Source organism: Schistocerca cancellata, chromosome 3, assembly GCF_023864275.1.
Source record: "Schistocerca cancellata isolate TAMUIC-IGC-003103 chromosome 3, iqSchCanc2.1, whole genome shotgun sequence".
NCBI lineage: Eukaryota > Metazoa > Arthropoda > Insecta > Orthoptera > Acrididae > Schistocerca > Schistocerca cancellata.
In genome coordinates, this window is record NC_064628.1 from 80,992,702 (window position 1) to 81,064,790 (window position 72,089).

Below are 72,089 nucleotides of genomic sequence, written 5' to 3' on the forward strand. Positions count from 1 at the left end.
ATCGTCTAATTTGTGGTTCTCAATTTCAAAACTTGATTTACCGCTAATATCACTTCTGTTACTCCTCACTACTTTCGTTTTTATTCAGTTTACTGTCAATTCATACTGCGTGCTCATAAGACTGTTCATTCCATTCAACAAGTCCTGCAGTTCTTTCTCACTTTCACTGAGTACAGCGTTATCATGAACGAGACTTCCCTGTAACAACCTCAAATCCTCAATATTAACCCCACAGTTGAAACTTTCTTCGCTTCTGGCCATTGTTTCTTCAATGTATAGATTGGACAATAGAGGCGAAAGACAGCATCGCTACACTACACTCTTCTCAATGTGAGGACCTCTTTCATGGTTATTCAGACTTATTACTCTCTACACTTATTTTCCTGACTGTCTAGAAAATCCTGCACAATACAACACTGTTGAACGCTTTTTCTAGGTGGACAAATCCCATGAACATGGCTTTTTTTCCTTACTCCCTACTTCGATTATCAAGCGCAATGTCGCATGTGTCTTTTCTAAACCTTAACTGATCGTCACCTAATAGATCCTGAGTTTTTAATTATTCCGTATATTACCCTTGCCAGCTGTTGAATATGTGAGCTATTAAGCTGATTGTACTGTAATTCTCGCACTCTTCTGTTCTTGATGGGTTTGGAATTTCGTGGATAAAATTTTGTCTGAAAGTCTCATGGTGCGTCTCCAGTCTCACAGATTCTGTACACCAACATGGATAGTCGTTTTGGTGACATTTTTCTGAGTAATTTTAGAACATCCGAAAGAATGTTATCTATGATTCCTGCCTGGGTCTTCCAAGGCAAAACCGACTTTCATTTCTTCTTTGCCACGTGAGCATACCGTTCCTCACCCTTGTAGGGGTCTTCAATGGACTCTTACCACCCGCTACTCTACGGTAAACAGCAGGAATCTTCCTTCATTCTCATTGTCGACAACTTTGCTCTTAATTTCAGCCGGCCGCTGTAGCTGAGTGGTTCTAGGGTCTTCAGTCTGGAACCGCGCGACCGTTACGGTCGCAGGTTCGAAAATTGCCTCGGTCATGGATGTGTGTGGTGTTCTTAGGTTAGTTAGGTTTAAGTAGTTCTAAGTTCTAGGGGACTAATGACCTCAGATGTAAGTCCCATAGTGCTCAGAGCCATTTGAACCATTTCTTAATTTCACCGAACGGTGTTTTCACCTTCCCGTGTGCTGAAACTGTCCTTCCGACGACTATTTATTGTTGTATTCCTTCACACTTATGTTGCAGCCACTTCACAGTAGCTGCCCTGCACTACCTATTTATTTCATGCCTAACTGATTGGTATTATTGTATTCCTGTCGTTTTCCGAGTATTTTTGTACTCTTGTCAATCAGCTGAAGTGTTTCGTCCGTTACCCAAGGTTTCTTCGAAGTTACTTTTCTTGTACGTACATTTCACTGCACATTCCTCTTCAGCTGATCGCCTACTTAGCTGAGTGCTAACATGTGTGCCTACTATGCGACGGGCCGGGGTTCGATGGCCAGGCGGGTTGGAGATTTTCTCCGCTCGTGGACTGGCTATTGTGTTGTCCTCACTTCATTTCATGATCACTGACGCCTACTATGGTATTTATTATTGTAATATATACGGCCTCAGAGAACTTTAAACGCATCACCAATCCTCATGATGATGATGATGATGATTATGATGATGATGATGATGATGACGATGGTGATGATGACGACGACGATGACGATGATGATGATGTGACGACGATGATGATCATTTCTCAGTACTTAAGTGTTAAACTTTTTCTTATGCTGTTTCTTCCTCACAATCCTCTAAAACTTAAGCCTACTCTTCATTATTACCAAATTGTCGTATGTGACTACATCTGCTCCCGGATACGACTTATAATTCGATATCTGATTGCGGAAACTCTGTCCATGATGTAATGCAGGTGAAATAGTCCCATTGGTCCCAAGCCGTTTGGTAGAAATCTCCTACACCTGTGACTTTCTAACAGTCATATTTTCTATAACTAGCTCCAGTTTATTGGGGAACACAGTTAGTCTTTCTCGTCTATATGCTCCCGTACTACAGCGTTTTAATCTCCCGTGGTTATTAGACTTTCATCTTCCTTCACACAGAATTATGCGTTCAACTTATTAGAAAATGACAAAAATGTCAGTCTGAAATAATAGGAATGTCTGTTGGAGCTATGATTTCAGCTTCAACATATGCTTCCTTAATCGAGGGTAATGAGTTACCATTTAGTTTCTGGCAAAAATTCTGAAGCCATGGTTTCCAATCGAGGTAATTTCGGGAGTACCGCAAGGAAGCGTGATAGGACCTTTATTGTTTACAATATACATAAATGACTTAGTTGACAACATCGGTAGCTCCGTGAGGCTATTTGCAGATGACACGGTTGTCTACAAGAAAGTAGCAACATCAGAAGACTCGTACGTACTCCAGGAAGACCTGCAGAGGATTAATGCATGGTGCGACAGCTGGCAGCTTTCCCTAAACGTAGATAAATGTAATATAATGCGCATACATAGGGGCAGAAATCCATTCCAGTACGATTATGCCATAGGTGGTAAATCATTGGAAGCGGTAACGACCGTAAAATACTTAGGAGCTACTATCCGGAGCGATCTGAAGTGGAATGATCACATAAAACAAATAGTGGGAAAAGCAGGCGCCAGGTTGAGATTCATAGGAAGAATTCTAAGGAAATGTGACTCATCGACGAAAGAAGTAGCTTACAAAACGCTTGTTCGTCCGATTCTTGAGTATTGCTCATCAGTATGGGACCCTTACCAGGTTGGATTAATAGAAGAGATAGACATGATCCAGCGAAAAGCAGCGCGATTCGTCATGGGGACATTTAGTCAGCGCGAGAGCGTTACGGAGATGCTGAACAAGCTCCAGTGGCGAACACTTCAAGAAAGGCGTTACGCAATACGGAGAGGTTTATTATCGAAATTACGAGAGAGCACATTCCGGGAAGAGATGGGCAACATATTACTACCGCCCACATATATCTCGCGTAATGATCACAACGAAAAGATCCGAGAAATTAGAGCAAATACGGAGACTTACAAGCAGTCGTTCTTCCCACGCACAATTCGTGAATGGAACAGGGAAGGGGGGATCAGATAGTGGTACAATAAGTACCCTCCGCCACACACCGTAAGGTGGCTCGCGGAGTATAGATGTAGATGTAGATGTAGAACCAGTTCCTAAGAGAACCCTCACTGGATGACTGCTGGCCTGTGCAATCGATATTGGTTTTCTCTTTCATGTGACAGTATGGGTCAATGTCTTATATTTTCGTCCACGCCCGCCCGTGAATTTTAAGATTTGAGCAAGAGACCTGCGTCATAAGAATAGACCTTTGTTTCACTATAAGGTAAACGAACAGAGATAAAGTCAATCAGAAACTGACACAGCATCCTCACTCTATAACTGTGATAAAGGATTTGAGCAGGAGACCTGCGTCATAAGAATGGTCCTTTGTTTCACTATAAGATAAACGAACGGAGATAAAGTCAATCAGGAACTGACACAGCATCCTCACTCTATAACTGTGTTAAAGGAAGAGTCAAAGAGCAGTGGCACTGATGGACATTTTCGGACCCATTGGTATTCCATAAAGTACTACTAAAATAAAGACGATACCCCTGCAATAGTAAAACTTACGGTAATCTCTAACGCCACAAATTCCTTTCCCGTATTTCTCTCAGACCACTCAATAGCCTGCTAGATATTGAGTAATATGTAATCGTATAACTAAGACGGGACACTACTTTGCAAATTATTGTATAAAGGGACCTACCAATACACCAGCCAATACGCTAGCTAAGAAAGTTATTTACAACGGCAAAGAACAAAGAACATACTGTCTAGTATCGTCTTGAGTCTTAAAACTTAAAGTAGAGCCTCATTACAAAAGAGTGAAGACATCGTCTCATCCCTATACCACCGTTTCCTTTATGCGACTGCAGCAAATATGGGGACTTGAGGACATTTTTAGCGCACGTATAAGCCATAAGAACGGATCAAAAGCTTTACTGACGTCAACTGTGCGAATCCTCAGCTACTGACCTCAGACACAATTAAGAATGCATAAAGAGATATTGAAATATGCAGAACGTTATATAAGTTCTTGAATAAAATTTAAACACCGAAGAGAATTTATGGAATGTAAAATAGTCACTTTAATGCTATAATCTCTTTTTTTTAATACTATAATCTCGTTATCCTATCCCCAGGAACCATGGACCTTGCCTTTGGTGGGGAGGCTTGCGTGCCTCAGCGATACAGATGGCAGTACCGTAGGTGCAACCACAACGGAGGTGTATCTGTTGAGAGGCCAGACAAACGCGTGGTTCCTGAAGAGGGGCAGCAGCCTTTTCAGTAGTTGCAGGGGCAACAGTCTGGATGATTGAATGATCTGGCCCTGTAACACTAACCAAAACGGCCTTGATGTTTTGGTACCGCGAACGGCTGAAAGCAAGGGGATACTACAGCCGTATTTTTCCCAAGGGCATGCAGCCTTACTGTATGATTAAATGATGATGGTGTCCTCTTGGGTAAAATATTCCGGAGGTAAAATAGTCCCCCATTAGGGTGTCCGAGCGGGGACTACTCAAGAGGACATCGTTATCAGGAGAAAGAAAACTGGCGTTCTACGGATCGGAGTGTGGAATGTCAGATCCCTTAATCGGGCAGGTAGGTTAGAAAATTTAAAAAGGGAAATGGAAAGGTTGAAGTTAGATATAGCGGGAATTAGTGAAGTTCGATGGCAGAAGGAACAAGACTTTTGGTCAGGTGAATAGAGGGTTATAAATACGAAATCAAATAGGGGTTACGCAGGAGTAGGTTTAATAATGAATAAAAAAAATAGGAGTGCGGGTAAGCTACTACCAACAGCATAGTGAACGCATTGTTGTGGCCAAGATAGACACAAAGCCCATGCTTCCTACAGTAGTACAACTTTATATGCCAACTAGCTCTGCAGATGATGAAGAAATTGATGAAATGTGAGATGACATAAAAGAAATTATTCAGGTAGTGGAGGGAGACGAAAATTTAATAGTCATGGATGGCTGGAATTCTAGAGTAGGAAAATGAAGAGAAGGAAACATAGTGGGTGAATACGGATTGGGGGAGAGAAATGAAAGTGGAAGTCGTCTGGAAGAATTTTGCACCGAGGATAACTTAATCATAGCTAACACTTGGTTCAAGAATCATAAAAGAAGGTTGTATACTTGTATACATGGAAGAATCCTAGAGATACTAGATGGTATCAGATAAATTATATAATGGTAGGACAGAGATTTAGGAACCGGGTTTTAAATTGTAAGACACTTCCGGGGGCAGATGTGGACTCTGACCACAATCTATTGGTTATGAACTGTAGATTAAAACTGAAGAAACCGCAAAAAGGTGGAAATTTAAGGAGATGGGACCGGGATAAACTGAAAGAACCAGAGGTTGTACAGAGTTTCAGGGAGAGCATAAGGGAACAATTGACAGGAATGGGGGAAAGAAATACAGTAGAAGAAGAATGGGTAGCTCTGAGGGATGAAGTAGTGAAGGCAGCAGAGGATCAAGTAGGTAAAAAGACTAGAGCTAGTAGAAATCCTTGGGTAAAAGAAGAAACATTGAATTTAATTGATGAAAGGAGAAAATATAAAAACGCAGTGAATGAAGCAGGCAGAAAGGAATACAAACGTCTCAAAAATGAGATCGACACAAAGTGCAAAATGGCTAAGGATGGTTGGCTAGAGGACAAATGTAAGGATGTAGAGGCTTATCTCACTAGGGGTATGATAGATACTGCCTACAGGAAAATTAAAGAGACCTTTGGAGGAAAGAGAGCAACTTGTATGAATATCAAGAGCTCAGATGGAAACCCAGTTCTAAGTAAAGAAGGGAAAGCAGAAAGGTGGAAGCAGTATATAGAGGGTCTATACAAGGGCGATGTACTTGAGGACAATATTATGAAAATGGAAGAGGGTGTAGATGAAATGGGAGATATGATATTGCGTGAAGAGTTTGACAGAGCACTGAAAGACCTGAGTCGAAACAAGGCCTCGGGAGTAGACAACATTCCATTAGAACTACTGACGGCCTTGGGAGAACCAGTCCTGACAAAACTCTACCATCTGGTGAGCAAGATATGTGAGACAGGCGAAATACCCTCACTTCATGAAGAATATAATAATTTCAATCCCAAAGAAACCAGGTGTTGACGGATATGAAAATTACCGAACTATCAGTTTAATAAGTTACGGGTACAAAATACTAGCACGAATTATTTACAGATGCAATGAAAAACTAGTAGAAGCCGACCTCGGGGAAGATCAGTCTGGTTTCCGTAGAAATATTGGAACACGTGAGGCAATACTGACCCTACGACTTATCTTAGAAGCTAGATTAAGGAAAGAAAAACCTATGTTCCTAGCATTTGAAGACTTAGACAAAGCTTTTGACAATGTTGACTGGAATACTCTCTTTCAAATTCTGAAGGTGGCAGGGGTAAAATACAGGGAGCCAAAGGCTATACAATTTGTACAGAAACCAGATGGCAGTTATAAAGAGTCGGGGGACACGAAAGGGAAGCAGTGGTTGGGAAGGGAGTGAGACAGGTTTGTAGCCTCTCCCCGATGTTGCTCAATCTGTATATTGAGTAACCAGTGAAGGAAACAAAAGAAAAATTCGGAGTAGGTGTTAAAATCCATGGAGAAGAAATAAAAACTTTAAGGTTTGCAGATGACATTGTAATTCTGTCAGAGACAACAAAGGACTTCGAAGAGCAGTGGAACGGAATGGATAGTGCCTCGAAAGGAGCATATAAGATGAACATCAACAAAAGCAAAACGAGGATAATGGAATGTAGTCGAATTAAGTCGGGTGATGCTGAGGGAATTAGATTAGGATATGAGACACTTAAAGTAGTAAAGTAGTTCTGCTATTTGGGGAGCAAAATAACTAATGATGGTCGAAGTAGAGAGGATATAAAATGTAGACTGGCAATGGCAAGGAAAGCGTTTCTGAAGAAGAGAAATTTGTTAACATCTAGTATAGATTTAAATGTCAGGAAGTCCTTTCTGAAAGTATTTGTATGGAGTGTAGCCATGTATGGAAGTGAAACGGGGACGATAAATAGTTTAGACAGGAAGAGAATAGAAGCTTTCGAAGTGTGGTGCTACAGGAGAATGCTGAAGATTAGATGGGTAGGTAAAATTATCTGTGGCATTTTACCACTTGCAACACCACCCCTCCTCCCCCCCATATCAATAAGCACGGTATAACCTTCTTATCCTTTTTGATATGATACCCACTTACTACAGAAGTTTTCTAGAAATTTGTAGACTGATTGCATTCTGCCAATGTATTAGCATGTAATGTAATGTTTATATCCCTACACATTTTTACATCCGAATGTATGAGTTAATTACACTCATGTGTGATGTTAAAATGGCTCTTAGCACTATGCGACTTAACTTTCGAGGTCACCAGTCGCCTAGAACTTAGAACTAATTAAACCTAACTAACCTAAGGACATCACATACACCCATTCCCGAGACAGGATTCGAACCTGCGACCGTAGCGGTCACTCGGTTCCAGATTGTAGCGTCTAGAACCGCACGGCCACTCTGGCCGGCTGTGTAATGTCCTTAGGTTAGTTAGGTTTAAGTAGTTCTAAGTTGATGATGGTCGAAGTAGAGAGGATATAAAATGTAGACTGGCAATGGCAAGGAAAGCATTTCTGAAGAAGAGAATTTGATAACATCGATTATGGATTTACGTGTCAGGAAGTCGTTTCTGAAAGTATTTGTATGGAGTGTAGCCATGTATGGAAGTGAAACATGGACGATAAATAGTTTGGACAAGAAGAGAATAGAAGCTTCAGAAATGTGGTGCTACAGAAGAATGCTGAAGATTATATGCGTAGATCACATAATTAATGAGGAGGTATTGAATAGAATTGGAGAGAAGAGAAAATTGTGGCACAACTTGAACAGAAGAATTGATCGGTTGGTAGGGCATATTCTGAGGCATCAAGGGATCACCAGTTTAGTATTGGAGGGTAGCGTGGAGGGTAAAAATCGTAGAGGGAGACCAAGAGATGAGTACACTAAGCAGATTCAGAAGGATGTAGGCTGCAGTAGGTACTGGGAGATGAAGAAGCTAGCACAGGATAGAGTAGCATGGAGAGCTGCATCAAACCAGTCTCAGGACTGAAGACAACAACAACAACAATCTCGTTATGATCGCATTTGCTATATTTTGACGTTATTTATGACAGTTATCGTAAATCTGTATGTATTAATTCCGTATAGTATCAAAATATTTTCTCCAGATCTATTATGTGGTCGCTTACGCAGTTGAACCCTCAGAAATTCAGCCTGCCATGCGAAGCATTTGGGTTTAATTCCCAGTTTTTACCACAAGTGATCTTGCTTACATTGGAGAGGGCTTTACTGCTGTCGATTCAATTTCTTGACAAGCATAGAGAGCTTACTCTAATGAGAAGTAGTGCCTCTAGGATTCGAAAAGTTGACAATTGTTGAAGAGCAGCGTAGTAATAACATGCTCCTTCATTTTTGTAATTTTTTCTGTCATTAGTCTTCTGAGTAGTCTCATAGTGCCCGCCACGACTTTTGCTTCTGTGCCAACATTGCAGCGTACTACTAACACCCAACTTCCTCAATTATTTGTTGGATATATTCCAATCTCTGTCTTCCCCTATAGTTTTCACCCTCTACCCTATGCAGTCTTAACAGGTATCATATCATTCAGTCCCTTCTTCTTGTGAGAGTTTTCGACGTGTTCATTTCTTCGACGATATTGTAGAGAACATCCTAAGTTCTTATCATTCCACCAAATTTTCAGCTTTCTCCTTAGATTCATTTCTTTTCCGTTTTTCTCACTGCCCCTAGATTCACTACTATGTAATACTAACCTCAAAACGCACATACTCAGAAATTTATACCGTATACTGAGGCCAATGTTTGATACTAGTAGACATCATGTTCTTTTTTCTTGGACCAGATTATTTTCTCTGTCGTCCTTGTTTCGTCCGTCATGTGCTACTTTGCTTGCAGGGTAGCAGAAAGTCATTTACTTTGTCTACTTAGTTGTGTCCAATTTTATGTAAACTGTATCGCTTGTCTTACCTTTGCAAGTCTTCGTGCCTTTCATCTTTCTTTCTTTACTCTCAGTGCATATTCAGCGCTAATTAGACTATTCACTTCATTCCTCCTCACACTCACCGAGGACAGCTATGTCATCAGTGAATCTCACCAATGATATCCTTCCACCCAGAATTTTTATCCCACTCTAGAAATTTCCTTTTATTTCCGTCATTACTTCTTCACAGTAGAGATTAAGCATATGACACTAAACTTAAGGTTCAATATTAGCAAGGCACTGAAAGCTTTCATACGTTAGGAATCGTCAGTCGGGATGAATGGAGTCCACTCGGTCTAGCTCAGTAGAAACTTGGATGTGAAAGCACATTCGGGACAAGACAACAGCTTCTAAGCAATTAGAAAGTCCCAGAGACAGACGCTAGTCTGACTCATTTCTATTGCAAAACGTACTGGCCAAGATCTAGAAAATTACTTCTGCATGAAAAACATATGAACTATTATATAGAATTAAAACAAGTGCATTTATTTCACAGCATCAGTGTGATGGGTGCAGAATGACCTCGTCTGTACTCCACCAATTGTACAAGCATGTGTATTATTGTTAACATTTGTATTCATACTACATTATGAAACACGATATAAATATCAGCGGTAAATCAAATGATTACCAAGGACGTTATCCGCAACATGCACCCAACACAACCTGCTACCAGCTACACCATGGTTGCACCGGAAGCTTTGATTGAAGATTTAGCGTGAATCGAAATATATTAATTCAGTATCGAGTGAGTGGAAACAGGTCATTGTATTCATGGTACAATATTATCGACGTAAAAATATACAGCAGGGTGGAAGCTTACTTGAACAGAGTTAGAATATGTGACTTTTGAAATCCCATATGCAGCGATCACATAGCACACATATGCTACACTGTCTCACAAAAGAGCTGGAGCGTAACATAAAGACAATTAGGCTTAACATGAAGTATTTCTGAACAGTAACTAATTATATTTAGCTACAATTGTTGTAAGTAAGCTTCTGACAATTAATTCAGGCCCAAGGGAAAAAGGTAGAGACGTCAGTTACAAATAATAACCTAGTTACTTTCAGTACAATCGGTAATAATTCAATGGATGTATAGTTAGCAATCTTAGGATAAGTGTAAGTAGCATAATTGAGATTTTAAGTTAGATGTGTATAGTCAGACTAGCTTTTATTTAAAATCTGTTGATTTTTCGTACAAAAATGACATAGCCTGAGGTAACAAGATGACCAGAATGCTGACGTGCCTTCCACTGGAAGGGATAGGACCGCACCTACAAACAGGAGCAAAAATCTGCACTCGGGAGGAGCCATTTCTTGCAGCGAGCAGTGTTCAGTTACAGTTTTGGGGTCGGCAGTGAATCCTTAGGTTCCGGCATGCAGCGGTGTGTGCTGTTTTAGGGTGACAGACGCCGTTCGCGGGTAGTGCCCTTAGAAATTTTCATAGGATCATAAGTCCCGATTGAGAGTAATGAATTTAGTGAGCTTTGTCATTGTCCCATTGCGTATTACTGCTGTATCTGGAAAATGTTTGATCTAAGACTAAAGGCAACTCAGTATGGGCTACAACACTGTGGTTTACTGAACACAACCTCCTTCTGTACAGGCTTTTTTTTGAGTCGAGCATCCGGACACAGCTGATATCCACGGCAGGTTGCTCGTGTAGTGAGTGTACAGTTTCATCCTAGACCACGAAGAAGAATCGAAGAATCAGTCGGGGCTGTACGTTTTAGACGGGAAAGACATACAGTGGGAAACGAATGGGTAGAGATCAAATAGTGAAATCAACAGAGGATCAAATAGATAAAAAGGCAAGGCCTACTAAAAATTTTATGATATCACATGAAATATTGAATTTAAATAATGCAAGGAAGAAACATAAAAATGCATCAGGTAAGGCATGCAGTAGGAATGAAAACGTCTAAACAATTAAACCGACAGGAAATGCAAAATGAGTAAGCAGGAATGGCTAGAGGTCGGATGTAAGGATACAGAAGGGTATGTAATTATGAGAAGATACATACCGCCTAGAGGAAATTTAAAGAGAGGTTTAGTGAAAAGAAAAGTAGCTGTATGAATACCAAAATCTCAAATGGAAAACAAGTACTAAGCAGAGAAAGGAAAGCTAAAAGGAGGACGGAGTATATGGTAGGGCTGTACAAGAGAAATATACTAGAAAGCAGTATTAAAGAAAGGGAAGATGACAAGATGAATATGAGATAGGAGATATGATACTGTGAGAAGAATTTGACAGAGCACTGGAAAACGTAAATCGAGACAAGGCTCTCAGAGTAGATGACATTCCCTCAGAACTACTGATACCCTCGGGAAAGCCAGTCATCACAAAATTGTTCCATTTGGTGTGAAAGGTGTATGATACAGTGGAAATAGCCTCAAGAAGAATGTGATAATTCCAGTTCCATAGAACGCAGTGCTTACAGCTGTGAATGTTACGAAACTGCCAGTTTACTAAGTCATTGGCACAAAATACTAACACTAACGATTTGTGGAAGGATGGAGAAACTGGTGGAAGCCTACCTCGGGAAACTTTGGAGTCTATAGAAATGTAGGTACATGCGTAGCAATAAGGCAATACTAACCCTACGAATTCTCTTAGAAGGTAGGTTAAGGCAAGAAAACCAATATTCATAACATCTGTGGACTTAGCGAAAACTTTTTACAATGTTAACTGGCGCACATCATTATAAATTCTATAGTCAGCGGAACTAAAACACAGGGGATGAAACGTTGTTCATAATTTGCATAAGAGACAGACAGCAGTAATAACAGCTGTTGTTAAGAAGGGAATGAGACAGGATTGTAGCTTATCCCCGATCTCATTCAACAAGTACTTTGAGCAAGCTGCAAAGGAAAAAAAATAAATTTAGAAGAAGGAATTAAGGGATGTGAAAAAGAACTGAAAACTTTGAGGTTTGCCGATGACATTGCTGTTCTATTAGAGGCTTCAAAGGACTTGTAAGAACAATTGAACAGAGTGGACACTGATTTCAAAGGATTAAAGGATTATACAATGCACATATCAACGAAACGAAAACGAGGCTAAAGGAATAAATCTGATTAAATCAGATGATGCTGAGAGAATTAGATGAAGAAACAAGAACATGAAAGTAATAGGTGAGTTTTGCTGTTTGTGCAGCGAAATAATTAATACTGGCCAAAGTACAGAGGGTATGAAATGTAAACTGGAAATGGTAACAAAAGCGTTTTTGAAGAAGAGAAATTTGTTAACATCGAATATAAATTTTAGTATTAGGAAGACTGTTCTGAAAGTATTTCTCTGGAGTGTAGCATCTATGGAAGTGAAACATAGACAACAAACTGTTTGGACATGAAGAGAATAGAAGTTTTGAAATGCGGTGATACAGAAGAATGTTGAATATTAGGTGGGTAGATCGCCTAGCTAATGAGGAAGAACTGAATAGAATCGGGAGACAAGAAATTTGTGGCGCAACCTGACTGGGAGAAGGGATCGGTTGTTAGGATACATTCTAAGCTATCAAGGGATAGCTAATTTAATACTGGAGGGAAGTGTGGTGGGTAAAAGTGGTAGTGGGAGACCAAGAGATGAATACAGAAAGCAAATACAGAAAGTTGTATATTGCATTAGTTATTCGGAGATGAAGAGGCTTGCACAGGAAATCCGGCCGCGGTGGCCGTGCAGTTCTAGGCGCTCAGTCCGGAACCACGTGACTGCTGCGGTCGCAGGTTCGAATCCTGCCTCGGGCATGGCTGTGTGTGATGTTCTTAGGTTAGTTGGGTTTAAGTAGTTCTAAGTTCTAGGGGACTGATGACCATAGATGTTAAGTCCCACAGTGCTCAGAGCCGTTTGAACCTTTTTTTTTTTTTTTTTTTTTTTTGCACAGGAAACTGTAGCATTGAGAGCTGCATCAAACCAGTTTCCGGAGTGAAGATCAAGACAAGAACAACAACAACGACCACGACAACAGTAACGTCAGGTGTGATACGTCGCTTTGGGTTTGTGACCAATGCCAAAAGTAAGGAAGCAAGAAACGTCATAAATAGAAGAGGAGAAAGACTGCACTCCTACCTTCTACCCTATTGAATCCGATCTCTCGTTTGTCACTCCATTCTTATTGTCACCCCCCATACCGCATCCAGTTGACACCATTGGCAGAGGATGATTCACGCCTGGTCACCACCACATCGTTTTCAGGACCTGATCGCAGATTTGCTTTACCTATTTTGTGCCCAGACGGATGAATGACGTTGCACAGCGACAGCGGCCCCTTAGCTTTGTCGGGTATGCAACCGCGCGCTACGCCCTTCGCCGTCCGCACGGTCGCTCTGTCGCCTTTAACGCAGCGCGCGCCGACCGCCACTCAGCCGGAAACTAGCTCCCAAATCCGGTTTCATGCGCCGCGCGCTAATGGCACTCATCTCGACGGCGCATTAGCGAGATGGCCGTCGTCGCTGGCTAGGACCCCCAGAGCAGGTTGCAGAGACTCACCCTCCTACTGTAATCGGATGGCGGCTTGTCGTAAACATCAAGTGGAGAGAGATGCGTTTCTGTGAGACTTGCAGGGCTTTCTCAGCACTTACGACTGGCTTAGTTACAGAAACATTTCGTTATAGATTCTGAGATGAGCTTTTTATAGACCTTACTACGACAGGCAAGTGCAAGATGATGGAAGCAAACAAAGAAATTGTACTTACATACCCGTCAAACGCGTATTTAAAGGGTGCAGAGTGGAGGAGGTCAGGGATACTGCCCGAGAAAATAGGCCTAATACTTAAGTGAAGAAGAAGGGAATTTGTATTATACAGGGTATTCAAAGAAATGTGCCCAAATTTACAGATGTTTGGGCAGAACCGACAGCAAATATGTTATACGTTGATTATTTGCGATGCAGTTGAAGGAAGTGGTCCAAGAGCTCAGGGAATGCACTAAACGTTTCCCTGTACGGAAATGACCGCATTATTGCACATTTACTGAGCAGTAGTGGCACAGTGATTTTACGCAGTCATTTTCCTTTGAGGAAAACGTGACTCTACGTTTTGACAACAGTCCAGAGGCCAGCGCACGAGAAGTTGAAGCTGAGTTCGCTATTCAACATAGCATGACACTTGATGATAGATGGTTGGAGTGCACACATCGTGTAAGCAGAAATATAGGCGTCTGAAGATGACACCAATAGCGTGTCGAAACTGGTCGCATAATTAATAAAGAGTACTGCTGTAGGTATTCCTTACTTTTAGTTTATGAGCAGCCGCAGTCTCACACCCACTTCATTGAAGGATCATCTATATCACAGTATGTATATGTTTCGTGAAGAGCTGCTTCATCTTTTTGGTCCTACCAGAGAGCAAGCCCAGAGATCAGATAATTTCTCACCTCGGCTAGAGTTTGTACACTGGTTACTGCAACAGGCTAACAAGGACCCTCAGATTCCTGAAGTTGTTTGGTTTACAGATGAGGCTCAATTTACGAGGGAACACAAGTACCAATGCCAAAAATCGTATGCAGGTCGGATGGAAATCCACATACGACAGTTATGCTAGGTCATGAGAGACAGTCTAGTACAAACTGCCTCCTCGACTCAAATGGTCAATGTACAGACATTGCGAGAGAACCTGCCGTCATTATTGAAAAAGTTACACCTACTAAAGGGCTGCAAAAACAAAGATTCGTTTTTTGTACGCGTACTCTCTTAAATTACTTGTGCGAAGTCAAAACAGTAATTGCAAATAAAATATCAGGAGTGTAGAAGCTCGGCAGCGCGTCTCGACTTGTATAGAAGCATGTCAGGTTGGCAGTAGTTGCTAAGTAAGGCGAACGCGCGTTCCCATGTCGATGTGTTTGTATCAATATTAGCACACGTATTTTTTGTCAGTCAATGAATATGTCAGTATAATTAGTAGTAGTTCGAAAAAGTGCATGTTTTTACACGTGCCGTAAAACGTAACACAAAAGGTTCAAAACTGCTCTCTAACTGACGAGTTCGGGCAATTTTATTTTATAAGGTCCATGAAGTGAATTTAACAGCCAGGGAAAGCGCATATCTCAATATTTGAAACTGTGCATGCACCTACCAAATCTTCTTTGACTAATTGCCTGAAGAAACAAGGGAAGCTATATCAAGGGTTGGAGAGAGTTAAGAGAGTTACAAAGAAATGGACAGAAAAACCAAAACTTTTTTTAGCAGCGCCGACGAGAGTTCTTGAAGAAATCGGATAGTTTCTTTGACGTCATATACGCCAATACACTTCAATTAATGAAGATAAATGAAGACTAAATCTTCTTACAGCGACAGACAGAGCCAGGTCGGCTAATCATTTAGACGGAGTGGAAAAACGGAAACGGGCTAATAAAGAGGAAGGATTACGCCAAGTATTGAGGGAGAAAAGCGACGTGCTAAATATTCTTTCATGATATTTCCTTCGACATTAGCTTCTGAACTGTTACAAACTATTTATTTTCTGATTATAGCAAAAAACAGAATCATTTGCAAGAAGATTTCCCAGCTGTGATCGAGAACATACAATCTGGGACCAGTAAAACAACCATGCAGAAAAATTTCGTTACTTCAAAATTAATAGCACCGCTAGACTGTTGTCAGTTGAGTATGGAAGATACTGTGTTTATTACTGAAGCTACCACTGTGACACTTGGATATAGCACTGAAGAATTTCGTATAAGTAAGTTCTCGATACAGAGAATTTGTACAGAAAAATGGAGAGAGCGTGCGGGAACTATAAAAGGTAATTTTCAAAACGAGCTACTATAATATGTGACTGATCACTAGGATGGAAAACTTTTTCCTGCCTTACATGATCGGAAATCAAAAGAAGAACGTCTTCCCATAGTTTTTTTATATAGAAATAAAGAGCAACCCGTTGCTCTGCTACGACTGGAAAGCACTTCCGGATGCAAACAAGAGAAGGCTGCTTAAAACGAGATTGTAGACTGTAATTTCGATACTAAAGTGTAATTTCTTTGTTGTGATAGTATGGCTTCTTCAAAATACAGATTATATCAATGGTGTCTGTGTGCTTCTCGAGAAAAATCATAATGGAAATCTACTTTTTTTGCTAATCGCCATCACGTGTACGAATTGGTGCTGAAAATCGTGCTCGAAGAGTAATGACCAAATCATGAAGTAGGAAGTCATCTTGGTAAGAATTTTAACAAGTAGAGCCTCGAAAACTAGATGGAGATGTACAGTACTTGACACTTCCGTCAGACCAGTATGAGGTAACGAGCATTAAGAAATCGCTTATTTCAAGCTGGCGAATTGCGAATTACTGTAAAAAATGTGACGCAGTCACGTGCCGTCTATAAGCAAACAGCCCCAACACATTATAAAGAGGCCACCGGTTCACGAGCAGGGCGGAGTTCAACAGTTCGTGAGTTTCCTGCCATCAGACTGGCCTCGGTTGTCGGTCAGCCGACAGCAAAAAATTACTTGAGTGAAAGAATCCATTTCATTGAGCTTCTACACTAACTCTGGCCTGTAAGTAGTTAGTCTGTCACGGCTTACTTGTACCTATAATTGGCTTGTCACAGTGTGACGTGCAACGGAACCTGAGGGTTCACTTTGAGCAATAGGAAATTTCATGATTCTAACCAAAGTGATGGGCTAGGCTCGCTATTGGATCTAGTAGTTTGAGTGTCTAGTAAGCCTAATCTATGTTTTACGCTCATTGAAAATTATGACTCAGTGTCTGTGCCCATCGACATACCTATGTAAACTCGAGAATGAGCTATAACATCGGACCAAGGTACCACTCCAGTAGCTCGTTTCTTCACTTTTCACTCCCTAGCCTGATAGCCGAGTATTTCTGTACTGTAACTATAGAGACCTGGTAAACTTCAGCTAGACTCCGTCGCCGACTTGTTCCCTTGCACGAAGCCGCACGCGTGCCAGAGTGGGTAGTCCTGAAAAATCCCACATCGCTTTCTATTCGATAGAAGGATTTACGTATTTTGCGACCCCCGTCTGGTTATAACAGAAGTAAAGTCTGTCGAGTGGCAACAAATCCTGATGTTACATTCCTCAAAAAGTTTTAAGATAACTGGAAAAGTATCGAGCCAGATAAAATACAGCGCTATAAAGAAAAACTCGCATTACACCTGACTGTCTCCGAAACTGACAATCTGCTTGAGTTTTAGCGAACTGAGCTTACTAAAGACAGAGTGAGAGTTTATTATCGAGAGTTGACAGTTTTCAGTAATATTTTTAGGTGGAGATACACAGAGGAAATTAAAGATTCGACCTCCAGGTGCCATGCAACGAGTTCGATCGATAGCGAGAGCTGTTTATTCCGTAAAAATACAACGTATCATTGTGCTCAATTGAAAATTACGATCAAGGATAAGACAGCGCTGCTATAAGTTTGCTTATTCATCGTGACATCTACGTTAAGCCATGGCTCCAGTGTAATTTGGTAGTAAAAGCACCCTACCAAGATTTCTGCTTTCTGAAGGTTTGTGCTTTTTGATAAAAGCATCTCAAAACCAACTTTACAGGAGATAAGCCAGAATTTTGGTATTTGACTGACGAAGTCCCTGTCTTGTCACCTTGCGGCGATGATGTGGATCTAGAAACAAATGAAAAATGGTTGAAAATTTAATGGAGACAATTTATCAGCTCATGGTAAACGTTACATCCCACCGAAGAAAGAACTTTGTGGTCCACTGCAGGCCTAATGTAAGTTAAATAAGCAAACTTAGGAGTTGGTTTTAAAATTTAAATTTGTGGTAAGGTTATATGGGGCGAAAACGCTGATGTTATCGGTCCCTAGATTTACAAACTACTTAATCTTAGTTAAACTAACTTACGCTTAGGAGAACACACGCACCCATGCACGAGGGAGGACTCGAACCTCCGACGGAGGGAGCCACGCGAACTATGACAGGGCGCCCCAGACAGCGCGGCAACCCCGCGCGGCTGGAAGTTGGTTCTTAAGTTTCCTGTTTACATCGCATTTTAATGCGGTTCCTCTTTTTTAATTACACAGAAAATAGCTACGACTTCATTTCAGTCGGAAGCAAGTCATTGCTCGATCGTTTTAAAACTGATGACAGTTTTCTCTACGAATATCCTGCCATTCAGTCAAATAATGCTTCGTATCAAGAAGCCACAAATAAGAATTTAACGCTGAGGGCAGTGAATGACACAGCTCAGAGGGCAGTCAAGTTGAATCAAGACTATGACGGTTTCACCACGATTGAGGACGAACAAAAGCAAATTTAGATATTCTGAGTACAAGAACACCGAAAGCTTTATCTTATCTGCAGAAAGAAAACCTTGATAAGCAAATTCAAAGAATAATGTTTTTATATGTTTAACATTATATAAACACGATTTGGGCATATTGGTGTTTAATTTACCAAACAAACACTAACTTCCTAAATCCTTCCACATCAGTACAAATTTTCATTTGTCATATTTGCCATTTAGTCAGCACGTGTTACCGTAATTTAATAGCAATAACATGTAGTATGTGAGTTTTTAATGCCAAACAGAAATAAAATAGAGGGTATGCGTATTTCACTTCGCAAAAAAACCCTAATAGAGTTATTTCCATAGATCTTGAAGGTCAATGTATGGTACCTCCCTGGTCGATACACCGACTGACGAAAGAGCCTGTGCTGCTCTTACAGGTTCAGCAAAGCGTCCTGTGGCCGCTTCACACTGGTACCATATCCTCCCTCTAATACGTAGGGTAGCCTGTCCATGGAAAGAAAGCAGACATTTTCGCGAAGTGAAATACGCATACCCTCTATTTTATTTCTGTTTGACCTTAAAAACTCACATACTACATGTTATTGCCATTAAATTACGGTAACACGTGCAGACTAAATTGCAAATATGGCACATGAAAATTTGTGCTGATGTGGAAGGATTCTTTCTCACTGGATACATGAAAATCGAACTGTATCCTACCTCTGCGGATTGAGAGCAGGAATTAGTAGCAAAAATCTAGCAATGGTCAAACAGACCCAGAACATACCATATCTTCTGCGTCGAAAACGGGACGTCCTGCTACATATGTACCGTGACTTCGATGAAGTTACTAGTGGTCATTTTAAGCATTTCTTTACGTTAAACATAGCAATAGGATCCCAGTTGCCTTGTGACTGTCACTGTCAAACTGCAAGTATTTTAAAGACTGAAGTTAACATTCAGATGACCACTACAGTGGAAAATATCAATAAAGAATAGCTAAAAAAGTTTTGTGTTGAGCGAAAGTTGTAAGAAGTCGTGCGAAATGTGTCTCATACAGCATTAAAAAAAAGAATCCTTTTGTTTTGACACCACTGATCGATTTACAAATTATAAGACATGATGATACAACGTAGAATTTTACGGCCGGTGTTTCCCTCAGGTAGAACTTCTGGTCACTGAGGCCGTGGTCTTTGTATGAAAGTATTTCCTAACGTTTTGTTTCTGACTTCGAAAGACATCCTCAGAGGTCACAACTGCTGTTTCGCTTCCGAGAACATGTTCCCCGCCGTTCATACTAATATTATATACGAGTTTCGCGACAAAACCATTGAGCCAATTACGGTGAAATTTGTTACGACGATAGCTTGAACCCTGAGGAACAATATAGGCTACGGAAGAAGAAGACTCCTAAGAGTGAAATGGGGACTGGAAGACCATATATTACATCAGGAACATAAACCTTGAAAAATAGTCATTAAATTTGTCGCATAATTTACACATTGTATAATATGTAGCTAACTACTTTAGTCAACGCGGCATAGATGCACGCTTATGCCCACCTCCCTTTGCATGCAACATGCATGTAACAACAACGCTGTACTATTGTACATATAAGTAATTTTTTTTTCTTCTGATTTTTCGATAAACTAGTGTAATCGATGTTCTGATTTCATTTCTTTTTTGATTCATGTCATTGTGTTAAGAGAACTGTAAACATGTTTCAATGTGAATATTAATGTTTATGTCAAATGTCAAGCAATATTGTAATAGAATTGAAATGTAACAAATGTTGAAACTGTTGTAACATGTTTAAAATTGTAACTGTGCGTCTGGTCCATACGTAGGCAATGTATTAGGATACGTGTAATGCAAAACCTCGGGTGAATACCCTGCCTGTAAGGGGGCGGTAAAAGGTGGATGGCAGGCGAGTGCGGGGAAATGCGCACGGGCGCTGCACGGCACAACGGGCTCAGCAGTAATAGTTGGAGTTTGGCATTGGTGTGGGCAACACGTTCTGGAGCGAGGAGGCCCTCCGGGAAGACGTAGTTTCATTGAGCCTCGGATATGCCGTTCCAACGCCTATACAGCATGGCAAAATTCCATAGGCACTAAATGGAAAAGTATTGCGACGCTAAGAAGAAGTAAAGTGCCGATACATCAGGAGCCATAGCTGTGATTGTATGTGTGCTCTGTACCTCGCCATCTCGCCGCCTGCCACCCGCCGCATCCATACGAACAGGTTGAAACTTTTAGTACTGTATTCGTATGGACCAGTGTTACTTTTGTTCCATACTGTTCAATAACAACTTAAATTTTCCCAGAACTTTCCTATCATTTAATTATCCTCACAACTAAGCTAGACAGGGTCCTTTCCAAATGTTGTGCAATCCGAGTGTCCCGAGATGAAAAATTAAAGTTTGTGTTAATAATAATTACCTGCAGACCTAACTATGTTAGAATGGGGTTTAAAGAATTGCTTTGTTAATGAACCAGTAAATTAATAACGAAGGTCTGACAAAGTTGGAAGATAACTTTAATATTGACTTAGTAATGATGTTTAATTATTTCGAGACAGATATAAAGGTATTTAAATGAGTTGGAAATAAGATAAAGAGAGTAGTAACTCATATATTGGAAATCTTGAGCGCATAATGATTTCAGTAAACAATTTTTTTAGACAGTGATCATAACAGTTTCAGGGTCTCCCCCCCCCCCTTTTTACTCATTTGAATTCTGAAGTTTTCTAAACTGATTTGGCCAGCAAAGTTAAAGTCAATATAAAGGCCAAAATTTATCAGTGTTTTACCTTTATCAAAATTGACATTGTGTGTGTGATTCGAAAGTGCTATTTCAAGGGTAACCTATGCACGATTTTAATCAGATCAATAGACAGTATGAAGTTTTGTAGTAAACATTATAGTGTAGTGTTGTGTATTTATGGTTTATCCATATCAGTACAGAAAGTGAAATTTTCAGTTCAATAGATTTTCTGGTTCTAAAATTCACTATATTATGCAGTGTTACCACGTGTTGTTTTGCATGAATGTACATCAACTTGTACAGGGAAGAAACTCAGTTAATGCCTGATTAGGCTGGCGACCGTATTATTATTAGATTGGTAGCATCTTCTGTGTAGCGTTTTGTCCGTACTGACGTGTAGTTGCATTTCGAACTTGCTTGACGTATCATTGTTATTACAGAGTGGGTGTAAGTCTGATTTGCCTCCATTCAGGGACACGCGGTCAATATCTATACAAATATCCTTTCTCATAAGGTGAAGCCCGTGAACATACCATAGTACAGGCTTTAATGAGTATCGTGTGTAACGCGCGCACGTTACAAGTGGCTCCCGGTGACAGGACATCCAGTTGTTGTCAGTCACAAATTAACGTTAATACCGAACAGTGGATGTTCAGTGGCACAAATAGCAATATTATTTAGTAAAGTAAATAGCAGTGAACGTCAGGTACGGTAGTGAGGTGTAATTTGCGTTCAGTATGGACAAGAACGTAGAAACAGTAGATGTGCCGAGCGTAATTAAAGATGCGCTTGGCAATGACAGGAGTCTACGCGGCCAGACAACAGATGGCGTTAGTGGAAGACAATTGGCGTACATACAATACCACGAACATGTTAACGAACAGATTGAAATGTCGAGATTGCCTAGAACACAGCAAGGAATAAAACAGGAAGTAGAGGATGACTTTGTAGATGATAGTGGGTATGTGAACGAATCCACTGAGATGTTTGATTCACCACAGATAAAGAAAGAACCGAAAGAAAATTTTAATGTAGGATCGGAACACACCGATTTCGTAGAACAAAACAGCGTGAAAATTTTAAGCATGAACGATTTATTTGAACAATTAACCAAACAAATTGCAGGACAGAGTGAGCAGCTCAAAACGCAGAATGATCAGCTTAAAAAACACGTTGATGAGCAGCTCAAAACACAAATTAATCAGCTCAAAACACCGAATGATCAGCTTAAAATACACGTTGGTCAGCTTAAAGCACAGGTCGGAGAACAAGGAATTAAAATTAGTAAACAAATAGAACAGGTAGAACAAAAAGTGGGTAATTTAAGCTCTGTAGTAAATACTATGAAGTCTGAAATTGACACAATTAATGAAAATATGAATACTATGCAGGGGTAAATTGACAACATTAACATTAGGTTTGATGTTGAAATTCTCAACATCCAAGAGAAAGTAGAGCCTCTAGTTGAAACAAAAGTAGACGAAAAAGTCTTTTAAACGAATGTCAACACGGAATCTCACAGTTGAAAAAGGCAGTTTCAGACACTGAAAGAGATTTAGGCGAGAAAGTTACCGGATGTGTACAAAAGTATGAACAAAATACATCGAAAATTCAAGGCAAAATTTTCGATCTCGAGAGTAAAATCAAAGATAGGCCTGGTGTTGTCTGTAACGGCACACCACTTACGAAACTGTTGGAAGGTGAGGAGCGCTTCGATCCCGCCAAGAAACATAATGGATGGCATCCGTTGGATTTCATCAAAAATTGCGAGAGAATGTTTCCTGAACACTTGTCTGGTCAGGAAAAGATAAACGTAGTAATTAGCGCCTTAGCAGGTGATGCTAAGTGCTGGGGAATTAACTTGAATACCGAACTAATGACGTTTGAAGAGTTTAAACAAAAGTTTACGGAAGAATATTGGTCCGAACAAAAACAGGATCATTTGTGGCGCGAGTTTATCATGGCCAAACTTCATAACAGGGGAAGGAATTCTTTGAAAGATTTCTGCGAATATTGGTACCGAAAGTTGACACATTTAAGAGGGAGAAGATCCAATTCAGAAATCGTATGGGAGCTATATAAAAAGCTTCCAGAAGATTCGAAGAGATATGTGGGAAGCAATCATCGTAGCTTCCAAGCATTTCTCGAAAGGGTCGAAGACGAAGATCATTGGCGCGAAAGTCGTGCCAATTATCCAAATTTTAGTAACAGGAATAACCGTAACAATGACGAGAGAAATGATGGCGATGGGTTTCGCGTCAACGTGATACAGAGAGGTAGAGGCAGAGGAAGAGGGAGTTATCTAGGTCGCGGTAGAGGGTACACCGCTCAAAATAATAACGATGCGGGAAACTGATTTCCGCGAACGTTGCGGGCCAAACGTAAGCGGGCAGAACATACCGGCCCGATTTAAGAAATGTTACCGGACTGACAGTAAAGTTATGAGACAGGTTAGAGACAGGCGTGGAACGATGCAACGTGTTGTTGCAGAACAAGCGTCAGGTGCGAGCGCAAATGACTCATCTTCGCTGCGCAGAGCGTTATATGTTAACAGGCGAGTGGAGCATTCAGAGGGCAACGGCCCAGCCTAGCAGAACAGCTGTTCAGAGAGAAGCCGCCAGCTATGCAGCAGAATTAGGTACGAACATTGCCGTAAGAGCTGGTGAATACATTACGAGTGGTAATTCCGTGGTGAAGGAAATAGTAGGTGGAACAGTGGATACACAGAGAGGTGCAGTTAGCAGTGTTAGCAATGAAGTAAATGGCGAGAATGAATTAGCAGTAGTAACTGATTGGTGTGTGCAGATCGACGATCTGTACAAGGGCCTCAAGCAATGTGAGTGGGAGGATTGTAAGGAGTATGAGGCAAGAAGGTTAATTAGTGAAAAAGGAGATAGTAGGGCCGTCGATAAGGTGACATGGCACAAATTTAAAGAGGAGAGAGTAAATAGCGCCACGCAAAGTATGCGTGCTGCCAATACAACGAAGGTTAAAGATAGAAAGGAATTGGAGGATGAAATTCTAGGCATTGACGAGGAAATAACTTCTGTTAACGATCAGCCAGTAGTACAAGCTGTTGCCGAAAGGCACTGTGGGGAAGAGGCAGGTAATTACCCAAGAGTAATTGAAGTTCATGAGGATTACACTAAATATGAAATAACAGTGTATGTGAGTGAAGCTGATAATGAGGCCATTTTTCCAAAAGAGGATATTGAGTTAAAATCAAAGTCTGACGAAAATGTAGAGGAAGAACTTAGTGTGTGTCTCAGAAAAGCTTTTATGTTAGAACCTGAAAGCGATGCAGAATGGTCGGATTCTAAAGATAGTTCAGATGACGAATTTTTCGGTACTAGTGAAAATAATGGGAATAGAGCTAATTGCGATATTGTACATACTAATGACGAAGTTTCAAAACAAAATCCAGATGTTGAGACTGAACACAGAAAAAAGGAGCCACCTGATGACTCAGTGTTTATTTTGCAAAGAGTTCAAGTAAGCAAAGACTTTGAACTCCAGAAACCGAGAAAGCCACCAGATATAAATGGTTCATAGGTCAGGAACGTATCTTGGGACTATGTCACAGTCGACCTAGGTGCATTGTGGAAAAAACAGGAAGGGGCATGATTTAGAGTCGGGGCAGATTTATATTGGACTTTGAGAATGTCATGAACACAGTACATCATGAAACTACTGGGTTCCCACCAGAAGAAATTTTGTTAGGCAACAGAAGTAAAAGTTTAATTGAGAAAAAACTAGAGTTTCCACCTTGTACAAGCTTGGGGTTGAGTCAGAAGAAAGAATTAGTCAGAAAAAGGGCAAAGCAAAAAGCTGAATCTAGATCTAAAAGACATGATAAAAATCTGAAAGTTTCAAAATTTAAAATTAGGGATTATGTTCTTTTAAAAACCCACGAAAAATCTAGTGAACTGAACCATGAAATTTCCAAATTTAAATATATTTGTAATGGACCGTATATATCACAGAACATTCCACATGATAATGCTTACTACCTGATCTACCCAAAATCCAAAAGACCTTTAGGTGTAAGAAACATTGTGGACCTGAAACTGTATGTTCCTAGGAGTGAGTGACCTAAGTACACCCAGAAAGCAATCTGCAGTAAATATGCTGTATCTAATGATGAAAATATTTTATTCTAAATGTAACAAATCTTTGTAAATGTATGTATACCAATGTCAGTGTGCTAATGTACTTATGTGAGTTTCAGATTACCAAATGTACTATAAATGTAAAGATGTATGGAGAAAAGGACTGAAAAGAAAGGGTAAATGCTGCAAGCCAAATAAAAGATGGGACTACCAAAGTGGGCGGTATATGAGTCATAATATAAAGGACTGCCAAAAATCAAAGAGGGCAGATAAATAGTCAAAGGAGAATTGTAAATGTGGTACAGGAGATGTGATAATATGATGCGAAATGGACTGCCCAAATCTGAATAATAGGCAGCAAATATATGTAGTGGTTTTTTTAAATATTATTGTGTGTTTATTAGTAAATAAGGAAATGGACTGCCATTCAATGCAAGCAGCAACAAATTGTCTTATAGTGTATATAGGTATTTGTATATGCTTTGTAGTTAAGTGTTTGTGTTTCAGCTTTTGAATTTATTTCTCTGAGAAATTTAATAATGATAAGTAATTTACTATTTAAAGCATGTTGTGATAGGAGGTTGGACTGTGCCAAAGGCACTTGAGCAAATGTTTGGTAAATGTTCTCGATATATTAAAAAATATAAACCTCTATAATGTGCAAGAAAGGAAGTTTAGTGATACAGAAATTTATGATGGTACATTCACTCAAAGATTCAGAACCACTGTCTAAATATAAAGTTTAGTGTTCCCGTCATATTTGCACTTAGTGAAATTTACTGGAAACAGGGGTATGTGTAACAACAACAACGCTGTACTATTGTACATATAAGTAATTTTTTTTCTTCTGATTTTTCGATAAACTAGTGTAATCGATGTTCTGATTTCATTTCTTTTTGATTCATGTCATTGTGTTAAGAGAACTGTAAACATGTTTCAATGTGAATATTAATGTTTATGTCAAATGTCAAGCAATATTGTAATAGAATTGAATTGTAACAAATGTTGAAACTGTTGTAACATGTTTAAAATTGTAACTGTGCGTCTGGTCCATACGTAGGCAATGTATTAGGATACGTGTAATGCAAAACCTCGGGTGAATACCCTGCCTGTAAGGGGGCGATAAAAGGTGGATGGCAGGCGAGCGCGGGAAAATGCACACGGGCGCTGCACGGCACAACGGGCTCAGCAGTAGTAGTGGGAGTTTGGCATTGGTGTGGGCAACACGTTCTGGAGCGAGGAGGCCCTCCGGGAAGACGTAGTTTCATTGAGCCTCGGATATGCCGTTCCAACGCCTATACAGCATGGCAAAATTCCATAGGCACTAAATGGAAAATTATTGCGACGCTAAGAAGAAGTAAAGTGCCGATACATCAGGAGCCATAGCTGTGATTGTATGTGTGCTCTGTACCTCGCCATCTCGCCGCCTGCCAACCGCCGCATCCATACGAACAGGTTGAAACTTTTAGTACTGTATTCGTATGGACCAGTGTTACTTTTGTTCCATATTGTTCAATAACAACTTAAATTTTCCCAGAACTTTCCTATCATTTAATTATCCTCACAACTAACCTAGATAGGGTCCTTTCCAAATGTTGTGCAATCCGAGTGTCCCGAGATGAAAAATTAAAGTTTGTGTTAATAATAATTACCTGCAGACCCAACTATGTTAGAATGGTGTTTAAAGAATTGCTTTGTTAATGAACCAGTAAATGAATAACGAAGGTCTGACAAAGTTGGAAGATAACTTTAATATTGACTTAGTAATGATGTTTAATTATTTCGAGACAGATATAAAGGTATTTAAATGAGTTGGAAATAAGATAAAGAGAGTAGTAACTCATATATTGGAAATCTTGAGCGCATAATGATTTCAGTAATCAATTTTTTTAGACAGTGATCATAACAGTTTCAGGGTCCCTCCCCCCCTTTTTATTCATTTGAATTCTGAAGTGTTCTAAACTGATTTGGCCAGCAAAGTTAAGGTCAATATAAAGGCCAAAATTTATCAGTGTTTTACCTTTATCAAAATTGACATTGTGTGTGTGATTCGAAAGTGCTATTTCTAGGGTAAACTATGCCCGATTTTAATCAGATCAGTAGACAGTATGAAGTTTTGTAGTAAACATTATAGTGTAGTGTTATGTATTTATGGTTAATCCATATTAGTACAGAAAGTGAAATTATCAGTTCAATAGATTTTCTGGTTCTAAAATTCACTATATTATGCAGTGTTACCACGTGTTGTTTTGCATGAATGTACATCAACTTGTACAGGGAAGAAACTCAGTTAATGCCTGATTAGGCTGGTGACCGTATTATTATTAGATTGGTAGCATCTTCTGTGTAGCGTTTTGTCCGTACTGACGTGTAGTTGCATTTCGAACTTGCTTGACGTATCATTGTTATTACAGAGTGGGTGTAAGTCTGATTTGCCTCCATTCAGGGACACGCGGTCAATATCTATACAAATATCCTTTCTCATAAGGTGAAGCCCGTAAACTTACCATAGTACAGGCTTTAATGAGTATCGTGTGTAACGCGCGCACGTTACACACCGCTCGGCAGTGACGCTGGGGCCCTGGGGCAGTTTGCGCTTGGTCGGGGAGGGGGGGGGAGAATCGGGAGGGGGAGGGGTTGTAGCAAATCACAAACTATGCTTAGCCAGACTAGCCGACATGTGAGAACAGCTGACGTCATTGCAAGTATAAAAGCTTATATACTCACCATCACTCATCATCACAAAACTGCTGATATGCTAGCAGAGGCATGCGTAACTGGTAGTACTTATATTCATCAACCGCAGTCTCTCAGACCGGAAGTTTTAAGTGAAGGTATCCGACGAGCTTCATAATATCATTACATGTGATGAAACATGGATACCGTTACATGAGCGTAACTAGTCCATACTGAAGCTAAAGCTTTTAATGTTATGTGTTACGTAAGAGTTCTGCAATAAAGACAGAATACATAAATCAGCACAGTTCAATTAGTTATTAATATGTCTTTGATCTGTGATAACAATTAAGAAAGAAAGAACAGACTTATAGAAAGAGACGTAAGTGAATGAGTTACAACATAAATACGTAGGATCTACTCCAAGCTCCATTGAGTTGTCTGAAGTCTCAGAATCGTTTGTTGTAGCAGTGTCACAACCTGTAATTTGTACGGTCGTTTCTGACGAGTGTATGTACTGTTTGTTTGCTTCGACTGCTGTTTTCGGTCATACTGAGACGTCACCAGACTATTTGCTGAAAGCATTTCCAGGCAAGTTTCTCTAGAGGTACACATATCACTATAATAATTTACCCAACCAGCTGCCTATAAGAGACGTGCCCTCTCAGTCTACTTCTTGCTCTTAAATAAGAGTAACTCAATAAACTTTCTAAGTTAAAAAAAAAAGGATCTCACCCTTAATTAATTTATAATTTTCTCTGAGTTTATTTTATATATGAAGTTCATGAAAATATCCATACGGCAATCTAAGGTTCATTCACAGTGCATAAACTCTCAGACTGTTCAGATTTTCTCTGGAGTAAGCCATTGCTCTATAAAATTCCATTCAGGCGTTGTTGATAAAATACTCATTCATATTGCACAACATTAACCACAAAGTAACTACTTTATGCTCCTATTTGTGTTAATGGGAGCCACGCCACGAAACGTTCATTCCAATAGCTGATCTCACGGATTAACTACACTATGTGATCAAAAGTATCCGAACACCTGGCTGAAAATCACTTAAAAGTTTGTGGCGCCCTCCATCTGTAATGCTGGAATTCAGTATGGTGTTGGCCCACCCCTAGGCTTGATGACAACTTTCACTCTCGCAGGCATGCGTTAAATCGGGTGCTGGAAGTTTTCTTGGGGAATGGCAGCCCATTCTTCACGGAGTGCTGCACTGAGGAGTGGTAGCGATGTCGGTCGGTGAGGCCTGGCTCGACGTTGAAAGTTCCAAAACATCCCAAAGGTGTTTTATAGGATTCAGGTCTAGTCTTTGTTCAGGCTAGTCCATTACAGGGTTATTATTGTCATGTAAGGACGCCGCCACAGACCGTGCATTATGATCAGGTGCTCGATCGTGTTGAAAGATGCAATCACCATACCCCAAATCCTCTTCAACAGTTTGAACCAAGAAGGTGCTCAAAACATCGATGTAGACGTGTGGTTTGATAGTGCCACACACACCAACAAGGGGTGCGAGCCCCCTCAATGGAAAACACGACCTCTGAATTTTACTGTTGGCACTGCACACGCTGGCAGATGACGTTCACCGGGCATTCACCATACCTACACCCTGCCATCAGATCGCCACATTGTGTACTGTGATTCATCACTCCACACAACGTTTTTCCACAGTTCAGTCGTCCAATGTTTACGCTCCTTACACCAAGCGAGCGGTCGTTTGGCATTTACCGGCGTGATGTGTGCCTTATGAGCAGCCGCTCGACCATGAAATCCAAGTTTTCTCCCCTCCCGCCTAACTGTCGTAGTACTTGCAATGGATCCGGATTCAATTTGGAATTCCTGTGAGATGCTGGACAGATGTCTACCTATTACACATTACAACCCTCTTCAACTGTTGGCGGTCTCTGTCAGTCAACAGACGAGGTCAGCCTACACGCTTTTGTGCTGTACTTGCCCTCCGCGTTTCTGCCGGGGCGGCCGAGCGGTTCTAGGCGCTTCAGTCCGGAAGAAGGCGGCTGGTACGGTCGCAGGTTCCAATCCTGCCTCGGGTATGGATGTGTGTGATGTCCATAGGTTAGTTAGGTTTAAGTTGTTCTAAGTTTATGGGACTGATGGCCTCAGCTGTGAAGGCCCATAATGCTTAGAACCATTTGAACCATTTTATTTCACGTTTCTACTTCAATATCACATAGGGAACAATGCACCTAGGGATGTACAGAAGTGTGCAAATTTCGCGTAGAGATGTATGACTCAAGTGACACACAATTTCTTGACCACGTTCGAAGTCCGTGAGTTTAGCGAAGCGCCCCATTCTGGTCTCTCACGATGTCTATTGACCACTGAGGTCGCTGATATGGAGTACCTTGCAGTAGGTGGCGACACAGTGCACCATATACGAAAAACACATGTTTCTGGGAGTGACCGGACACTTTCAATCTCATAGTTTTTCTGCAGATGCCAAAACCTCTCTCCACTTCGAAGTTGCCTGGGCATACCCGAGTCACCTATGATTTTGGCTCCCTCAGAGACGAGTAAGGGTAAGAACCGATATCGTTTAGTCAGCATATCCCCTAACTACCAATAATGGGAACATGGGTACCCCACCATTGTCTGGAAGCCCACTTACGAGTCATTGCGGTGTCACTGTGATCCGAAAAAATCGTGACTGTTCTCCACGTCTTCCAAGTCTGAAGGCCCAGCAACAAAAATCTAGTATCGTAAACCAATAAACCCGCTAGATTGCTTTTATATGATACACGAGATTGTCCACATCGCAATTAGGAATGCATACAGAACCATACATGAAGATACTCGCATAATTATATGTTTATGCTACAGCCTCGTTGCTCGCACATCGCCAGCGATAGCGAAAACCTCCCACTGAGTCTCGCCGGCGCATACAGCCTGCAGCATCACCGTCAGTCCTGGTGCTCGCTATGATCCTCTCCAGTCCAGAATATCAAACTGGATTGTGTTTAGAATATTGGCCAACGCTGGCCATCCTAAAATTCAAGCTGTGTTTGATTGCTTCAACATCACTCTGGCCATGGCCCTGTTTAGAGGGCTGTCCCTCGTTTGCGTGATTCCTCGTGCACAGAACATACGTACAGTATAAATCAATAAGTGCCAAAGAGTGGTTCCGAGTCATTCAGTGCCTTCTTTTTTTTTTGACAAAAATATTTTCATGAAAAAGCCTCAACAACATTTTTTATTTATTATTTAAAGTAAGTGCCACACAATCATGGTAATTTTTTTAAAGTTCCATGCCTTTGGTCAATGAAAAAACATATTTTATTCTGAAAAACGAAGAATGTATTAATTGCTATACAGGTATCGGCAAAAACCAGGTAAGTGCCAATTAAAGAAATCTGGAACAGTTATGAGTCTCCTTAATAATAAACATTTTATAGATATAGTATCCTGTGATTAACTTATTTTCAACATTTCTGAAAACCCTGGACTAACAGGACAGAGCAGGTGAGGTTATATTTGTGGAAAGGGGCCAAAATAAATTGCTGTCAGTTACACTCAACATATAAATTTTATTAGTTAAAACTCAATAACATAAGCAAGAACTAAAAACTCACAAGGTTTTAACAAAATAGCTCCTTTGATTTGATTTAAATTGGTTGAAAGTCACATACGAAAATCCAGAGCCCAACGCCTAAGCAAGATATTGAGGTAAGGAGTTCTTCTGGAAGTTTCACTTCTTTAAAAAAAAATTTAAAAAAAAGAAAAAAAAGAAAAAAGAAACAAATTACTTCAATAAAAATAGGCTGACGGCCACACATTAAGCAAGAACAGTATTACGGCTTAAGGCCAAACAAAGATTTTCAGTGTTAATTCTAAATAGGCTGAAACCCGGCTGAACGCTCCATCTCAACCAAACAATTTAACGGTTTAAAGCCTAGGAAGAAGGGCTTTCAATTTAACAGGTTGAGGGCCTTAGCTTAAAACATTTCATGCAAACTCGGCTAAAGGCCTCATACTAAAGAATAACAATGTTATGACTTAAGGCAAGACCAGAATTTTAAATTTTCACTTTAAGAGAGATTAAAACTCGGCTGAAGGCCACATACTAAAGAATAACAATCTTATGACTTAAGGGCAAGACAAAATTTGAATTTTTAATTTAAGAGAGATTAAACTCGGCTGATGTTTCCACAGCACTTAGCTCTCTTACTTAATACTACCATAGTGAAGAAGGAAAGACGACAGTCAAAAGTTCTGAATGATGAAGAGGAATAATGACAACACGCAATGAAAATTAAGTTGCATTGGCGTTATCTTTAGTCCTAGTGTACGTCAAACACTTTGCCTTGCAAAGAGTGCAAAGCCCTCTGAGGCTTTTAGTTACTCCTGGCTACGTCTCTTTTTTGTACATCTCTCTTTAGATTAATAATATTTCTTAACCCTAGCAGATTATGAGACTTTACAAACCCCAATCGGTAAGCAGTAGGATGAGATTTCTCTATTATCCTAAATGGACGCACATACTCGTCAGTAAACTTTTTGGTTTCCGAAGTAAGCTTTTTTGATTTCTCCTTGGCCTTTATTAAGACTAGATCACCTACTTGGAAGCTAGTAGGATTAGCTCTAGCATCGTGTCTCCTCTTTCTTTCCAGCGACTTCTTCCTTATAGTAGCACGTGCTAGTTTCTTCTTTCCTTCCACAGCTAAATCAGTAAGACTAGGAAATTCAACAAGATCAAACAAGATGTTATTTGGCCTAATTCCACACATTAGTTCTACAGGTGCAAATCCGGTGGCTTCATATTTAAGATGGTTAATGACCTCCTGAAAATACTCTATGTAGTTGGCCCACGCAGAATGTTATGTTTCTTGTGGCAGTAAGTCATACATAATCGGTTTAGTTCCTTCATGATCCACTTACACATATTACCTTGAGGAAAATTTGCTGATATCTTAATATGCTCTACCCCACGTTGTTTTAGGCACTCCTCAAACTTCTTAGAAATAAATGATGGCCAATTGTCAGGTAAGATAGCTTTAGGCACTCCTATATTTACAAAGTAAGACTTTTCCCATTTGCTTACTATTAACTTAGAATTATCTTTCTTGATAGGGTAAAATCTAACGTACTTGGAAAAACCATCTACCATTACAAAAACATTCTAACAGCCACCTCGTGACACTGGTAGCGTGCCGAATAAAACCACTGCTACCAAATCCAATCGATTCTGTGGTTCTAGAGAATACATCTGACCTTGAATAATTTTATTGTTGGCTCTGACTTTCTGACACCGATCACATGGCTAACCGCTGCTGAACGCTTCTCCACATGTCGTTAAATACCACCACTTCACTCAACTTAGCTATGCATCTACGAGCTCCGTAGTGTTCGTACTTCCATTGTATATAGTCAATTAATGCATCTACATGCTGTTTCGGGAAACCAATTTTCCAGTTCTCCTCCGTATTTTTTCTACGCCTAAATAAGACATCTTTATGCACCTTATAGCATACAGATAGTTTTGGAAAATCAGGATGACCTATTCTGCTTTTTACTAGTTTGATATTGTCAACTTCGTTTTGCTCCCTTCGCAGATTCTTACAAATACGTTTGATCGAGCCTTCATCCTGCAACTGTATAACTGCCAACAACACTTCATTACATTCTCTATTACAGATGGAATTCACTCCATGTCCGTTGTCTTTTACACTTCTTGATAAGGCGTCCGCCACGAAGCCTTAATATAGATCATCTTATACTTAACCTATAGTAGAAACAGGGACCATCTTCTTAATCTATCATGCTTAAGTTGACAGGTATCTAGATAGGTGAGTGCACTATAGTCGGTGAAAATTAAAATCTCGTGTCCTAAAAGGTACTTTTAGAATTTTGTAAGCCAAGAATTACAGCTTAACCTTCTAATTCGGATATACTGTACTTATTTTCTGCTTGTTAAAGGGACCTGCTTGCAAAAGCAATGGTTTTGTGTGCTTTTTCTTCTCCTTCTTTCTCATTCTGAAACAGTTCAACTCCTAATCCATATCCACAGGCATCACACCCAAGACAGAACAGTTTTGAAAAATCTGCCTGGTTTAAAACTAAGGCTTCTTTTAGATCTTCGAACACCTTTTGACATTCAGAAGTCCACTTATATACTACATTTTTCTTTAATAGTTCTCTTAAGCAAGGTGCATTAAACAATTGACCAGACACAAATTTTCAGTAAAAACCAAACAGACCAAACATACCCTTCAGTGCTTTGCGTGTGGCTGGTGCAGTATGGTCTCGGATAGCTTTAATTTTCTCTGGATCAGGCATGATACACCTTCTCCACATACTACATTCCTCAAGAATTTGATCTTCTACTTGACAAATTCTGTCTTATCTAACTTCACTCCCCCCATTTTATTTGCTTTCAATACCTTCTCTGGCAATAAACAATGTTCTTCCCAAGTAGGAGTCATCTACATACACAGTTACTACTTTTAACAACTGGTCCCATAAGACCTGTGACATAGCTCTTAAATTAACATACACTTATATTTAGGCCAAACGGAACCACCATATATTGCTAACATCTACCTTCAAATATAAACGCCGTATACTTTCTTGATTCCTTGGCTAAAGGAAGATTTCAGTTACCACATGTTACATCTATGGATGTGAAGAATTTTGCCCCTTTAAACTTCCGTAACAGTTCTTCTATATTTTCAGGTCTGTCACTCTCAGGTAATACTATCTTATTCAAGGCTCTAGCATCTAATACTTATCTGATCGAGCCATCCTTCTTTGGTGCTGTAACCAGCGGGTTGTTATAAACACTTACTGCTCTTCCAATGATCCCCCACTCTAGCATATTGTGAATCAGGTCACGTACTGTTTCCTTGTGCACTTCAGGAACTGCAAACGGTTTTTTGAAAAAATGGGCATCGCCTTTCACTGTCAAAAAACACTCGTAATCTTTAACTAGACCTGGCTCATCAGAAAATACTCCTACAGGCTTAGTCAAAATTTATGAATGGTGGGCTCTATCTGGTTCCCAAGTAGTGCAGTGACCGTAAACCATAAAATTACCAAATATGCAGCAACCAGTATCAGACTCATGTTTTATTTATTCACTTTTGCACCGATGATGGCTGTTAATCAGTTGAAATCGATTTGCAAAAGTGAATAAATGAAACATGATTTTGCGACTGGTTGATGCATATTTGGTAATTTTATAGTCAAAATTTGTCTTAGGTAATTTGTTGGTCCCTAAACCAGGTCACTTAATTCTAGTAATTTATCATTTTCTAGCTCTGACACTATCCAGCTCAGACGGATCCAAATCTTCATTTCCACCATACTCATTATAGCCTTCCATTAGTTTTGTTGTCCTGAAAATACGGATTGGCAAGTCATTTAGTTCTTCATCCTCACTTGGTCTCTTACCTATGAATGGTACAGTGATAAGGTTACCATTAATTCTTATCATTACGTCACTGGTTTACTAAGAAAATCGGCACCCACCGGCACCCACCAGCGTATCAACACTTAGTCAACTAATTACCAAGAAATTTTGCTTACTTGCTACCCCCTTTACCACTATGGGCAGATATATCTCTTGCTTCACCACCTTTTTGGTTTTTCCCACTGCTGCAGTTATACTTAGGCCACTTACTGGCATCCTTATTACATGCTTATTTGCTGGGAGTTCATTAACAAAATTTTGGAACACAGCACACACCTCTGCTCCTGTATCAATCACGCACTTTACATTTGCATCAAAAACACTTATCTCTATTATAGGCTGTCCTATGTACTTTCTTTTATTTGCAGGCTCTACCTCGTCTAAATAATCCAGCACCGTTTCCCTTCTGTCAGAACCTATGTTCTGTGTGGATATCATATTTATGTTAATAGGTCTTCCTCATGCTTAATATTATTACTACTAGTGGCAGCTCCTACCAGTCTGTAAATTATCGCTAAATTGAAACATCTTTCTAGAGTTTCCCTTTCTGTATTTACCTCTGTTTCTGCGACCCTATATCAGTCGAAACAAGGCCCCCGGAGTGAGCAAGATGTATGAGACAGGCGAAATACCCTCAGACTTCAAGTAGAATTTAATAATTCCAATCCCAAAGAAAGCAGGTGTTGACAGATGTGAGAATTACCGAACTATCAGTTTAATAAGTCACAGCTGCAAAATACTAACGCGAATTCTTTACAGACGAATGGAAAAACTGATAGAAGCCGACCTCAGGGAAGATCAGTTTGGATTCCGTAGAAATGTTGGAACACGTGAAGCAATACTGATCCTACGACTTATCTTAGTAGAAACATTAAGGAAAGGCAAACCTATGGTTCAAGCATTTGTAGACTTAGAGAAAACTTTTGACAATGTTGACTGGAATACTCTTTTCCAAATTCTGAAGGTGGCAGGGGTAAAATACAGGGAGTGAAAGGCTATACACAATTTGTACAGAAACCAATTGGCAGTTATAAGAGTCGAGGGGTATGAAAGGGAAGCAGTGGTTGGGAAGGGAGTGACACAGGGTTGTAGCCTATCCCTGATGTTATTCAATCTGTATATTGAGCAACCAATAAAGGAAACAAAAGAAAAGTTCGGAGTAGGTATTAAAATCCATGGAGAAGAAATAAGAACTTTGAGGTTCACCGATGACATTGTAATTCTGTCAGAGACAGCAGAGGACTTGGTAGAGCAGTAGAACGGAATGGACAGTATCTTGAAAGGAGGATATAAGATGAACATCAACAAAAGCAAAAGGAGGATAATGGGATGTAGTCGAATTAAGTCAGGTGAAGCTGAGGGCATTAGATTAGGAAATGACGCAGTTAAAGTAGTAAAGTAGTTTTGCTATTTGGGGAGCAAAATAACTGATGATGGTCGAAGTAGAGAGGATATCAAATGTAGACTGGCAATGGCAAGGAAAGCGTTTCTGAAGAAGAGAAATTTGTTAACATCGAGTATAGATTTAAGTGTCAGGAAGACGTTTCTGAAAGTATTTGTATGGAGTGTAGCCATGTATGGAAGTGAAACATGGACGATAAATAGTTTGGAGAAGAAGAGAATAGAAGCTTTCGAAATGTGGTGCTACAGAAGAACGCTGAACATTAGATGGGTAGATAACATATCTAATGAGGAGGTATTAAATAGAACTGGAGAGAAGAGAAATTTGTGGCACAACTTGACTAGAAGAAGGGATCGGTTGATAGGGCATATTCTGAGGCATCAAGGGTTCACCAATTTAGTATTGGAGGGCAGTGTAGAGAGTAAAAATCGTAGAGGGAGACTAAGAGATGAATACACTAAGCAGATTCAAAAGGATGTTGGCTGCAGTAGGTACTGGGAGATTAAGAAGCTTGCACAGGATAGAGTAGCATGGAGAGCTGCATCAAACCAGTCTCAGGACTGAAGACCACAAAAACAACAACAACAACATATCAGGTGTCGTCAGCATTATATGTTTCCTCCTCTTCTTCCGTTTCCTCCTCCTTTTCACTACTCTCAATTACTTCAAATTAACTATCAAGCACCCCTTCGACCCTTGCTCCATTACTGATTCCACAACTGTCAGACAGTTCCTCCTCTGTTTCGCCGTGCAGATTTATCTCCACCTCCTGATTCAAAACATTATTATTACTTATCTCCTATGCAAATGTGTTCTTATTACTGGTGTTACTACTACTGTCCTCCCTTAACTCTACATTGGTTAATTCTCTGGCCTCTTGCTTCGCCCAGTTATTCTCACCTTCTTTCTTAGTGACTACATTAATACTATGTGGTTGTACTGGTGCCGTTCTTACAAATAGTTTCGCCAGTCGGTTCAATTGGTAATGTTGTTGTGTACGAGCGCCAGCCTTCTCGTAGACTCTTATCAGTTTTCCTGTAGAGGTACGTCTCCGCTAACTGACGTCCTCCGCCAGCTGGTTGCGTCATCTCGCCGCAGCCGTCTACAGTCGCCATACTGACCTCGGTCACTGACCCGGTTATCATATGTCCGGCCTCTCCCTCGTGATCGACCTCGGTGTCTGCTTCCTCTCTGTACATTCATTCTCTTTATGTTTACCTCGGCTCGATTTTCATTCTGCCTAACTGGCTCTGAGCACTATGGTACTTAACATCTGTGGTCATCAGTCCCCTAGAACTTAGAACTACTTAAACCTAACTAAACTAAGGACATCATACACACCCACGCCCTAGGCCGGATTCGAACCTGCGACCGTAGCAATCGTGCGCTTCCGGACTGAAGCGCCTAGAACTGATCGGCCACCGCGGCCGGTTACTAACAGGATGTAAATATTCTCTCCTCGCGCTGTCCTCCTCCTTTAGTACTGATTCTACACGTTCAAGATGTTGCACTAATTTATTTACATTACCTCTAGGTGCAGATATAATCTTATTCTTCCAATACCAAGGTACCTTATTTTCTACCCCCATAACTATTTTTCAGTTTCTACCTTACAAGGGAACCTCCCCATCGCGTCCCCCTCAGATTTAGTTATAAGTTGGCACAGTGGATAGGCCTTGAAAAACTGAACACAGATCACTGGAGAAAACAAGAAGAAGTTGTGTGGAACTATGAAAAAATAAGCAAAATATACTAACTGAGAAGTCCATGCGCAAGAAAGGCAACATGTAGGATAACGTGAGCCCAGGAGCACCGTGATCCCGTGGTTAGCGTGACCAGCTGCGGAATGAGAGGTCCTTGGTTCAAGTCTTCCCTCGAGTGAAAAGTTAAATTTTTTATTTTCAGTATGTGACAAACTCTTATGTTTTCATCACTTTTTTGGGAGGGATTATCACATCCACAAGAAAACCTAAATCGGGCAAGGTAGAAGAATCTTTTTACCCATTCGCCAAGTGTACTAGTTAGGTGGGTCGACAACATATTCCTGTCATGTGACGCACATGCTGTCACCAGTGTCGTATAGAATATATCAGAAATGTTTTCCTGCGGAGGAATCGGTTGACCTATGACCTTGCGATCAAATGTTTTCGGTTCCCATTGGAGAGGCACGTCCTTTCGTCTACTAATCGCACGGTTTTGCGGTGCGGTCACAAAACACAGACACTAAACTTATTACAGTGAACAGAGACGTCAATGAACGAACGGACAGATCATAACTTTGCGAAAATAAATAAAGTAAACTTCTTACTCGCGGGAAGATTTGAACTAAAGACCTCTCGTTCCGCAGCTGCTCCCGCTAACCACGGGACCACGGCGCTTCTAAGCTCACTCTCTCCTTGATATTGCCTATCTTGCACATGGACTACTCAGTTTGTATATTTTGCTTATTTTTTTATAGTTCCACACAACTTCTTCCTGTTTTCTTGATCGATCTGTGTTCAGTTTTTCAAGGCATATCCACAGTGCCAACTTATAACTAAATCTGAGGGGGGTGCGATGGGGAGGTTCCCTCGTTAGTACTAATATAGGGTAGAGTAGTTACCCAGCTCTGTATGAATCTTTTATCCCTTCTTTCTTGAGGCGTATTTTTCCCCAGACCAAAACTGATTTATCACATCTATTTGTTTACGCTTTCCTCAGTACTCTTCAAAGAAAGCTTGCTTAAATTCCTGTAACTTATTATATTTATCTCAGGCCAAGTTTCCCCAGATTCTTGCCTCTCCCATTATGTTAGAAGTAATAAACCCGATCTTCTGCTTATCACTCCACACTTTAGGCAAGATATCCTCAAAGTCATTCCAAAATTCACATTGATGTACACTTTTGTTTGGAGCAAACTTGAGAAACAGAGGATGTGTGACATAAGCAATCTGAGTGGATTCTATTATTCCACTAGAAATAATGCTACCACTACTGTTAGTAACACACTGTCCTGCTTCTGTTATTTGAAAGTCATGCTCACTCAGTTGTTCATTCACACTGTTACTTAATTGATTAAGATGGGTTTCCAAGCCAGTGACTTTATTTATTGTGCCCCAAGTTTCTCACACATATCTTAACTTTCTTTCAATTTACATTCTAATGCTGCGTGATTTATTCCACCATAGTTTTCCACCCCTTGGATATGTTCACGAGCCTTGACTATCTCTGATTTAACAAGCACTTTAAACTGTTGGTGGTCATCAGTAACTTGTTCGATCTGTGTTGTTAGTTCACTTTTTACTTTAACAATAGATTGTGTACATTTCTGTTTAACCTGATTGATTTCAATTTTTACATTATTGTTAAGCACTGCCATGTTGTGCTTCGAAAATTCTCTTAGATCTGAACGTTTTCTATCCAGTTTAGATTCTGTTTCAACACTCAAATTGCTCATTTTTGAATCGAAACCACTCATTTTTGTATCAATATCGGACCACATTTTACTTATTTTAGATCCCATCTCATCAGTTAATAAGGTACCCATTTTTGTCATATTAGAATCTAACCCACTCATTTTTGTCAATAGATTCATTAACATTCCTGCTACACTACCTTTCGCCCCTCCATTGACTGACACAATTTCCTGATCAATATTAGCTACCGCAACAGGTAGGTCTGAATCACTGGGATCCGATACATTCTTTTCCCCCTCCGATCCATAATTACCATATAATGAATCTGACAGACTAAAAATTTGGGTGTGATACATCCAACCTAAAGCTCATGGAATCATTAACTTCTTCCCCTTTCTCTTTTCCCAAATCTACCTTCAGCTCGTCCTTTACACTTGTCTGCTTACTTTCAGCCATTTTATTCAATTTCTGCGCATTCACACACCGAGTTTTAAAGAGCACACTACTTAACTTTGCCCTTGTGATGTCTCCGACACAGCTAGCAGTAACTGCGGGTCCGACCACCATGCACCGGCCGTCGTATCAATTTACGGGCCACCACAGCGGTCAGTGCTGCCAATTGCTTTCGTTGCCGGTGTCGCGTCGTCTCTCGTAGCTTTTGGTCTGCATGAATTCGCCGCCATGTGCTACTCCAGTCGGCGAGATATAACCGCAAATCCGTCCGCCAGGCACAGCAAACGCAATCGTAGTTCATGGGCTATCACTTTGTTTCTATTGACGTGGCGATAGTTCACTCATAATATTTGTCCTTTCACAGTTCCAATTTATTGGCGAGCACTTTTTCACAGTCCGATTATCCCAACACTACTGCTTTTCTAGAAAATCGTCTACGTCTGCGAACTTTACTAATGTTTATCCCAGCCGATCCAGCACCAATTACGACGTAACGTGCTTTTTCGTACATCTACGGCGGTTCTGCAACATAAATTGTCCACCTACCTCGATACTGCTACAGATCTGCACACGTAACTCCTGACTGCATCTACTTAAGAGATCTCAGAAAAGCAATTTTGAAGAAACTGAGATTTTATAACTACACGTTGGAGGCCGCGTGTGTAAACTTTGCACTATAAGCGTGGCGGTACTAAGTAAATTTTTTTTCACTGGCTATTTATGGCAGTACAAAAAGCTGAAAATAGTCTTGTGAACTCTAAAGAATAAATTGGAAATGGGTTGCTGTTCAAATTTCTAAGTTCAAAGGTCCTTTTAAACTTGCATTAGGATTTTTTTATTGCTATTAAGCAAGATCATCAGCCCACGCGTCTTCAAATCGTTAAAGTTCCTGTTCACAGTCCTCGTCACACTCAAACAGCCAGAAATTTCCTATGCAATTCCGAAATCGTTTACGAGAGTAACACATCAATAAACTACTATTTACTTTTGCACTCGGCATTCAGTGGTTGTCTTTAAATAAAGTTTCTACTTGCCATAAATAGTCAGTGAAAAAAAATTTACTTAGTACCGCCACGCTTATAGTGCAAAGTTTACACACGCTATTTTCTCCAGAGCAAAATATCTCTCGACTCTTAAAATTTCACAAATAGTTAATGGTAAACACCAGCTACCTTTATTACTGTACCGAAACGCGGTAGTCGCAATATCAGTTCATTTTACACATAATGCGTTCGGACACTTTCAGCATGACCGGCTCCTTCGAAAGCTAGTCCACCACTTCCTTTTTCTCTCCGCCTCTACAAGCACCTCTGTCTCAAGCGTTAGGTGGCAAACCGTGTCAGTTATTGGCTGTACAGAATTACGGCCAATCAGAACTGACTTTCAGGGCGCGGCTCGCGCCTAAATCTAGCAATAACCAACCACTGGTCTCAGCTCATTGACGTCATTAAAATAAGCAACTCATAACTCTATTGTTAAACAAATAAAATGAAATAAACTTTAAGCTCTACTTTAACTATATAGTCGCGAACGTTCTGGCTGTCTCTTACATACTCAAACATGGTTGGACATCCGTCATCCACTAGTAAGGGGAACCACTGGTGGATTCGTTCCCACGATACATAGCTGGAACAGTTGCAAGTTCAAAATGGTTCAAATGGCTCTGAGCACTATACGGCCTAGCTTCTGAGGTCATCCGTCGCCTAGAACTTAGAACTAATTACACCTAACTAACCTAAGGAAAACACACACATCCATGCCCGAGGCAGGATTCTAACCTGCGACCGTAGCGGTCGCTCGGGTCCAGACTGTAGCGCCTAGAACCGCACGGCCACTCCGGCCGGCTACTTACAAGTTCCTACAGATAATTACAGACTGGAAATTTTATATTGGAGAATGTACAACATACACTCACACAAGTTCTCTCTTTCACACTCACTCTAACACAAAACATAAATATCTACTTGGAATTCTTAAAGTTATCACTACTGCAAAATTACGAAAGGTTTTCTAAAATAAGAACTTTCCAAATTTGAATCTAAACGCTGAAGGTGTTACCATATCTTTTCAAATAGTCACAGTTGGTTTACTATTAACACATATATATTGATTTAGTTTTTTTAAGTGTCGGATGATTTCGTTCTTTACTGACTTTTTTTTATTTTTTGTAACCTCCAAATTATGACAGTTATTGACTTCAGATTTTGACAGATTGTTCCTTTACACAACAGGTTACGTACCTACTATTAAGTTCCTCAGGCTATTTCTAGATCAGTTATTAATTTTTGTATTTCCAGAGAATGTAACTACCCTGCCAGCGCCTCTCCGCTACTTTCACACGCTGCAGTCACGCCATACGGTCATGACGCACGCCTCCAGTACACAGCTCGCCCATGGCAGATCGTATAAGTTTCTGACTGCTTACACCGGAGCCCACATTCATTCATACAAGAAAGCTTTAATAGAGAAATTGGCGATCGCGCCCTAGCTGCGACGCCTCACACATACTAAAGAATACCAATCTTGTGACCTAAGGGCAAGACAAAAAACTAGAAATTTTAATTTAAGAGAGATTAAAACTCGGCTGAAAGCCACACACCATGGAGAAAACAATTTCTCGGCTTAAGGCCTAAAGAGAAAAAAGCTTACAATTTTATTAAGCTAAAACTCGGCTGAAGACCACACAAAGTACACTCCTGGAAATTGAAATAACAACACCGTGAATTCATTGTCCCAGGAAGGGGAAACTTTATTGACACATTCCTGGGGTCAGATACATCACATGATCACACTGACAGAATCACAGGCACATAGACACAGGCAACAGAGCATGCACAATGTCGGCACTAGTACAGTGTATATCCACCTTTCGCAGCAATGCAGGCTGCTATTCTCCCATGGAGACGATCGTAGAGATGCTGGATGTAGTCCTGTGGAACGGCTTGCCATGCCATTTCCACCTCGCGCCTCAGTTGGACCAGCGTTCGTGCTGGACGTGCAGACCGCGTGAGACGACGCTTCATCCAGTCCCAAACATGCTCAATGGGGGACAGATCCGGAGATCTTGCTGGCCAGGGTAGTTGACTTACACCTTCTAGAGCACGTTGGGTGGCACGGGACACATGCGGACGTGCATTGTCCTGTTGGAACAGCAAGTTCCCTTGCCGGTCTAGGATTGGTAGAACGATGGGTTCGATGACGGTTTGGATGTACCGTGCACTATTCAGTGTCCCCTTGACGATCACCAGTGGTGTACGGCCAGTGTAGGAGATCGCTCCCCACACCATGATGCCGGGTGTTGGCCCTGTGTGCCTCGGTCGTATGCAGTCCTGATTGTGGCGCTCACCTGCACGGCGCCAAACACGCATACGACCATCATTGGCACCAAGGCAGAAGCGACTCTCATCGCTGAAGACGACACGTCTCCATTCGTCCCTCCATTCACGCCTGTCGCGACACCACTGGAGGCGGGCTGCACAATGTTGGGGCGTGAGCAGAAGACGGCCTAACGGTGTGCGGGACCGTAGCCCAGCTTCATGGAGACGGTTGCGAATGGTCCTCGCCGATACCCCAGGAGCAACAGTGTCCCTAATTTGCTGGGAAGTGGCGGTGCGGTCCCCTACGGGACTGCGTAGGATCCTACGGTCTTGGCGTGCATCCGTGCGTCGCTGCGGTCCGGTCCCAGTTCGACGGGCACGTGCACCTTCCGCCGACCACTGGCGTCAACATCGATGTACTGTGGAGACCTCACGCCCCACGTATTGAGCAATTCGGCGGTACGTCCACCCGGCCTCCCGCATGCCCACTATACGCCCTCGCTCAAAGTCCGTCAACTGCACATACGGTTCACGTCCACGCTGTCGCGGCATGCTACCAGTGTTAAAGACTGCGATGGAGCTCCGTATGCCACGGCAAACTGGCTGACACTGACGGCGGCGGCGCACAAATGCTTACCAGCTAGCGCCATTCGACGGCCAACACCGCGGATCCTGGTGTGTCCGCTGTGTCGTGCGTGTGATCATTGCTTGTACAGCCCTCTCGCAGTGTCCGGAGCAAGTATGGTGGGTCTGACACACCGGTGTCAATGTGTTCTTTTTTCCATTTCCAGGAGTGTACTTAAGACTAAATGTAAATCATCATGTAAAACACAGGGAGCGGAACTCAGAAGGTTCCAACGGTCGGTCTGGGAAGTAACACTAACGCACGTTAAGGTGTCACAGGCAGCCAGACCGCAACCTCCTTATCGGGAGGCAACACGACCTACGGACGGTTCATGATCGACCGACAATCTATCCGATCTGCAACGGTCAGATCCAGCTGCACAGATAATTGAAACAATCGGCCGATCAAGAGTAAGCCAAGATACCAATAACGTCAAACTCTGCCTCATCAAGGTCAAGGCATCAAACACCACTGAAGAAAAGTTTAAAAGAATACCAAAAACACAAGTCACAACTGTCAAGTCACTACGGGAGGCTGCAGATACTAGGTGACAAACACACGACTTGTCACACTAGTCAACGGCTGAGAAAACAACAATCCACAAATAACGAACAAATCGTAACAGTCGAGTTTTAAGAACAGGTAACTAATTACTCAACTTGAGGATCCTGCTTCGAAAGAAAGGGTAAAGTCGCTCACACAGCTAGCGCCTCCAAATGCAACGGCTCGAGCCCGTCGCCAAAAGCCCTGGCCTGACTTGGCGCTGTGGAGACTGCGTCGCTGCTCAGTTCCAACGAAGCAATAAGGTCCAACCACATCCCGACTCGGAGAATGGTGTTCGTCCTGTGAATCCAAATCGTCGTCGAATGAAACGATCGGCCGAGCAAACGACCAACGGCAGCCTACTTTCACCGACAGCGGTCACGGCGAATACCAACATAATACGGACCCGAATGTTGCTGGCTGCGAACTCTTCGCCGATTGGTACTGGTGTCATTGCTGAGCAGAACACATGTCACCATCCGACGACCAGCCGACCGACCGACCAATGGTCTTCCGTCTGCGTAGACCACGGTCTCGGCGCGTACTTGCACCGTGCGGACCTGCCTGCTACTGACTACCAACTCGTCCAACGGCCGAGTAACGACGAACCCGACTCAGTCCACGACCCAAAAGCGACTGAGAGCTGACTGATTAAGATGCGACTGTCTCCTTCCGACTGACTCTGCTGGCTCACTGCAAAGACTCACTCCAGCGACTCTGCTCAGTGCTCGACTGCACTCCTGGTCCATCTCCAACTGAACTGACTTCCTTCGGATGGATGACATCCCGGAGACACTGGCTCGGACCCAACCATGCAGAGGGAACACAACCGACATCTCTGAACAGGAAGGAACCGACTGCCTCCTTCCGACTGACTCTGCTGGATCTCACTCTGCAATGACTCACTCCACCTACTCTGCTCCATGCTCGACTTCACTCCTGGTCCGTCTCCAACTGAACTGACTTCCTATGGATGGACGGCATCCCGGAGACACTGGCTCGGACCCAACCATGCAGAGGGAACACAACCGACATCTCTGCACAGGAAGGAACCGACCCAAATACACGTCGTCGATGAGATGACGACTGAACGACCAACCAACCAACGGTGGTCCCTGCTGGTACTGGCTGTGCGGACCTCACTGGGGCTCCATCCCCGACTGCACTTCTGCTGCATCCCAACCGCCCTCCTGGTTCGTCTCCAACCTTGACTGACTTCCGTACAGGACTTTACTGCTACTGCCTCCCGACTGAACCGCCAACTGATCACGACACACGACGACCCGGAAATACTATCGGTCGCCCCAGAGATGGTACGACAGTGCAGTTATCGATAAGCGATGCTGATGTCATTCACAGGTAGGTAAGGCAGGAAGTTAGTGACGCCAGTAAATCGAATAAGAAAACGAGGCGCCTGTACCGTAAGAGAACGGCATGAACATGAGCCACACACGTCTCAATTTATTTTCATTTTATCGAACACACAGCTATTTTAATTGATTAACCGTTCGAAAAGTGCTCTATTAGGTCCTTTCAAATACGGTGGCATATGTCGCAGATCCTTTTCCTTTTCAAATTACAAGTTGTTTCCACATCGTTGTAACGGAAAAAGAAAGATAGTTATTGTGGTGTCACCGCCAGACACCACACTTGCTAGGTGGTAGCCTTTAAATCGCCGCGGTCCGTTAGTATACGTCGGACCCGCGTGTCGCCACTATTAGTGATTGCAGACCGAGCGCCGCCACACGGCAGGTCTAGAGACTTCCTAGCACTCGCCCCAGTTATACAACCGACTTTGCTAGCGATGGTTCACTGACAAAACACGCTCTCATTTGCCGAGACGATAGTTAGCATAGCCTTCAGCTACGTCATTTGCTACGACCTAGCAAGGCGCCATTACCAGCTACTATTGATACTGAATCATGTACAGTCAAGAGCGACACTCATCATTTATGGATTAAAGTTAAGTATTCCACCAGCTACGTCCGTTTTTTCTAAATTCTAATTTCCTTGTCCTGTTCCAGACCTCACGCCAGCCTGTGTGAGCTAAAACGCGTTCATTTTGGCTTCCTCTAATAATCGCGGTGTTGGCTCTCCTGCCAATCCACAACAGTTATTATATCACTACTGCTTATCTAGAAAATCTTGTAGATTCCTCAGTCTTCAAGTACTGTAGTAGGGCGGAATAGTAAAGACTTGGAAATGTGGAATATTGTCAAAGTTTCTTTGCCTATGCCGAGAACCAGAGGCAGTACGTTAGGCAAGAGCTAAGAGGATTGCACATATATCGGAATGTGTCGTCACGCTGGGGCAATGGCCTGGTTACACACGACAAGTGAGAGAGAATTGCTTAGCACGCGGGTTTGTGTTAGATGGAGAGTTTCGTAGAGTGCAAGACAGAGGTACAATATCAGCTGTACTGCATTTCACAACTTCACGTAAGTCTGCCGCAACAACATGTAACTCTGTCGCAAGAACACCTAAGGGGCGAGTACGACAGATGAATCAGCAGTGTAAGCGGAACGAATGCGGTCATTACAAACGAGCGTGACGTCAGGACGTCTCTCGTGCTTCCTTTAAATACGCCAGCTCTGATAGCAACAAGGCACTCGCACTCACAGTTAGACTTGCAGTTAGATGTGTACTGGGTCACTGCGTAGCGCTCAGCTCGGTGATCGACATGTTAATCTTTATTAAGGAGATGTTGCAGTAAGGGCGGCCCATCCAGCAGCAGACGTGAGGGGCCAGTACCAGCTCTGGTCCTCTCTGATGCCGCTGTCAATCATCAAACCAGGATTAGCAGACATCGCGGCAGACTCGCTCGCTGCCAATGCTGACCACATCAGTGAGCCATCGTCGACATCGTGCAGGGCCTAGGCCCTGTGCATCCGCCATGACAACCAGGTGAGCCGATGATGCTGGGGGACTGCAGCCCGTTCCGCCCATCCACGACGGACGTGCCACCAGGAGGAGCAGAGAAGAAGACAGGGTGGGATAGAGTACACTCCACACTACGAGAAAGCTTCTGGTGCCGACAGCGCTGGGGACTCCAACCCGGCGCCTCTACACGCAGCAGCTTGCTGTCCGCCGCGATTCAGTCGGCCAGTCGGGCACCACCAGCCACACGCGACCGAAGTACGAAGTCACAGCACGCGGCGCTGCACTAGCAAGACTGCGCAGCCCGGATCTGGTGTCATCGCTACGAGTCAGTGAGAACTCGGGGAAGGTCGTTGATATCACCAAGCCACATTGTACTCGGCAGGAATAAAGATGTTATGAATTAATAATGTTTTTTTGGCGTTTCTGACGCTTCTACAGCCATTTCCTAGCATACTGATAACTGGTGAGGTCACCGCTCGGCCATCAGTTTGTTATCTTGACGACAACGGTTTCGATTCATTTTTACCTTTAACTCAACTATCTTTGGAAATATTTATTTCTATTGTTTTAACATGTGTATCAGAATCACGAAAGTCGCCAGGCTCGAGCATAGTACTCACAAACGGATTGATGGGTATCGCATTCTGTATACGTTTTACAAGGTTCTTGGGTACTTGATACGGTTTTCAATCTGGGCAAAATCTCTGTCACACGCTACAAACAATTACAAAGATTTGTGACACTCGGCCTGCTTTAGCCTCACCAGTGGGCCAGCATAAACCGCTCATTGTATTTTTCTGGCCTTATGTGTACTACTAGAAATGACCGTAGCATTTAGCCCGAACTTAAGATTGATGGCAACGGCGCTTATCTTGGTGTTTCGGGGCTAAACAAAAAAAAATTGCCACTTAGCCCATTATTGATTTGTACCCCACAGGTACACATACATCTATGAGGTGCAAACTACTGTAAATTGCATGGTACCATTGTACCACACATTAGAGTTTTTTTTTCATTTCTTTCACATATGGGATAGCGAGTATCTTGATCTGCACAGTTCAGGTTTTCCTGCATATCCCTGTCAATCTCCCGTGCATCAAAGAAAGCTGTGACTCTTCGTCTTGCCATCTCTGTATACATTTCATTTCTGTTGGTATCACTTTCCGGTATACTTAATTTTAACAATGTCTCAAGAAAGTGGCACCTGTGACGATCTTACAGCTGTACAAACCTGCTAATAAATTTCACAAACATAGTACAAATGCTAAATCGTCACCAGAGTGTGTTTCATCAGAAATCGTTAAAATTAAATATTACAAGCCTTGCAATTCTCTTTTCAGATTTTCTACCTTCCTTATCACATTCAGGTTTCCAACCGTTATACTCCTACTCTTAGAATGTTATCCCTTCGTCGGTTATTAAATCTATTTCTCATGGTTACCTCCCACGTGGAAATCGGCTGTCAGTGATCCGAATAGGAGCCTTTTTTTTCACTATGGGACTTAACTTCTGAGGTCATCAGTCCCCTAGAACTTAGAACTACTTAAACCTAACAAACCTAAGGACATCACACACACCCATGCCCGAGGCGGGATTCGAACCTGCGACCGTAGTGGTCGCGCGGTTACAGATTGTAGCGCCTAGAACCGCTCGCCCACTCCGACCGACAATAGGAGAATTATCTTATCTTTTGCCAGGTCACATATCCTACGGATACATACTGTGTTCTTAATGCAGTGGTTTCCGTTGGCTTCTGCATCCTCATGCTGTTGATCACGGCAGATTCTTCCGCCTTTTAGTGGAGTTTCCCACCCGAAGGGCAAAATGTTGCGATGGAACTCTACACGCTCATCCATCCTTTTTAACAAGGCCCTTGGCTGACTAAGCATGCCTCATTATAGTCATTATAGCATAAATCTTCGACCGTAATTCCTGATGACTTTTTTATACAGTATTTTATGCAGCTGCTAAGATCGAACCTGTTTTGATTACTTGTTGAAGACAATAAACCTACACAAAAGCTGCACAGCATTGTCATACCTCTTATTCAAATCTTAAATAGAAGAGGAGATAGTACTGATTCTAGTGGCAGCTAATTTTTGATAATCAGTGATTCCTGATATGTTGTGCTACGATGAGTCTGTAGCATCGACTTTTGACACCAATTTTTTTGAGGCTGGTAGATTTAGAGCAGAGACTTGCCCCCTTCAGCTTCGCTCTGTCTCTGTCTAGCCACATTGTGTCTTAATGGGCAATCAGATTCACGAGGGCAGTTGTTATATTTAAGTCTTTGTGGTATCCTGAATCCTTACATGGAGTCAAAGTAATGACTTGTTCGCGGCAAGCGACAATTGCCGATGCATCTAAAGTAGCAGTTTCATCTGTGTTTGAAAGCAAATGTCTCTAACAAGACAGGACACTCGTCTGCTCGGTTACGATCTTTTACGGCCACTGCTCTTGTGCCGTGTTACGTGGCTCCTAATGGCAAAGACGTTGGATAATCCTCGTTAAGTTACCAAAAGATTGGGCAACGTCAATCACAGCTTGGCCGTGAGAACGTCCACACAAAACAGCTGTTTTTCTATCCCTCTGTCGCATCTTCAAATAGGCTCATGTAACTACGCTGATTACGTAAAAGTGAAGGTCACGTACACGACACTTTACTGCCAAAACTAGCTTCTGCAATGGAGGATCCCGTGACGTCCTGTTACCATTACCTACAGCGCTGTAAAGCGACCAGCGTCTTCATTAAAGAGGGTGACTAATATACTATAAGATAAAAAAAAAAGATGCACCACGAATGAATTATCTGAATGGGGTGGGAATTGGTAGGTGTGATGGACATGTACAGACAAGAAAATGCTGTGGGGTCCTACCAAAGGTGCGCTGCTACGAAATGTGAAATTGTAGCCCTTCTCATCACTCCAGATTGTCGGTCAGTATAACGGGCGGCAATCAGATTTCCATCCCACCGCAGTCCAGGATATCTCCAGACGCGTCTTCGGCCTGGAATAGAATTGTCTGGAACAGAAATGAGCCCCGATGACCAGCGAAGTCGAGTCCGGAGACGCCCCAGACAATAATGGGATACCAAACTCTCACCCGCCATACGATCCGACAATCAAGAGTGATGAATTGGTGAATCCGTAGTACCATTGCATCACAGTGGTACGTCGACGATATTCTACAACCCGTTCAGTTGCCCGTCACGGCAAGTCATCCTGGGCTTACAATTCAACAAGATAATGCCCGCCCGCACACGGCGTGAGTTTCTACTGCTAATCATCGTGCTTGCCAAACTCTACCTCAACCAGAAAGATCGCCGGATCTCTTCCCAATTCATAACGTTTCGAACATTATGGCAGGTTGCAGGATCTCTCGCCAATATACACTACTGGCCATTAAAATTGCTACACCAAGAAGAAATGCAGATGATAAACGGGTATTCATTGGACAAATATATTATACTAAAACTGACATGTAATTACGTTTTCACGCAAACTGGGTGCATAGATACTGAGAAATCAGTACCCAGAACCTCTGGCCGTAATAACGGCCTTGATACGCCTGGGCATTGAGACAAACAGAGCTTGGATGGCGTGTACAGGTACAACTGCCCAAGCAGCTTCAACACGATCAAGTGTAGTCGCTGGCGTATTATGACGAGACAGTTGCTCGGCCACTATTGACCAGACGTTTTCAGTTGGTGAGAGATGCGGAGAATGTGCTGGCCAGGGCAGCAGTCGAACATTTTCTGTATCCAGAAAGGCCCGTACCGGACCTGCAACATTCGGTGATGCATTATCCTGCTGAAATATAGGGTTTCGCAGGAATCGAATGAAGGGTAGAACCACGTGTCGTAAAACATCTTAAATGTAACGTCCGCTGTTCGAAGTGCCGTCAATGCGAACAAGAGGTGACCGAGACGTGTACCATTACGGCGGGTGATACGCCAGTATGGCGATGACGAATACACGCTTCTAAAGTGCGTTCACCGCGGTGTCGCCAAACACGTATGCGACCATTATGATGCTGTAAACAGAACCTGGATTCATCCGAAAAAATGACGTTTTCCCATTCGTGCACCCAGGTTCGTCGTTGAGTACACCGTCGCAGGCGCTCCTGTCTGTGCTGCAGCGTCGAGGGTAACCGCAGCCATGGTCTCCGAGCTGATAGTCCATGCTGCTGCAAACGTCGTCGAACTGTTCGTGCAGATGGATTTTGTCTTGCAAACGCCCCCATCTGTTGACTCAGGGATCGAGATGTGGCTGCACTATCCGTTACAGCCATGCGCATAAGATGCCTGTCATCTCGACTGCTAGTGATACGAGGCCGTTGGGATCCAGCACGGCGTTCCGGATTATTCTCCTGAACCCCCCTATTCCATATTCTGCTAACAGTCATTGGATCTCGACCAACGCGAGCAGCAATGTCTCGATACCATAAATCGCAATCGCGATAGGCTACAATCTGACCTTGATCAAAGTCGAAGACGTGATGGTACGCATTTCTCCTCCTTACACGAGGCATCACAACAACGTTTCACCAGGCAACGCCGGTCAACTGCTGTTTGTGTATGAGAAATCGGTTGGAAACTTTCCTCATCTCAGCACGCTGTAGGTGTCGCCACCATCGCCAACCTTGTGTGAATGCTCTGAAAAGCTAATCATTTGCTTATCACAGCATCTTCTCCCTGTCGGTTAAATTTTGCGTCTGTAGCACGTCATCTTCATGGTGTAGCAATTTTAATGACCAGTAGTGTATAACACTTCGAACATTTTTGAGATGGCCTTGAACCAGACCGGGATTTTGAAGATTTGACGCGCCAATTGGACATAATTTAGAACGATGTTCCTCAGGAGGACATCCAGCACCTCAATCAATACCGAGTCGAATAACTGCTTGCATAAGGTTGTAGCTAAATGGTTCAAATGGCTCTGAGCACTATGGGACTTAACATCTGAGGTCATCAGTCCCCTAGAACTTAGAACTACTTAAACCTAACTAACCTAAGGACATCACACACATCCATGCCCGAGGCAGAGTTCGAACCTGCGACAGCAGCAGCAGCGCGGTTCCGGACTGAAGCGCCTAGAGCCAGCCGCTCGGCCACAGTGGACGGCACAGGTGCAGCTACGCATTATTGACTTCCATCCCATCCCGATAATTCCTTCGTCGAACGCCGTTGACTTCCTTTTTTCCCCAGTGAGCTTACTATGCGGTATTGCGAAAAACGTGAAAAGATTGCCAATTTATTGGTAACACAATCAGTCAATATACACTATACATTTCTCAACGGGATTAAATACGAAAACGAAATCTACTATTCGGAGTTTCACCAGCTGAACTAAGCAGTTCATTCTCATGAATAACCCTAGCTGGAACTTGGGTTACTCCTTCACGTCGTCTGGACGGCGCAGGTAGTGTAACTAACTGAGGGTTCGTGCCGATGATTCACCATTACGGTGCTCTACACGTGTAATACTCCTTTTGACTGTGATTAAGCTGTTTATTCCAACTTAGCAGGAACCTGTGAGCTCCTTACTAACGCCGACATACTACACTCCTGGAAATGGAAAAAAGAACACATTGACACCGGTGTGTCAGACCCACCATACTTGCTCCGGACACTGCGAGAGGGCTGTACAAGCAATGATCACACGCACGGCACAGCGGACACACCAGGAACCGCGGTGTTGGCCGTCGAATGGCGCTAGCTGCGCAGCTTTTGTGCACCGCCGCCGTCAGTGTCAGCCAGTTTGCCGTGGCATACGGAGCTCCATCGCAGTCTTTAACACTGGTAGCATGCCGCGACAGCGTGGACGTGAACCGTATGTGCAGTTGACGGACTTTGAGCGAGGGCGTATAGTGGGCATGCGGGAGGCCGGGTGGACGTGCCACCGAATTGCTCAACACGTGGGGCGTGAGGTCTCCACAGTACATCGATGTTGTCGCCAGTGGTCGGCGGAAGGTGCACGTGCCCGTCGACCTGGGACCGGACCGCAGCGACGCACGGATGCACGCCAAGACCGTAGGATCCTACGCAGTGCCGTAGGGGACCGCACCGCCACTTCCCAGAAAATTAGGGACACTGTTGCTCCTGGAGTATCGGCGAGGACCATTCGCAACCGTCTCCATGAAGCTGGGCTACGGTCCCGCACTCCGTTAGGCCGTCTTCCGCTCACGCCCCAACATCGTGCAGCCCGCCTCCAGTGGTGTCGCGACAGGCGTGAATGGAGGGACGAATGGAGACGTGTCGTCTTCAGCGATGAGAGTCGCTTGTGCCTTGGTGCCAATGATGGTCGTATGCATGTTTGGCGCCGTGCAGGTGAGCGCCACAATCAGGACTGCATACGACCGAGGCACACAGGGCCAACACCCGGCATCATGGTGTGGGGAGCGATCTCCTACACTGGCCGTACACCACTGGTGATCGTCGAGGGGACACTGAATAGTGCACGGTACATCCAAACCGTCATCGAACCCATCGTTCTACCATTCCTAGACCGGCAAGGGAATTTGCTGTTCCAACAGGACAATGCACGTCTGCATGTATCCCGTGCCACCCAACGTGCTCTAGAAGGTGTAAGTCAACTACCCTGGCCAGCAAGATCTCCGGATCTGTCCCCCATTGAGCATGTTTGGGACTGGATGAAGCGTCGTCTCACGCGGTCTGCACGTCCAGCACGAATGCCGGTCCAACTGAGGCGCCAGGTGGAAATGGCATGGCAAGCCGTTCCACAGGACTACATCCAGCATCTCTACGATCATCTCCATGGGAGAATAGCAGCCTGCATTGCTGCGAAAGGTGGATATATACTGTACTAGTGCCGACATTGTGCATGCTCTGTTGCCTGTGTCTATGTGCCTGTGGTTCTGTCAGTGTGATCATGTGATGTATCTGACCCCAGGAATGTGTCAATAAAGTTTCCCCTTCCTGGGACAATGAATTCACGGTGTTCTTATTTCAATTTCCAGGAGTGTATAACAAAGGAGTGTGCGATGTTTACTGAATCTGACTGATGTGCAGTTATGAGGGCTCATATCTTGTTGTAATAAAAAGTTTCGATTTTAAATTAGTAATCTGCAGTCGGCATGTAATAAGTCTTATAAGAATGCATGTAATAAGGGTATTCGATAGACTAATGAGGCACTACGTGACATATAGCAAATTAATTACGAAATATATCATAAATTTAGGCAGGTGAGATCCAAATTTTATCAATACAAGTCACAAAAATTGCTTTGTTCACGATTTCTCTATCTTTACAATCATTAAAAAATTAAGTAGACTACCAACTGCTATGAGAGCATCTAAACTACACCTACACTTTCAGGTGAGAGAAAAATTTGAGTATTGCGGTAAATCTCGTCTCAGTACGACGATAGGTGTAAACGAGAGTTCAGCACAATACGCATACCTTAACCATACCATACCACAACACATATTGAACACAACCATACAGTACAAAAAGAACTTTAAATGCTTTGACAACAGATCATTTAATCATGGAATGTCGACGGAAATAATTATTCTTTTACACTACTACTATATGGTATGAAATCCTTATGAAACGAGATTGACGGTGGACATCGAAGAAGTTGAAAGAAGGGCAGCTCGTATTATATCATTACGATGTAGGGGACAGAGAGCTTTCTCCTACGACCGCTAAAGTATTTTGTTTTGACTCCTTTCTACTTAAGGAGAATGACCATGGTAATGAAATAAAAGAAATCGGAGATAGCATGGAAAGTTTAGGTGTTCATTTTCCCCCCGTGATTTTCGAGACTGTAACGATTGAGAAGTAGTGCGAACGTGGTTCCTCGAACCCTCTGCCAAACCAACTGACGTGTTAATTTTCGTATAAGTTATGTAGACGTTGATGTAGGGCAGATACGCTTACCTGAAGTAACTGTAGGTTGGATTGTCTGTTCTTATCTTGAATGAAATCCTAAGGTCCTTCTCAGTGTCTTGCAGAATGAAGACACGACTTACTAAAGCTCAGAGTTATGGATAATTATTGGAAACAACATTACGGGTGCTTCCAAAAATCTCTTAAGACTATATCACATACTAGTGGTGCGTTACTAAAACCTAAACGTGGGCAGAAATGTTTCCGGGAAGTTGCACTTTTCGTTTCCTACTACATCATTTGGAGAAAAAAGGCTTCAAACAGCCTTTATAAGTATGTTTAAGAACATATGCATCAGAGCTGGATCTTTCATTTGACTTAATTGAACGTCTTGGCTCTAAACAATAGCAAGGGACAAGTTGATTGTTTTGAGAAATTACTCATTGGTGATTCAATAAAATCTCATACTCTAAAGACATATTTGAAAGAGTAAATTACAAACAAAGTTTGTCTTAAAATTTTGTCAATGTGTGCTTAACATTGCTTACATGCAAACGGAGAGCATTTACTACCGCTTACTTGCTGGACAAATAAACGAAACGTTATTGCTACACCTCAAAATAACACAAATGTAAGGATTTGAATTATTTCAGTTTCTGATACAAAGATTGCTTTAGAAATTTTTGCGATAATGAAGTATAACACTCTCAGAAATTAATCTATAGTTCACTACAATATGAAATTAATTTTAGCAGTCACCTGTTACAGCACGTAAACGATGTTAAATTTCACCCCGTCACGAAAATTCACGTACACTGTGCTGAGGGACACAATTTAAAACCCGTGCGCTTGCTTAAACGCATATTCAACTGTTTGGCAACAACTTCTGAAGCGAATTTGCGTTCTGGAACACATTCAGGATCTTTATCAACCTGAGGTTCGTACAAATCGTCCCTGAAGAGCATTTTCCTGTCACGAACACCGCATGCACTACTACTGCTGGCTCTCGTGTTTCTATAACTTAGCACTGTTTTCATGCACACATCCTTAAAAGACTGTCATTAGTGAGAATGTGTCCCTAACCATATTTACAGCCGAAGGCTTCAATTAGAATACCGCGAAATTCAGAGTAGAAATCCGGCAGTAAGATTTAATGTCACGCATAGTTTCTATGTAGTCCCAGAAGACATATTCAGACCTTGGAAGAAGCAAGTGTTCAAGGAACATACGTAACTCATGTACTTTGAGCCGGTGGTTTCGTTGGCTTTTAGAGCAGATGAACCTCAACAGCGAACGGCAGACCTTAATGGTGATTGTTTGAAGGTATCAATTACAATAAGACTAACATTTGTATTATCGACACATCGGACAGAAAATACTGCAAGTGAACAGTGGAATTGTGGTAAAGTTGCCTAGTTCTTAAATTCAGTGCAACTGCAGAACACTATCATAAGACAGGTAGTGAAACGAACTTGAGAGCTGAACTCCGTCGGAGTGCTTCTGGTAAACTAAATGCAGTTCTCAGCACCGAGTGTGAAACAGCAAGATCAAGATTATTACGTATTACTAGTGTTGCCTGTAGCAACGTGGTGCAGAAACCATTCCAAGATTAAGGGTGCCTCAGTGGATAATGCAAATAATTACTATTAAAGGCACACAAAATGGATGACGAAATGACTGGTGTAGGAGAGGTAGCATGAATTCAGTCGAAACAGGTAAAACGATGGTTGTTATTTTTGTTTTTCGAAGTCAATGTTGAGCAGGAAAATATGTTACAAGGTGTATCATTTTCATTGGAAGCATACAATATAAAACGATCAAGATCGAATGTGCTTCTATACTGCCACAGGGTTCTGGTCGCAATGACCTATGTCTTATCTGAAAGCAATTAAAGGTATTTTAGGACGTGTTGGTTTTATTTGTAGTTATATCCAAACTCGTTAGCGATTAATGTAGCGTCGGAAAGTGCGTCCATTTGCCCGCCAGCTTGCCTCTTGTTGAGAGTAGACGCGGTTTCAATTTTGTTCAAAAGGGCGCATGTTTCACTTGCCAATGCCGCTTCCTTTGAAGCCCGTATCGCTTTTCTCGAGGCAGCACAGTAATTTTGACGTTCTTATTTCCTTTACTGTACATTATCCACCCTTCTGCAGAGAAAACGGCAGTCTCATTTGCTGTTGTTGTGTTAAGTTCTCAGTAACTAAAAATTTTAATGACGCAATAACTGTCTCTCTATTACTCTTTAAATATATAATGCTGTTTGATAGGCTACACGTTTTTAAATAACACAGTTGCAAAAGTCATATATTCGTTAACGCGGTTATTTATTTTGACACAGCGAGAACTAATCACGTGATCTTGTGTCACACAGTATGAGAAAGATGACAAATTTACATATATGTTAAATTCTACATTTACATCTGTATGGATACTCTGCAAATCACATTTAAGTGCCTGACAGAGGGTTCATCGAACCACCTTCACAATTCTCTATCATTCCAGTCTCGTATAGCGCGCGGAAAGAACGAACACCTATATATTCTATATTAAAAATGACGTAATTCCTCCAGCTGTTCCATCACACGCCTATCTCACCACTGATTATTAGTTAGACACATACGGTTACTGTCTACAAGTATAGACATGAAGATGATATTGCAACAACATCGAAACTAGTTGCCAATAAAACCAGCACCTTAATACAGCTGGAGGAATTATGTCATTTTTTAACATATATTATACCAGCTGACGTCCCAAGTCGTCCGTTTTAATTAAGGATATACGAATATATCTTCTGTGCAAGCTATGATTCCCATTATTTTATCATGGTGATCGTTTCTCTCTACATAAGCCAGCGTCAACAAAATATTTTCGCATCCAGAGGAGAAAGTTGGTGATTGGAATTTAGTGAGAAGATTCCTCCGCAACGAAAAACACCTTTGCTTTAATGATGTCCATCCCAAAACTTGTCTCATTTCAGTGACACTCTCCCCCCCTATTTCGCGATAATAAAAAACGTGCTGCCCTTCTTTGAACTTTTTCATGTGCTCCGTCAATCATATCTGCTAAGGATCCCAAACCACGCAGCAGTATTCTAAAACGGGACAGGCAAGCGTAGTGTAGGCAGTATCCTTGGCAGATCTGTTAGATTTTCTAATTGTCCTGCTAATAAAAGTCAGTCCTTGGTTAGCCTTCCCCACAACATTTTCTAAGTGTTCCAATTTAAACTGTTCGTAATTGTAATTTCTAGGTATTTAGTTGAATTTACGGGCTTTACAATCGGCTGATTTATCGTGTAACCGACGTTTAACGGATTCTTTTTAGCACTTATGTGGATGACCTCACTTTTTTCGTTATTTAGGATCAATTGCCAATTTTCGCACGATGCATAATTGACCAGGAAGTTGATTTTTATTAAACTGATATATTTTTCTGTTTTGTATTCAAAAGAAAAAAATTTTGTAAAAAATTTAAAAATCGCAAGATAGTAAAGATCTTAAAAATAATGCACTGAACACTCGAAGGAACTACACTGAAAGACAGGGAAGACACGCGATATGTAGCGTTATAGGGCATGGTTATAAATAAATGGTTCCAGTGCACTGTAACTGTAAAGAGGAGGATATATTTTGGTGTAAATCGGAAGAAAAAGAAATGGGGATGGATACTAAGATGTGGGAACAATGACGGTGCGAAGAGAAAGGCTTAATGAAAGCTGAATAAGAAGAGGGGGTCCAAACAGTGGGGTGTAATAGGAAAAGAATAGCCACACTCAATGGGTTTTCACTGGGAGAGGGAGTCGCCTGAAGTTTCGTTGAAAGAGAATAAGGAATGTGTTGGTTCGATTTGTCGGTATATGCGGGGCAGCGGACCATGTGTGTTGTTGCACTATGAGGAGGAAATTATTTGCTTCAATCGGTTTACTAATTGGCAAATAGTTACAGTTATTCTTGTTTGATGGGTCAGGGCTTCAGATGTTCTACAATTGGTGGGACTGAAGTGTTTGCAGGTGGGAAACGAAGCGGTATAATGACACTGTTTTCAGAAATGTCAAGCTTTACAGAGAGAGTATTTTGGTGACATCTTATCAACGGTAGAGAGATCGAAATTGTAGCGGAGGCACTTCAGACAATGGGAGAGCTGGAGATGGATTCTTGAAGCGAATGGCATATCATGGCTCCCCCAGAAAATACGTAATCTATTTTGAAAGATGATTCCGTTTATATTCGAATGAGGAAAGTTGCGAGTGAATGGTTTTAAATACAGACGACTTTCTGGGACTCGGTATCATGATTGTAGTTCAGATTCGGTTTCCTGTAGCGTGATATCAAGGTCAGCCCCACTGATCGTAGCGATCTATCGTGTAGGCAAAGCTAATATGAGGGAACCTTGGGAGGTCAGTATGGGATTTGGAGTGGAGATTTCATTAGGTCAGATTCAGTCGTATTTACTATTTGTTGGACGTGGAGATTTGGGAGACATAATTTTTTCGTTGTAGCTTCAGGAATTTGGAATTAAATGATTTTAAGTTTGGACAAATGATGAGAAATGTTTGAGTAGGCGGACAAGGTGATGCTGCGGAAGAGGAAAAATTGTGACCATGTAATACACTCTCAGCTGAGGGGGGAGGGTGGTGGATTAGGAACTTTTTCTGTATCTGGACGTTTGTATGATTTATTAATGAATAGAGAGTGAAGAATGGTTGCTAGTGGGATATGGCGTGATGTAGACGTTTCGTGGATTATCTGTGGATGATGGAAGTCCTGCAGCATGGTTTTCGTCGGTGGGAATGGTGCAGTTTGTCGGTGGATTGCTTGAAATATCAGGCGTTGCTACTGTTGCTCGTGGGACGTATGCATGCTGCAGAAGTGGCTGGCAACAAACCGAAAGGAAGATGTGTAAAGCGTCTTAAAGAAGTAGAAATCTGATCACTAGAAAATACTCAATGGGTGGTTTCGACAAGATATTTAAAAGGATATAGCGGTGTTCGGCTGTTGTGGAATCGCTCCAGCACATTCGCCAGTACTGACGTCCAAAATAGAACAAACTGCATTATGCGTTGTTCATACAACGTCCTGTCGACAATCTATTTTTGCTCCAAAACATGAAAGACGGGCCGCATGTAAGAAGTTGTGCTCAGATAACCAGTTCCTCATCGAAGTAGAGGCCAACATCACTCCTAACTTAGAGACGACTTCAGACGTAACTTCAGTTCTAGCCAAAAGGACGATTATAGGGTCGTTTGAAATATAAGTAAATGATCTAGTGGAAAACTTCGGAAGCTCCACGAGGGTATTAGTGAATATTGCTGTTGTGCATAAAGAAGTAGCAACGCTAGAGAAATAGAGGAAGAGACCAGAAGACCGATGCTTGGTTCGTGGAATGGCAGTGGCACCTCAACATAATCATACGGGTTGGTGTAACATGCAGTAAGGACGACAACACCTGCTTGTACGTGTATCGTGGCCTAGTACGGTCACATCTGGGCTACGGAATTATATTTTACGGATCACGGACACTTAACTACAAAAACTTAATAGGTGGAACGTAAAATGGTTATATCTGCGTTGGTGCCGTGAAGTCAATCCTAACAAATGTATTACTTGTGTAAAGTAACGAGCCATCCCTACACTTGATGTGCAGATATTTAAACATGAAATTAATAATAAAGCGGGCTCAATTTTCAGTGTAAGCTTTGTTATCGGCGTGAAGAAACTTTTTGTAATATGTTCCATGTCAAAGTATTGGTTGCATAAAAATCTGCCTCCCTGACAAGGGAATATACTTTAGAGACCACAACAGACATTCGATTAGGTATCTGTGTACGACGACTGCTCATTTTTGAACAAAATTAATTCTGTACTGTCGTTGAACTTGATGTAAGACTTGATCTGCGAGTTTCTTCAACTGTTTCAAATCATGCCATGCGTGATCTGTGAACCAAACACCCACCGGTGAGGATACTCTACATAGACGACTCAAAGATTTAAGTGAGAACAGGATGTACCTGATAGGATTCTCATGTGCAAGTGGAATTTAAGCACAGACTGCCAAGGCATTTGCAGTAAAGACAACGGAGCCTATGCCGGTCTTGGAGTCCCATAAGTACTGTCATAAGCCACCACAAGAAAACATTGTTATCGCCTCCGTATCAAAATATGTGCTCACTCCCCTTAAATACTTTCATCGAAGACGTACAAATGCCTGACATCCCAAGAGACTATCAGTTAAGAAATGGCCGCAGTGTCTCCATGTATTGAGTTAAAGCACATAACTACGTACTCGAAAATGATATTGCTGTCTCTCCTGCTAAGGAAGCCGTGACCTCAATTGCAGGAGACAATACAAACGTACACACGTTCCAGTGTATCTATTACAAATTTTTGCCCGCGGCTCGTGGTCGTGCCGTAGCGTTGTCGCTTCCCACGCCCGGGTTCCCGGGTTCGATTCCCGGCGCGGTCAGGGATTTTCTCTGCCTCGTGATGGCTGGGTGTTGTGTGACGTCCTTCGGTTAGTTAGGTTTAAGTAGTTCTAAGTTCTAGGGGACTGATGACCATAGATGTTAAGTCCCATAGTGCTCAGAGCCATTTGAACCATTTCCATTACAAATTTATCAGAAGAGGATCCGAAATGAGTGGGATAAAGCATGGAATGCTTCTCAGTCTCTTAAAGAAAATTACTACGCGCAAATAACACCAGTGTTGCCAACCAAACCTTGGTACCATCGACTCCCCTGTACGCTGATTTTTACTGCCACTTCACACAACACCTTCAACGCATAAGCATGGCACCAACTCCACTTTGTAACTGAGGTGAGCCGGCCGGTGTGGCCGATCGGTTCTACTCGCTACAGCCTCGAACCGCGAGACCGCTACCGTCGCAGGTTCGAATCCTGCCTCGGGCATGGATGTGTGTGATGTCCTTAGGTTAGTTAGGTTTAAGAGGTTAGTTAGGTTTAAGTAGTTCTACGTTCTAGGGGACTGATGACCTCAGAAGTTAAATCCCATAGTGCTCAGAGCCATTTTGAACCATTTAACTAAGGTGAAGTGGAATAAATAAATTACATATTTTTTTGGACTCATCAGCCAGTGGGACCTAAAATTAATGTTGATACGAAATGTTGCAATAAATATCAATTACCAACATCTCTGTCATAATTATTAGCAACGAGTGACTTTGCAGTTTATGAAGAACTTTACACCTTACTAAAGGAAAGAAACAAAGCTCCTAACTAACTCACATAAACCAAATAACTTTGGTTAATGCCAGTGTGATATTTCAAATAATTTTTGCCTTTTTATGTCATTATCTTAATTATTGTCTTTTTACCAACTCGGTTTTGTTATCTTTTTCATTTGAATGTAATTCTGATTTATGTATGTGGATAGCAGTATGGGTTATACTCAAAGGGCAATAAAAAGAAAATAAATGTTGCATGTTGGGTATAACCAGGTGGTAAGACCCGTTATAGTATGACTACACGACTGGGAAACTGTCACTGGAAGGTGACACATCATTTAAATTCTGAGAGAAAGTGTACAGATCGGTTTAAAGAGGGACGACCAAGAAAAATGTTGGCAGTGAGCAGACTGAGATTCATTGATAGCATCCTCGTCTAAGAGTGGATCGAAAGAGATAGGTTGTAAACTCTTCTTTAGGTCGAGACATGAGTACTGGTTGTCAGTTTGGGACCTTTGCCAGTGTAGAGGTCAGGGATGAATGACCTCTACGGTGGGTAATGGACTGGGCTGCTAGTGGCCAGCAACGCCTTTAGTTCTCCGCCCAGGACGTGGCCGCAGCAGAGAGGTGGATAGATGCTATCTGGACGTCGAGCATCCAGTCATGAAACAGTAGTTGCATGTGTTTCTATATTTGGTACTGTAACGCATCAATCAAGCTCGTCCAGGCGGGGGTCAGCGCCCCAAAGGCAAAGAAGGTCTCAGTGAAGCATGCTTAGGTCAGCAGGCAGCCTCCTGTCTCGATCCACGTTCGGTGACGCCTCACTCAGCAGGCAGTGAGGTTACACAGCGTCCCTGCAGTATAGTGTCGCATCATCTCCCAGACAGTCGGTCGGCACTGCGTTGTGACAAAATGCAGAGTGGGTCACATTAGCAGGGTGGATACGTGACTCATTGCGGGATGTACCAAGGGCTGGCCGGGGTGGCTGAGTGGTTCTAGGCGCTACAGTGTGGAACCGCGTGACTGCTGTGGTCGCAGGTTCGAATCCTGTCTCAGGCATGGCTGTGTGATGTCCTTAGGTCAGTTAGATCTACGTAGCTCTAAGTTCTAGCTCACTGATGACCTCAGAAATTAAGTCTTATAGTGTTCAGAGCCATTTGAACCATTTTATGTACCAAGGTGCGCAGAGAGAAACCATGGACCCCAGTGTGGACAGCAGCAGCAGTACTGGCAGCCAAAGATTGCGCCTGAAGAAGTTGACGAACAACAGTGGTGTTTGACCGCAATGGGCGATGAAAAACAGCAGTGTCTGCCAGCACTGGGCGACGGCGGCTAGGCAGGTAAGTAGCCCACACTTGAACTGTGTGCCCCCAATGCAGGCGGCCTTCAGTTCTCTGAAGATAGCCAGGAGGTGGGTTGTCAGCTGTAGGCACCAAGTCAGCTGAATCTGGACTTATCCGAAGGCAGCAGACTCGCAGTAGCAGCTTGATTCGTTTCAGGACGCTGACTGGAGTAGCTTCCCCTAGTAGCTGGCTCCTGACAACAATTGAGGTTACTTGTCTGATACGGGCAGTATTTACGTGAATTAAATCAACCAGTTTTTCTAAAACGTCAGCGCTTTCCCCCTAGTACACTCACACTTGTAAATTAAGGATAATGCTGATACATGGAGAAACAGCGCTTTGGTGGGTGGTTTGCGGGTTTAAATCACCTCGGGGTATGACCATGCGGTGCATTTGACCTGCGGTTGGCGGACGGTGGCGCTGGCAGCAGTCCACATACGCAGAGGTGTGTTGGTGCATGTCAGAGTACGGTGCAGCGAGTAAGTGTGCAGACGTTTTCAGACGTGCTAATGGTGACTGTGTGTTGAAAATGGCTCAAAGAACACATATTGATGATGTTATGAGGAGTAGAATACTAGGGCGACTGGAGGCTGGTCAAACACACCAGGTCGTAGCATGGCAGTGTGATATCACGATTATGGCAACCATTCCAGCGACAGGAAACGTGTCCTGGAGCTACAGTGCGGGACGTCCACAGTGTACAACACCAAAAGACGACCGATAGCTCACCATCAGTGCCCGCAGATTGCCACGGAGTACTGCAGGTAGTCTAGCTCGGGACCTTACCGCAGCCACTGGAACAGTTGTCACCAGACACACAGTCTACTGACGACTGAACAGACATGGTTAATTCGCCCGGGGACCAGAAAGGTGCATTCCACTGACCCCTGGTCGCAGGAGAGCCCGTAAATCCTAATGTCAAGAACACAGTACATGTTCATTGGAACAGTGGTCCCAGGTTATATTCACGGGCGAGTCCTTGTATAGTCTGAAGAGAGATTCTCGCCGGGTTTTCATCTGGCGTGAACCATGAACCAGATACCAACACCTTAATGTCCTTGAAAGGGACCTGTATGGAGGTCTTGGTTTGATGGTGTGGGGTGGGATTATGATTGGTGCATGTACGCCCCTGCATGTCATTGACAGAGGAACTGTAACAGGTCAGGTGTATCGGAACGTCATTTTGCACCAGTATGTCCACCTTTTCACGGATGCAGTGGGTCCCACCTTCCTCCTGATGCATGATAACGCACGGCCCCACCGAGCTGCCATCGTGGAAGAGTACCTTGAAACAGAAGATATCAGGCGAAAATGGAGTGGCCTGCCTGTTCTCCAGACCTAAACCCCATCGAGCACGTCTGGGATGCTCTCGGTCGACGTATCGCTGCACGTCTTCAAACCCTTAAGAAACTTCAGGAGCTCCGACAGGTACTGGTGCAATAATGGGAGGATATACCCCAGGAGCTGCCCGACCACTTGATCCAGAGTATGCCAACCCGTTGGGCGGCCTGTGTACGTGTGCATGGTGATCATATCCCATACTGGCTCAAATGGCTCTGAGCACTATCCATGCCCAAGGCAGGATTCGAACATGCGACCGTAGCGGTCACGCGGTTCCAGACTGAAGCGCCTAGAACCGCACGGCTACACCGGCCGGCGTATGCCATACTGATGTCAGGATACATGTACGGGGAAAAGTGGCGTTTTGTAGCACATGTGTATCGGGACGGTTTTCTCAACGTATCACCAATATTGTGGACTTACATATCTGTGTCGTGTGGGTTCCATATGTGCCTATGCTATTAGCGTCAGTTTTGTGTAGTGCCACGTTGCGTGGCACCACATCCTGCAGTTATCCTTAATTTATGAGAATGAGTGTAGATCCGGGACAAAAGACGTAGTCGTCGGGTAATCATCAACCTCTACGTGGCTCAGTCCTTCCGCATGACTGCAGTTCCGGTGTGCTATGACAATGTCGCAAACTCGCTTTTCAGGTCTCAGTGATATCTTCTACAATGTCAGTATACTCAGAATACGGCTTGTTTTTGGAGAGCGCCTCTCACAGAGATTCCTTGCGTCACTGTGCTACGACGTACGTCACAGGCCTGCTTTGCTAGTCTTACCGGGCTCTCACGCAACACTGGTCCACCGTGGCGACAGGATCGCAACTGCCCAACGGCTTCGACCGGTGCAACGCTTCTTCTGAAGAGAAAGAGTTGCCGTTCCAGTTATACTGTGATCAGGGCTCATACGAAAACTGTTCGTTTTAGACATGTAGTATCAATCGCAGCCTGCAGGCAAAGTCTAGCCAGTCAACGTCCCTAAATGAATCATCAAACAGTCTCCGCTAGACACCGTCTGCCCTAGCTCTGGGTCTGCTGTCGGCGCAACACCTGATGGAACAGAGAGACAAGAAAAGAACCATAGAAGAGCAGTATGTCAAGTCGGAGATCCGTTTATTATGCGGCAAAGAATGACGGAGATGCTCATGCAACTTCATTACCAGACACAACACGAGATGCGTTATCTAACGCTGTGCCGTTTACTGTTAAAAGTCCTAAAGTATACATTACAGGAAGAAAAAATGGTTCAAATGGCTCTGAGCACTATGGGACTCAACTGCTGTGGTCATCAGTCCTCTAGAACTTAGAACTACTTAAACCTAAGGACATCACACACACCCATGCCCGTGGCAGGATTCGAACCTGCGACCGTAGCAGCAGCGCGGCTACGGACTGGAGCGCCTAGAACCGCACGGCCACCGCGGCCGGCCTTGCAGGAAGAGTCATCCAGTATGCTGCTTCCTCCTATGTATATGTTGTGATAAGACCACGACCGCAGGATCAGGGAGACTGGAGCTCACACGTAGATTAACGAACAATCGTTCATCCCGTACAGCATTCAGGAGTGGAACACGAAAGGGGGAAATTGACAGTAGTACACAAAGTGCAGTCCACCACACACCACAAAAATTTGTAAATTTGTGATCAGATGGTATGGGACCAAACTGCTGCTACCCCACGCGGCTCACACAGTGTAGTGTATCTAGAAATCGAGCCGAAACAATGCGAAAGTTTGGTTCATTCGACGTAGAGGAGAATGTACTGTCTCAGGAAGCCCGTGGGAGGTACTCTCTATACTGACACACTAATTCTTTTTAGGTAAATAAATCTAAATGTATTTATCACACATTACAAAACTGATGATCTCAAGATGTTTCCTACCAATTAATTCCTTGTTTTAGTCAAGTTGTGCCACAAATTTCTTGTCTCACTAATTCTGTTCAGTACCTCCTCATTAGTCACGTGATTCACCCATCTAATCTCCAGGATTCTTCTGCAGAATGACATTTGAAATGCTTCTGTTCACTTCTCGTTTAAACTGGTTATCGTCCAAATTTCGCTTGCATAAATGGCAACACTCCAAATACATAGAAAAAGGCTTCCTAACACTTCAGTTTATATTCGATGTTAACAAATTTTTCTTCTTCAGAAACGCTTTTGTTGCCATTGTCAGTCTACATTTTATACCCTCTCTGATTCGGCCATCATCAGTTATTTTGCTGCCGAAATAGCGCAACTGATCTATTACTTTAAGCGCGTCCTTTCTTAATCCAATACCCTCAGCATCACATGACCTAATTCGACTAAAGTCCAATATCTTTGTTTTGCTTTTGTTGGTGTTCGTCATATATCCCCCTTTCAAGATGCTGTGCATTCCGTTCAGCTGCTCTTCCAAGTCCTTTGCAGTCTCTGACAGAATTACGATGTCATCGGCAAATCTTTAATTCTTCTCCCTGAACTTCAATTCCTACTCTAAATTTTTCTTTGGTTTCCTTTAGTGCTAGCTCAATGTACAGATTGAATAACATTCGGGATAGATTCGAACCCTATCTCACTCCCTTCTCAAACACTATTTCACTTTCATGCCCCTCGTCTCTTCTAACTATGGTCTGGTTTCTGTACAAGCTGTAAACAGTCTTTCGCTTCCCGTATTTTACCCCTGCTAGCTTCCGAATTTCAAAGAGAGTATTCTAGTTAACATTACGAAAAGCTTTCTCTAAGTCTACATACGCTATAGACAGGTGTTTGCCTTTCCTTCGCCTATCGTCTAAGAGAAGTCTTGGGGTCGGTATTGCCTCGAATGTTCCTACATTTCTTCGGAATACAAACTGATCTTCCACGATGCCGGGTTCTGCCTGTTTTAGCCTGTTTCTCCACTCTTCAGCAAATAATTCGTGTTAGTAAGTTTAAAGCATGGCTAATTAAACTGTCAGCAGCTGTTTTCTTTGGAATTGGAATTATTACGTTCTACTTGAAGACTGCGGGTGTTTCGATTGTCTTATACATCTTGGACACCAGATGGAAGAGTTTTGTCATGACAGGCACAGCCAAGGCTGTTAGTAGATTAGATGCTCTGGGGTACCAAATTTTGATTAGATAGTATGAGCCGTGGTGGCCCCAGCTTATGTGTTGGTTTGAACCTTGACTGTTACTCTGCGTTTAGTTTCCGGCGGTTATTGCGGTTATGCTGTGGTTCTTCCTTTTTCTACGCTACGTGTGGCAGCAGCGGTGTGTATCGATATTCGCACCTCGTACTATCTTTGGTCGGGGGCTTCTAGTTTCCGGCTAGCCGGTGTGCGGCAGTCGGTCGGTTGGTGTGGATCAGCCAGGAAATCTCCGCCTGGCGCAGTGGGCCGGGCACGCTGGCTGTCTCTACACAGTGTCAGAGTGTGTGGGAGCTGTTCCGATTGCTACAAGGTTCACGGCCCACAGACCCAGGACATCAAATTTGATTGGTGATTTCATTACCGAAGGCAGTCTGTTTTTCATGGTTGGCTGTTGTGGGGTATTCCCGTGACCGACAGCGAGTGTTTGAGTTGGCGGAAGTTTGGCCACCATCTGGTGGAGTTAACAGTACTTTGGTTATTTGAAATCTAAGTGCACCAGCGGAATTTTCTGCCTTGTGGCCGTTAGCGTTCCGCTTACCTGCCATGGTCGCTGATGTAAAATTCAGGCAGTGTCCTTTGTTCGCTGTGTTGTCGCTGTCCAATACTTGTGTGTAGTTTTGACAACTTGTGCGTACTTGTCTTGTCGGTGGGTCCGTTGATTGTCTCTTGGTTGGTTTGCCAGCGGATCGGATATAGTTGGGCCGACTACCTGTCTCCCCTATGCGAACGTTAATATTTAAAGTGCAGACCGACCCCCGGAAACGTCTGAGCGCCGCTGGCTGTACTGCCTTTTCTTATTGGTGTTTGATAGTTTTTTTAATGGTTTGAATTTGTATCCTTTTAGTTGGGCTTTAAATAATAGGCCTTCCGCCGTTTTAAAATTGAGAGTTCCTTACTTGTCAAGTCTTCCATTGTTTGGGCCTTCAGCCTCATTTAAAATATTTTTTTGGATAAAGCAGCCCGCATCTCGTGGTCGTGCGGTAGCGTTCTCGCTTTCCACGCCCGGGTTCCCGGGTTCGATTCCCGGCGGAGTCAGGGATTTTCTCTGCCTCGTGATGGCTGGGTGTTGTGTGCTGTCCTTACGTTAGTTAGGTTTAAGTAGTTCTAAGTTCTAGGGGACTTATGACCACAGCAGTTGAGTCCCTTAGTGCTCAGAGCCATTTGAACCAATTTTTTTTTTTTTGGCTAAAGCTTTGGGCCACCTGCCTTTTGAAAATTTATTGTATTTGTGCTTAAATCATGGGCCTTCAGCCGTTTTAAAAATTAAAGAGGTTGTGCCCTTAAGCCATAAGATTGTGTGACATATTCAGTCGATAGTTAAGCTCGGAAATTTGTACTGTAATGTTTGGGCAACTAAATAAAGTTACATGTGTTCGAGTGTAACTGACAGCAGCTCATTCTTCGCCCCTTTCCACAATTCCAACTACCTGTTCTGTCCTGTGGATTTAACCAGGTGTTTCATAGTATAATTCGAGAAGCTATTGAACTGCACTAGCATAGCTGCGTACTGTCCCGTATTGACACCCTAGCATCACAGTTCAATAGGAAACTCCTGTCACGGCAAGTAACTGTGGTATGCGGAAGGCGAGGCAGACACGTTTAAGCCAGGGTGTCGCATGGTCCCCTTCCCCCGGAGCCAAAGTGCGTTGTTTGGCTTGCCGGCCTGTGCTGGCTGCGAGATCGATGGCCCGCGTGGTGCGGTGCGGTGCAGTGTGGCGTCCACTAAGTGGATCCGGCGGGCAGCGCCCATTGTCCGACGCTGATTGTTTCGGCCGCTTAGCCGGGATACGGCGGATCGACGCGCTGTGATCGCAATTGCGCCGCCGTGATACACCATCCCGCTGTTCTCGGACGGGACCGCTTACGTCCGTGATAGCGCCCGCGTGGCAGCTCTCCCTCGTATCGGGCGATTAAGCTCGTTAGGAAATTTCAAGCCTTTGTGTCGCAGTTCTCTTCTGATACGTTGAGCTATTCTGCAGCTCACACCTAAGTATGCGTTCATTACTTTCCATGGTCACTTGGAAAAACAATATATAACACATCGGTATGTTCGGCTTAAATTTAAATAACGTAAATATACACTACTGGCCTTTATAATTGCTACACCATGAAGATGAAGTGCTACAGACACGAAATTTAAGCGACAAGGAGAAGATGCTGTGGTATGCAAACGATTAGGTTTTCAGAGCATTCACACAAGGTTGGCGTCGGTGGCGACACCTACAACGTGCTGACACGAGGAAAGTTTCCAACCGATTTCTCATACACAAACAGCAGTTGACTGGCGTTGAATGGTGAAACGTTGTTGTGATGCCTCATGTAACGAGGAGAAATCCGTTCCATCACGTTTCCGACTTTGATAAAGGTCAGATTGTAGCCTATCGCGATTGCGGTTTATCGTATCGCGACATTGGTGCCCTCTTTGGTCAACATCCAGTGACTGTCAGCAGATTGTGAGGTCGGTGGGTTCAGGAGGGTAATACGGAACGCTGTGCTGGATCCCAACGGCTTTGTATCACTAGCAGTCGAGATGACAGGCATATCCGCACGGCTGTAATGGATCGTGCAGCCAATTCTCGATCCCTGAGTCAACAGATGGGGACGTTTGCAAGACAACAACCATCTGCACGAACAGTTCGACGACGTTCGAAGCAATATGGACTATCAGCTCGGAGACCATGGCTGCGGCTACCCTTGACGCTGCATCACAGACAGGAGCGCCTGCGATGGTGTACTCAACGACGAACCTGGGTGCACGAATGGGAAAACGTCATTTTTTCGGATGAATCCAGGTTCCGTTTACAGCATAATGATGGTCGCATCCGTGATTGGCGACATCGCGGTGAACGCACATTGGAAGCGTGTATTCGACATCGCCATACTGATGTATCTCCCGGCGTGATGGTATGGGGTGCCATTGGTTACACGTCTCGGTCACCTCTTTTTCTCACTGACGGCACTTTGAACAGTGGACGTTACATTTCGGATATGTTACGACCCGTGGCTCTACCCTTCATTCGATCCCTGCGAAACCCTACATTTCAGCAGGATAATGCACGACCGCATGTTGCAGATCCTGTACGGGCCTCAGGATCTATGCACCCAAATTGCGTGAAAATGTAATCACATGCCAGTTCTAGTACAATATATTTGTCCGATTAATATCTCTTTATCATCTCCATTTCTTCTTGGTGTAGCAATTTTAATCGTCAGTAGTGTACATGTATCCATGTTATGTGCTACTCTCTCTACGTGGCACCGTACGATCCAA